This window comes from Sycon ciliatum, chromosome 1 (genome assembly GCF_964019385.1).
Source record: "Sycon ciliatum chromosome 1, ocSycCili1.1, whole genome shotgun sequence".
NCBI classification, from domain to species: domain Eukaryota; kingdom Metazoa; phylum Porifera; class Calcarea; order Leucosolenida; family Sycettidae; genus Sycon; species Sycon ciliatum.
Window position 1 is genome coordinate 37069631 of NC_088643.1, and position 67924 is coordinate 37137554.

At 47.1% G+C, this 67924-nt stretch overlaps 4 protein-coding genes across 4 annotated transcripts in view; all 4 read right to left on the reverse strand.

The window, feature by feature from the left end:
- Nucleotides 1–18570: 18570 nt before the first annotated feature.
- LOC135824053 (MFS-type transporter SLC18B1-like) lies at nucleotides 18571–22179 on the reverse strand. Its single transcript, XM_065336911.1, has one exon. It carries the CDS (start codon nucleotides 21922–21924, stop codon nucleotides 19951–19953), a length of 1974 nt encoding a protein of 657 aa, XP_065192983.1. The 5' UTR covers nucleotides 21925–22179; the 3' UTR covers nucleotides 18571–19950.
- Nucleotides 22180–49636: 27457 nt separating this feature from the next.
- On the reverse strand, nucleotides 49637–51719 carry LOC135824069 (MFS-type transporter SLC18B1-like). Its single transcript, XM_065336912.1, has one exon. The coding sequence runs from the start codon at nucleotides 51518–51520 to the stop codon at nucleotides 50081–50083; it is 1440 nt and encodes a 479-aa protein (XP_065192984.1). The 5' UTR covers nucleotides 51521–51719; the 3' UTR covers nucleotides 49637–50080.
- A 10202-nt stretch (nucleotides 51720–61921) lies between these two features.
- On the reverse strand, nucleotides 61922–63857 carry LOC135806981 (MFS-type transporter SLC18B1-like). Its single transcript, XM_065321089.1, has one exon. It carries the CDS (start codon nucleotides 63748–63750, stop codon nucleotides 62290–62292), a length of 1461 nt encoding a protein of 486 aa, XP_065177161.1. The 5' UTR covers nucleotides 63751–63857; the 3' UTR covers nucleotides 61922–62289.
- A 3028-nt stretch (nucleotides 63858–66885) lies between these two features.
- The window catches only part of LOC135824087 (MFS-type transporter SLC18B1-like), a 1977-nt gene continuing 938 nt past the window's right edge, over nucleotides 66886–67924 (reverse strand). Inside the window, exon 1 of the mRNA XM_065336913.1 lies at nucleotides 66886–67924. This exon is cut by the window's right edge and continues 938 nt beyond it. Within this exon, the coding sequence (XP_065192985.1) occupies nucleotides 67141–67924 (784 nt within the window). The 3' untranslated portion in view covers nucleotides 66886–67140.

The window sequence follows — 67924 nt, forward strand, 5'->3', positions numbered from 1 at the left end:
AGTCAAGTCGCAAAGTTGACTGTAGTGTAGTCAAGTCGCAAAGTTGACTGTAGTGTAGTCAAGTCGCAAAGTTGACTGTAGTGTAGTCAAGTCGCAAAGTTGACTGTAGTGTAGTCAAGTCGCAAAGTTGACTGTAGTGTAGTCAAGTCGCAAAGTTGACTGTAGTGCAGTCAAGTCGCAAAGTTGACTGTAGTGTAGTCAAGTCGCAAAGTTGACTGTAGTGTAGTCAAGTCGCAAAGTTGACTGTAGTGTAGTCAAGTCGCAAAGTTGACTGTAGTGTAGTCAAGTCGCAAAGTTGACTGTAGTGTAGTCAAGTCGCAAAGTTGACTGTAGTGTAGTCAAGTCGCAAAGTTGACTGTAGTGTAGTCAAGTCGCAAAGTTGACTGTAGTGTAGTCAAGTCGCAAAGTTGACTGTAGTGTAGTCAAGTCGCAAAGTTGACTGTAGTGTAGTCAAGTCGCAAAGTTGACTGTAGTGTAGTCAAGTCGCAAAGTTGACTGTAGTGTAGTCAAGTCGCAAAGTTGACTGTAGTGTAGTCAAGTCGCAAAGTTGACTGTAGTGTAGTCAAGTCGCAAAGTTGACTGTAGTGTAGTCAAGTCGCAAAGTTGACTGTAGTGTAGTCAAGTCGCAAAGTTGACTGTAGTGTAGTCAAGTCGCAAAGTTGACTGTAGTGCAGTCAAGTCGCAAAGTTGACTGTAGTGCAGTCAAGTCGCAAAGTTGACTGTAGTGCAGTCAAGTCGCAAAGTTGACTGTAGTGTAGTCAAGTCGCAAAGTTGACTGTAGTGCAGTCAAGTCGCAAAGTTGACTGTAGTGTAGTCAAGTCGCAAAGTTGACTGTAGTGCAGTCAAGTCGCAAAGTTGACTGTAGTGTAGTCAAGTCGCAAAGTTGACTGTAGTGTAGTCAAGTCGCAAAGTTGACTGTAGTGCAGTCAAGTCGCAAAGTTGACTGTAGTGTAGTCAAGTCGCAAAGTTGACTGTAGTGTAGTCAAGTCGCAAAGTTGACTGTAGTGTAGTCAAGTCGCAAAGTTGACTGTAGTGTAGTCAAGTCGCAAAGTTGACTGTAGTGTAGTCAAGTCGCAAAGTTGACTGTAGTGCAGTCAAGTCGCAAAGTTGACTGTAGTGTAGTCAAGTCGCAAAGTTGACTGTAGTGCAGTCAAGTCGCAAAGTTGACTGTAGTGTAGTCAAGTCGCAAAGTTGACTGTAGTGCAGTCAAGTCGCAAAGTTGACTGTAGTGTAGTCAAGTCGCAAAGTTGACTGTAGTGCAGTCAAGTCGCAAAGTTGACTGTAGTGCAGTCAAGTCGCAAAGTTGACTGTAGTGTAGTCAAGTCGCAAAGTTGACTGTAGTGTAGTCAAGTCGCAAAGTTGACTGTAGTGTAGTCAAGTCGCAAAGTTGACTGTAGTGTAGTCAAGTCGCAAAGTTGACTGTAGTGTAGTCAAGTCGCAAAGTTGACTGTAGTGTAGTCAAGTCGCAAAGTTGACTGTAGTGTAGTCAAGTCGCAAAGTTGACTGTAGTGTAGTCAAGTCGCAAAGTTGACTGTAGTGTAGTCAAGTCGCAAAGTTGACTGTAGTGTAGTCAAGTCGCAAAGTTGACTGTAGTGTAGTCAAGTCGCAAAGTTGACTGTAGTGTAGTCAAGTCGCAAAGTTGACTGTAGTGTAGTCAAGTCGCAAAGTTGACTGTAGTGTAGTCAAGTCGCAAAGTTGACTGTAGTGTAGTCAAGTCGCAAAGTTGACTGTAGTGTAGTCAAGTCGCAAAGTTGACTGTAGTGTAGTCAAGTCGCAAAGTTGACTGTAGTGTAGTCAAGTCGCAAAGTTGACTGTAGTGTAGTCAAGTCGCAAAGTTGACTGTAGTGTAGTCAAGTCGCAAAGTTGACTGTAGTGTAGTCAAGTCGCAAAGTTGACTGTAGTGTAGTCAAGTCGCAAAGTTGACTGTAGTGTAGTCAAGTCGCAAAGTTGACTGTAGTGTAGTCAAGTCGCAAAGTTGACTGTAGTGTAGTCAAGTCGCAAAGTTGACTGTAGTGTAGTCAAGTCGCAAAGTTGACTGTAGTGTAGTCAAGTCGCAAAGTTGACTGTAGTGTAGTCAAGTCGCAAAGTTGACTGTAGTGTAGTCAAGTCGCAAAGTTGACTGTAGTGTAGTCAAGTCGCAAAGTTGACTGTAGTGTAGTCAAGTCGCAAAGTTGACTGTAGTGTAGTCAAGTCGCAAAGTTGACTGTAGTGTAGTCAAGTCGCAAAGTTGACTGTAGTGTAGTCAAGTCGCAAAGTTGACTGTAGTGTAGTCAAGTCGCAAAGTTGACTGTAGTGTAGTCAAGTCGCAAAGTTGACTGTAGTGTAGTCAAGTCGCAAAGTTGACTGTAGTGTAGTCAAGTCGCAAAGTTGACTGTAGTGTAGTCAAGTCGCAAAGTTGACTGTAGTGTAGTCAAGTCGCAAAGTTGACTGTAGTGTAGTCAAGTCGCAAAGTTGACTGTAGTGTAGTCAAGTCGCAAAGTTGACTGTAGTGCAGTCAAGTCGCAAAGTTGACTGTAGTGTAGTCAAGTCGCAAAGTTGACTGTAGTGTAGTCAAGTCGCAAAGTTGACTGTAGTGTAGTCAAGTCGCAAAGTTGACTGTAGTGTAGTCAAGTCGCAAAGTTGACTGTAGTGTAGTCAAGTCGCAAAGTTGACTGTAGTGTAGTCAAGTCGCAAAGTTGACTGTAGTGCAGTCAAGTCGCAAAGTTGACTGTAGTGTAGTCAAGTCGCAAAGTTGACTGTAGTGTAGTCAAGTCGCAAAGTTGACTGTAGTGTAGTCAAGTCGCAAAGTTGACTGTAGTGTAGTCAAGTCGCAAAGTTGACTGTAGTGTAGTCAAGTCGCAAAGTTGACTGTAGTGTAGTCAAGTCGCAAAGTTGACTGTAGTGTAGTCAAGTCGCAAAGTTGACTGTAGTGTAGTCAAGTCGCAAAGTTGACTGTAGTGTAGTCAAGTCGCAAAGTTGACTGTAGTGTAGTCAAGTCGCAAAGTTGACTGTAGTGTAGTCAAGTCGCAAAGTTGACTGTAGTGCAGTCAAGTCGCAAAGTTGACTGTAGTGTAGTCAAGTCGCAAAGTTGACTGTAGTGTAGTCAAGTCGCAAAGTTGACTGTAGTGTAGTCAAGTCGCAAAGTTGACTGTAGTGTAGTCAAGTCGCAAAGTTGACTGTAGTGTAGTCAAGTCGCAAAGTTGACTGTAGTGTAGTCAAGTCGCAAAGTTGACTGTAGTGTAGTCAAGTCGCAAAGTTGACTGTAGTGTAGTCAAGTCGCAAAGTTGACTGTAGTGTAGTCAAGTCGCAAAGTTGACTGTAGTGTAGTCAAGTCGCAAAGTTGACTGTAGTGTAGTCAAGTCGCAAAGTTGACTGTAGTGTAGTCAAGTCGCAAAGTTGACTGTAGTGTAGTCAAGTCGCAAAGTTGACTGTAGTGTAGTCAAGTCGCAAAGTTGACTGTAGTGTAGTCAAGTCGCAAAGTTGACTGTAGTGTAGTCAAGTCGCAAAGTTGACTGTAGTGTAGTCAAGTCGCAAAGTTGACTGTAGTGCAGTCAAGTCGCAAAGTTGACTGTAGTGTAGTCAAGTCGCAAAGTTGACTGTAGTGTAGTCAAGTCGCAAAGTTGACTGTAGTGTAGTCAAGTCGCAAAGTTGACTGTAGTGTAGTCAAGTCGCAAAGTTGACTGTAGTGTAGTCAAGTCGCAAAGTTGACTGTAGTGTAGTCAAGTCGCAAAGTTGACTGTAGTGTAGTCAAGTCGCAAAGTTGACTGTAGTGTAGTCAAGTCGCAAAGTTGACTGTAGTGTAGTCAAGTCGCAAAGTTGACTGTAGTGTAGTCAAGTCGCAAAGTTGACTGTAGTGTAGTCAAGTCGCAAAGTTGACTGTAGTGTAGTCAAGTCGCAAAGTTGACTGTAGTGTAGTCAAGTCGCAAAGTTGACTGTAGTGTAGTCAAGTCGCAAAGTTGACTGTAGTGTAGTCAAGTCGCAAAGTTGACTGTAGTGTAGTCAAGTCGCAAAGTTGACTGTAGTGTAGTCAAGTCGCAAAGTTGACTGTAGTGCAGTCAAGTCGCAAAGTTGACTGTAGTGTAGTCAAGTCGCAAAGTTGACTGTAGTGCAGTCAAGTCGCAAAGTTGACTGTAGTGTAGTCAAGTCGCAAAGTTGACTGTAGTGCAGTCAAGTCGCAAAGTTGACTGTAGTGTAGTCAAGTCGCAAAGTTGACTGTAGTGCAGTCAAGTCGCAAAGTTGACTGTAGTGTAGTCAAGTCGCAAAGTTGACTGTAGTGTAGTCAAGTCGCAAAGTTGACTGTAGTGCAGTCAAGTCGCAAAGTTGACTGTAGTGTAGTCAAGTCGCAAAGTTGACTGTAGTGTAGTCAAGTCGCAAAGTTGACTGTAGTGTAGTCAAGTCGCAAAGTTGACTGTAGTGTAGTCAAGTCGCAAAGTTGACTGTAGTGTAGTCAAGTCGCAAAGTTGACTGTAGTGCAGTCAAGTCGCAAAGTTGACTGTAGTGTAGTCAAGTCGCAAAGTTGACTGTAGTGCAGTCAAGTCGCAAAGTTGACTGTAGTGTAGTCAAGTCGCAAAGTTGACTGTAGTGCAGTCAAGTCGCAAAGTTGACTGTAGTGTAGTCAAGTCGCAAAGTTGACTGTAGTGTAGTCAAGTCGCAAAGTTGACTGTAGTGCAGTCAAGTCGCAAAGTTGACTGTAGTGTAGTCAAGTCGCAAAGTTGACTGTAGTGTAGTCAAGTCGCAAAGTTGACTGTAGTGTAGTCAAGTCGCAAAGTTGACTGTAGTGTAGTCAAGTCGCAAAGTTGACTGTAGTGTAGTCAAGTCGCAAAGTTGACTGTAGTGTAGTCAAGTCGCAAAGTTGACTGTAGTGTAGTCAAGTCGCAAAGTTGACTGTAGTGTAGTCAAGTCGCAAAGTTGACTGTAGTGTAGTCAAGTCGCAAAGTTGACTGTAGTGTAGTCAAGTCGCAAAGTTGACTGTAGTGTAGTCAAGTCGCAAAGTTGACTGTAGTGTAGTCAAGTCGCAAAGTTGACTGTAGTGTAGTCAAGTCGCAAAGTTGACTGTAGTGTAGTCAAGTCGCAAAGTTGACTGTAGTGTAGTCAAGTCGCAAAGTTGACTGTAGTGTAGTCAAGTCGCAAAGTTGACTGTAGTGTAGTCAAGTCGCAAAGTTGACTGTAGTGTAGTCAAGTCGCAAAGTTGACTGTAGTGTAGTCAAGTCGCAAAGTTGACTGTAGTGTAGTCAAGTCGCAAAGTTGACTGTAGTGTAGTCAAGTCGCAAAGTTGACTGTAGTGTAGTCAAGTCGCAAAGTTGACTGTAGTGTAGTCAAGTCGCAAAGTTGACTGTAGTGTAGTCAAGTCGCAAAGTTGACTGTAGTGTAGTCAAGTCGCAAAGTTGACTGTAGTGTAGTCAAGTCGCAAAGTTGACTGTAGTGTAGTCAAGTCGCAAAGTTGACTGTAGTGTAGTCAAGTCGCAAAGTTGACTGTAGTGTAGTCAAGTCGCAAAGTTGACTGTAGTGTAGTCAAGTCGCAAAGTTGACTGTAGTGTAGTCAAGTCGCAAAGTTGACTGTAGTGTAGTCAAGTCGCAAAGTTGACTGTAGTGTAGTCAAGTCGCAAAGTTGACTGTAGTGTAGTCAAGTCGCAAAGTTGACTGTAGTGTAGTCAAGTCGCAAAGTTGACTGTAGTGTAGTCAAGTCGCAAAGTTGACTGTAGTGTAGTCAAGTCGCAAAGTTGACTGTAGTGTAGTCAAGTCGCAAAGTTGACTGTAGTGTAGTCAAGTCGCAAAGTTGACTGTAGTGTAGTCAAGTCGCAAAGTTGACTGTAGTGCAGTCAAGTCGCAAAGTTGACTGTAGTGCAGTCAAGTCGCAAAGTTGACTGTAGTGTAGTCAAGTCGCAAAGTTGACTGTAGTGTAGTCAAGTCGCAAAGTTGACTGTAGTGTAGTCAAGTCGCAAAGTTGACTGTAGTGTAGTCAAGTCGCAAAGTTGACTGTAGTGTAGTCAAGTCGCAAAGTTGACTGTAGTGTAGTCAAGTCGCAAAGTTGACTGTAGTGCAGTCAAGTCGCAAAGTTGACTGTAGTGTAGTCAAGTCGCAAAGTTGACTGTAGTGTAGTCAAGTCGCAAAGTTGACTGTAGTGTAGTCAAGTCGCAAAGTTGACTGTAGTGTAGTCAAGTCGCAAAGTTGACTGTAGTGTAGTCAAGTCGCAAAGTTGACTGTAGTGTAGTCAAGTCGCAAAGTTGACTGTAGTGCAGTCAAGTCGCAAAGTTGACTGTAGTGTAGTCAAGTCGCAAAGTTGACTGTAGTGTAGTCAAGTCGCAAAGTTGACTGTAGTGTAGTCAAGTCGCAAAGTTGACTGTAGTGTAGTCAAGTCGCAAAGTTGACTGTAGTGTAGTCACTTGAAGTCGCGACACATAACTAATACATGACTGTAGTGCTGTAGTGCCGCTTTACTTACTTACCTGTCATAATAGTGTAGCACAAAGGCCACATGATTCGACTGGTCCGCATCAAGGCATCACACTTCCTAACGGCTACTAAACAGTAAACAATGTGGAAACATGACTCATGACTGGGTGACCTTGCCTTGGACACAAAGTGCTAGTAGTGATATTGAATGCCGGGTTGACCGATAATTATTTCGGACGCAATATGTGGCAATGCATGGGCATCACAAGATGATACAGTGGTGTGGGGTGAAGGGGCTCACTCTGTTCATACATAAATTTGATGCAAACTCGGAGGGAGTTGTGGTTGCTCGTGAGAGTGCTCAATACACCAAGGTGCAGAGCCTAGTACACACACTTGAGAGGGACGAAAAGCGTTTCTTCTATAACTCCGAGTTTCACGGTTTTAACTGATCATCAGACAGCAACAGACAGTTGCTGTCTGATGATCGGTTAAAACTGTGAAACTCGGAGTTACAGAAGAAACGCTTTTCGTCCCTCTCAAGTGTGTGTAGATTTGATGCACGTGTAGGCCGCATCCTATATCCGATCCCGACACTAGGTTTGTACGGCATACAAACACACAGTACAGTTGAGTGTCACGTGAACCGTGAACTATTTTCCTATTGCCACCTCATCATGTTGTACTACTTTGGTAGCCGGGTATCATCATCTAGTCCTCATCATGACTGCACTGTGATAATATACGGAACTGAAATACTGGCAATGAAGAGGCCTGTTGCCTGTCGGTAGAATACAATGATACATTTTATTAAACTTGGGATTCGAACCGGACATCTAGACTCTCAACACATTGCAGATTTGTACATGTACATTCTACCAAGTTGTTTTATGCTTTGATCCTAGCTTTTCTTCTTCTTTTTCCCCTTTTTCTCCATATATATTTCGAGACTCGAGCCCGCGCTGACCGAGTGCATGCAATCTCTTGATACACATTGCATCCACGCACACTCTCCCAATTTGCACCGCGTCATAATTCTGCAGTTGAAAGCCCTATATTTGAACACTATGATGTGGATGAATGTGGGTGGCCAGCTCTCTTTGACAGTACGGGATAGCGTGCCGTGGCACACAGAAGCCGTGTGTGTGTGTGTGTGTGTATGTGTGTGATGGCAGGGTCATTAAACGGTGTACCCGCCAAATGTGAATGTTTTTGCAAATCGTCTAACTTTGGACACATCGCACTTTCAACTGCTACAGTACATATTATACACCAAGTTAGTTGCTTTATGTTACGCAATCCTGCAGTTGAAAGCTCTATTCGAATACATACTACATGTAGGTGGATGAACAGGGATGGCCAGCTCTCTTTGTCGGCACGGGTCATGTGCGAGATAGCACGCCAGGCCTGCGCGCCTGGTCACTCAGGTGACCTGTCATGTGATTCATGGCGACCCGACCGGACACACATACGATTTAAAGCGTTGTGTACCCTGTGGCTAGTCCCAGACGCTACTATTCAGAATATCTGTTGCATTCAGAATATCTGTTGCAGAGCTACGGGGATAAGGTTACTTACACTATCATATCCGCATACACAACAGAGTGAGTGAAGGGCTGCCGGTATGAATTGCTTGCAGTACAAGAGTCACGCATCCGTGACTCACTGAGTCAATCAGATCCTCAAGTCTGTAGGTTATTGTTCAGCCGCATGCCACACCTATGGTACACAGTTGCAACAAATAGTACTACAGTACAGAGGGTGATTGGGGCCCGTCCAGGACATCCTGAAACCACACACAACACATACACTGTACCTGTATGAATATATCGGTAGTTTGGAAAGGTTATTTTTCATTGCTATCAGGTCCGGCCTCATTTCCTCTGTGCTGCGCTGATGAGCCCACAAAGGACGAAACAGTTCTGTCCGCAGATTGAATATATCGGTATAAATTATGGTATGGATAGAAGTCTTTATGCATTATTATGGTATGGATAGAAGTCTTTATGCATTATTATGGTATGGATAGAAATCTTTATGCATTATTATGGTATGGATAGAAGTCTTTGCACATTATTCCCCGTGATGCATTCTTTACAGGGAAATAGCTCAGACATGATTCTCAACAACTCAACATTTTCAATTCCAAACTGGACATCGTACCTTGACTGCCGTGACTGGTAGGACCTGCTATTGCTGTTCAGTATGATGATGCTGCTGCTGCTAACTACTGGTAATGTTGCTGCTGCTTCCTGCTACTGCTTTTCACGCTTCTATTGCTGATATGTTGTGACACTTGATGCTGCTTCGCAGCTGTCGGAGCGTTTTTGTGAATTCACCAAAGGAATCGTCTCAGTCTGGTCACTGACAGGCGTAACGCCGCCGTTGCTTGGCTGATGGTCAGCATCCTCACTCAGACTAGCTTTCAGCTGTTTCTCCGTTCTCCAAGTTCTCACGTGTGCAATGAGGTAGAGCACGGCAAAGATGAAGTAGACTGCTGTGAGAATGGAGGATAGTTCCCTCACACCGATAGAGGCTGACAGGATGGGACCTAGCAGTAGTCCAGGTGTGTAGAAGAATGATATGCTGACCTGGTTGACAGCGCCCACGTAGGCGCCCATACCACTTGCATCACCCACGCCACGTCGACGCAATGTGCGCATCATATCTTCAGGTCCTGATGTCATTAGGATAGCGCCGGCCATACCGTACGGTATAGTAGCAATGAACGCAAATGCTACAGAGGGCGCGATAGGCAGGAAAGAAGCAGGCCCGTACAATAGGAAGGAAAAGCTGCCCAGGCACAGCCCAAACAAGCACATGTTTCTGGGTTGGATCCATCTATCCAGGGCATAACCGCATAGGAATGATGCAATGGCAAAGAGTGACGCACACAGTAGGAGAGCAAGGCCTCCTTCACTTGACGATGTGCCAAACATCAGCTTCATGTAGTGAGAGAGCGTGGACTCTATCAAGCCCACCATCGTTATGCCCAGTGCAATCATGGACAAGCTCACCCAGATCCACGGGTAGCACAGGATACTTTTGAACGTCACCGTGCTCTTTCCGTGCGCTCTTCTCAGTTCCTGTGCGTGTGTACTATCCTGGCCGGCCACATCATCCCGGCTCGGCGGCTTTTCTCCGTTGAACACAAGCAGGATCACGTTGATCAGGCTAGTTATGATTACTAAAGAAGCAATTGCAAAGCATGGCAAACCAAAACCACCTGCATCGTATAAGAAACCGCCGATAGCCGGTCCAACTGCATACCCAAAGCCATTCACAGCGCGAATAACGCCGTTTACTTTTCCCGTCGATTCCGGAAAGGTTGTGGCGAGCAGAGCGTATGCAGCCGTGAAATTGGCACCACTGCCAACTCCTTGTACAACTCGTATTGTTATAGCCAGTGGCACAAACGCAGTCCATGATTTGATCTGGTTGACGAATCCAAACAGCATCATTGCACCACCGACTAGGAATGAGCTCAACACAAGCACGTTCTTCTCTCCAGCATTGTGCAGATCGGTAGCTGTTACTGGTGCAACAACAGCCTCGACTATAGTTGTCGTAGAAAATAAAGCACCCACCACCAGGTGGCGACCGATTCCTGCAGTCGGAAAGGCTTTCAGCACTTCCTCGGTGAGAAACGGGAACAGAATGCCGATGGCTAGAGCTATAGAGCCGATATTTGCAACAACACATGCACCTAGTAACAATCTCCGCCATGAGTATTTCCTTGGCGTTCCTTGATCATGGCTGCCTGCCGTAGGCGCAGTGCTCGTCCGACTTTCGCTCGCCTCCAGCGGCGGTGGAGAGTCTTGCTTGACTTTTAAATCCAACAGGCACGGATCCAAACGCACTCCTGACCTGCCCATGTTGTTTGCGGAGCGCCAGCCGGGTCCGATCCACCACTTTCAGATCGCAGGTTGACGGGCTGCCGGAAACAGCAGTCGGAAACCGGAGCATTCAGAACAACCAGACGCTCGAGCACTCTGTAGATCTACGGAGTAGATCTACTGACTGTTGCTGTGTTATGTCGTGTTATGACTGTGATGTTGCACTTGTGCAACTGCAAGCTTGGTTCAGCTTGAAGTACACTTCAAAAGTGTAGTTTTGTGCGTGTCATGTACAAGCGAGTACATTTTTAGCGTTTTCTGAATGTGGCCGCTGGACCGAATTCGCGATGAAATTATTTTAGCGATCCGTTTCAGAGCAATATCAATATGGAGCTAGCATTAGATTGGAACAAAACGAGCATTATGTGAGGTTTGAGCGGCATTTACGAGTTAATAATATAAATAAGGCCAAACTAAAGAAGGTGTGTGGTTCGACTAACATGGACATTTTTTTTACGGGCGGGCGGGCGGATTTTTTTTTTTTAATATATTTTTTAGTACATGTAAATACACTGTATACGCGTATCGAGTAGACTCTACTACCAGCACAAGGCAGCAGTCGTACCACTCACTGCACTTCACTGCAGTACAACTACAAGTCAAGTCCAAAAGGAGCCGGCGCCTAGCGCCTGCGTCCGCAGACTCACGCCGCACAGCACGTAGACGTGGACGTGTTCAGTCCACGTACGTCAGTCACACGACAGCCCGCCGAAAAAAAGTTACGGTCGGGCTGAAATTGTACGGTCGGTCGGGTGAGTCGAACCACACACCTTCTTTAGTTTGGCCTAACAATTTAAAATATGAACAGATCGCATATTGCCCGCATAAAAAAATCATACGGGGGTCATGCATCTGTGAGTTATTATTATTATTATCAAATTTTTGATAGGGCTAGGGCAATCCCCACAGGCCTAAGACCTTCTTACAGGGTACCCTAGAAATGAAAGTACTGAATTACGGGGAAGAGCATAAGCGGACTGCAGCGGGGAGTGCATTCCAACGGTCGGAACCGATGAAAGAAACTGAAAAGAGACCGAAACGAGTTTTAGCTTTGGGTAGAGTCACAGACGAAGATACCTGGGAGCGAGTGCAGGAATTGGTACGAGTACTACGAAGGCAAAAGTTGCTTGTTGGTGGCGAGGTTGAGGCATTCGTGAATCGGCACATTCAGAGGTTTGAGGTCTTCTTTGATGTTGTCGACCCATCTCTTGTGGGGTCGTCCACGGGGGCGCTTAGGCATGGGCGGGTAATGCTAGCATTATGGCTGGCAATACAGTATACATGTATTTGTATTTATGGATTCTCCAAAGTCCTTAGCCTAAATGGAGGGAGTCTCCGTCAACAGCTTATGATGAAGAAGAAGCTGATGAGAGAAATAAACAGAAGATAGAATGATGCGGGGTGGTAGTAATTTAACGCAGTGCTCTATGACATCGCTACTCTATGTGGAATGAAACCAGAGGGCTCATAACGTGTGATAGCAAAATGGGTGCGGACAAGTGCGATATAACATTTTGGGCTGGATACAGTACGAATGGCAGCCGAGAGGGAGTTCCATGTGGCAGTGGTGACAAAGAGAAAATGTGGCACGAGTGTGTGTGCTGGCTCTAGCAGGCGGGAGGAGATGTTGGGGGCGCCTGGCGCTGTTCTGTCCCTGCGGGAATTTGCGGAAAAAACTCTCGAAAACTTGCGCAAGAAATTGCGCCAGAAAGTAACAAAAAATGCGACGAAAAGTGCGGAATGATGCAGAACTTGCCAGGAATTCGCGGAACTATTTGCAGGAAATTGCGGATTTGGGCCAAATCACGAAATTTTTTGCATCCTATATCTACTCGGGAGTCGTACTGTGCAAATAACCTGCAGGATCATGGACAGAACTGCGTGAAAAGTGCATAAAAATGTGAGATATACATGTAGTGCAGAAACAACAAAAAAACGTGGGAAATCGCGGATTTTGCTGAAAATCGCGGGTTTGGGCCAAAATCGCGATATTTGTTGCATCCGTGGAATCGCGATTTCCTGGAGGGACAGGCTGTTTCCCTTCGCACTAATCATATCCCCAATTCCTTTCGCCAGGAACTTAAAGGGGAAGTATACCCTAAAATCAAATTTTCATCAGTTGTAGTCTTCGGGGTGCTGAGTCGAATGGTCTTGGTCCGAGGAAGCTGAGACGCTCCCTTCCTCCTTTATTCCCAATCGAACTCGCGCACTTCCACCGAAGCTGGGTGACTGCGCCCTACTAGATGGGGATTTGTATGCAAAATGTCACTAAAAGCGCCATTTCGTTCTTATAAAAGCATGGATGACCGCCATTGGCCCATATGTTGTAGTCTTTTGGACGCTGAGTCGACTGGTTTTGGTCCGAAAAGGCTGCGATGCAGCGTTCGGCCTTTATTCCCAATCGAACATGGTTGAACAAGCGGTCACGTGCTCCTGGGTGCCCAAATCACCTGGTACCATGGTGGTCACCACGCCAGCAGGCGACAACTTTCACACCAACCAACAAGGTTCAACTCGAGTTCAACTTCTTGCTATTTCGATAAGTATGTCCGGCTATTTAACAGGTGTCTAAGAATAGTTTTTGGTTTCGATAACTTTACCAGTGCCTCTCATATTCTTAGCCTATACAATCTCTCTCACATTTCTGTCCGAGTCAATTTGAAGCTTTTTATTCTTGTATTTCGCTCTGTCCATAGCGGCACATGTAGCTCCCTCCTAAAAGAAATTTTCCATACCCGCTCCTCCAGTGCCCATACTACTGCCGTCACTAGGTCCCAAATCTCTTTTTCTCTGGCCTTGCCTTCTGCCCACACTAAAGCTGGTTTTTCTCGTCTTGGCTACATAGGTTCTGATCGGTGGAATATGCTGCCTTCCACTGTTCGCTCTTGTACAGATTATCGCCCATTTGTTCGTTCATGCTTAACCTTTCTAGGGGCTCCCGTAAGAAGACCATAGGTCTGTGGGAAACACCCTAGTAAAATAAATAAAATAATAATAATAATTGTGGAAGAGAAAAGGACATATGGATACGAGTTAAGAGTAACTCTCCATCACTGTAACATGATACTATATACAGTCAGAAAGTGCAATAACTAGGCACAAAACTGACAGAGTACTGAAACATTCGACGTCCTGACACCTAGCTTTAACACATCTCCGTAGCGCTAACCGACAGCCTTCCAACTTGGAAGGTTCAAGGTTATGGAAAAGACCAAAGAGGGGAAGGCAAGCGCAACGAAAACGAGCAAAAGCCACAGTCCCAACGGAACAAAGAATGTCGATTGTTACTGGACGATGACGAGACCAGTACGATATTTGACAAAGCGGTCTAACTACAATTCGAAGCAGCAAAGCAGCACACCACCCAACTTGGGTGGGTCATAAATATCAAAGATAAGTAAAGAAAGGGAAGCTTTGCGAAAACGAATTGTACAAGCCGAAAGCCAAACTCCTACAGTACTCCTCATGCATGACATTGTGATGGACTAGTTGACTACAAAACAAGTGGTTTCACACGACGTACGTTTCGCCGTGTGGTTCGTGACGGCTCATCAGGTGTGCAATTTGAAACTCGGATGTTGAGCCAAAAATAAATGTGGAAGAGAAAAGGACATATGGATACGAGTTAAGAGTAACTCTCCATCACTGTAACATGATACTATATACAGTCAGAAAGTGCAATAACTAGGCACAAAACTGACAGAGTACTGAAACATTCGACGTCCTGACACCTAGCTTTAACACATCTCCGTAGCGCTAACCGACAGCCTTCCAACTTGGAAGGTTCAAGGTTATGGAAAAGACCAAAGAGGGGAAGGCCAAAGAGGGGAAGGCCTTCCCCTCTTTGGTCTTTTCCATAACCTTGAACCTTCCAAGTTGGAAGGCTGTCGGTTAGCGCTACGGAGATGTGTTAAAGCTAGGTGTCAGGACGTCGAATGTTTCAGTACTCTGTCAGTTTTGTGCCTAGTTATTGCACTTTCTGACTGTATATAGTATCATGTTACAGTGATGGAGAGTTACTCTTAACTCGTATCCATATGTCCTTTTCTCTTCCACATTTATTTTTGGCTCAACATCCGAGTTTCAAATAATAATAATAATAATAATAATAACTCGAGTGACAGGACTGCACCCAAAAAAGGTCAAACAGGCTAGTAAGTTGTACCCTGCACTGCAGGCACGGTGACCAGGTGACTGGTGTACGCATCCGTGCTTCTATAAGAACGGAATGGCGCTTTTAGTGACATTTTGCATACAAATCCCCATCTAGTAGGGCGCAGTCACCCAGTTTCAGTGGAAGTGCGCGAGTTCGATTGGGATTCAAGTAGGAAGGGAGCGTCGCAGCTTCCTCGGACCAAGACCATTCGACTCAGCACCCAGAAGACTACAACCGGTGAAAATTTGATTTTAGGGTATACTTCCCCTTTAATACATTCAATCATCTTGGGCACCCTGTAAGAAGACCTTAGGGTCCGTTGGGAATTCGCAAGTAAAATAATACAATTATTGAATACCATACAATACAAATGCGCTTCCTAGGAGGGAGATTGCAGTGAGACGAATTTTGAATAGATTAGCACAATTTCAATATTCGTATCAGCTGTACATGTACATGTATATCCGAGATGTTGTCGATTCAAATGGCGTTTGACATTGCGACACTCGGAGAACTGGTGCCTGTACCTTGTACATGTACATGTATTGCCAATGCGTTTTTACAGATCTGTCAGTGACATTTGCGGGTGTAGACCGTTACTTTACTCATCAATGTTACATACTCAGTACAGATCCTACTTCCATGAGCTCAAAAACACCCTTGCTGCAGGGTGACATTCTGTACCTTTAGAGATGGCCCACCAGGTCAATTGTTTTGGTGAGGGCACCACAGAAGACCAAACTTCAACTTCATAGCAACGGTTGACACAATGTGTCAACCGTCATCATGGTCCCGGAAAGTAGAGAAAAATAGAAAATTTACTACTGGTACCACGTTACATACATGTAATTGCAGATCACCTCGTACATGTCTCTCGGCTACAAATTCTTCCAAAAAATACTAAAATCCAAATTGTCGTATTTGTATTTGTATTGGACTCGTTCTCTACACTTGCGATAATTTAGCGGCAATTCTAATGTTGTAGCGTTGTTGTCTTGTAATTTAGTGGAACCTGTATTGAGTAACTGAGTTTTATGTTTCGTTACAAGTACATTGTCGACAGATCTCCTGTATACCTGTTTTGTGGCACAATGATTATAGCCATTAGTCGTCTCCATTCTTGTGCAATCATGCATATGTAGGTTGGTTCTCTTCATGTTATTGTGACCTACCGTAAAAGGAGAACATTTCGGTGGTGTAATATTTTCGGTATTCGCCAAAATCGGCGGTTCGGTAGCGGGAAATTTTCGGTAAAACCCGTTCTCCAGGTAGGTGTGCTAGTACTACATGTGCATGTATACAGTATCGGTTGTACCGAAAATTTCGGTGCGTTTTATTTTCGGTAAAAATTGTCGGCACCGAAGTTACCGAAAATAAAACACCACCGAAAATTTCTGCTTTTACAGTATTTCATAGATGTTTTACTATTTATTTATTGCAGCATCTCATAGCACAGTGAGAACACCGGCCAATACAAAGAGAGAGGGTGTTAGCCAACCACGGCAAGGAAGGGAGAAGGGGAGGAGAAGAAAAAGGAACCGGCATGGATAAGTAGTGATTGCAACAAAATGAGAAACACAAAATCAAAGTCAAGGGGCGACAAGGCTCTTAATTAAAAAGGCGGAGGGAAGAAAGGTCCTTAGCTTCTTGGGGAAGTGCCAGCCACGCAGAGTACGCAGTGAAAAGGGGAGAGTGAAGTAAAAAGGAGGACTTGGGTTTCGGAAGGGAAAGGGAGTTTCTCGTGCTACGGGAAGAAAACCAGTTGAAACAGTGGAGGTGAGGTGGACAGCCACTGGACACAGATTGAGTTTGAGAGAATGGATAAGGGTGACAAGATGTGAATTACGTCTCTTAGACAAAGGGGTAGTGTGAGCAAGGGCATAAAGGGTGGAAGATGGGAGCATGCGGGATCCGCGTTATAGGCCTTGACGGATTATGCTAATATTTTCGTGAAATTATGCTTTTCGCATTGCTGAAAAAATTGCAGAATTATGCTATTTTTATGCTAAAAGTTATTATATTATGCCGCATTATGCTCACATATACATATGCTGCTAATGCATAATGGTTCTGTGCAAAATAACAGGGGAATTTTTTTGTAGAGGGCGTTGTACTGTAGTAGCAAAAGTTCAACGGGGTCAACGTCCGACCTAGCTACGACCATCACTGATTGTAGTGGACTGGACATGTTATCAAGGGAGTCGTAAACCTACAACTTCCTAGTGCATCTACTTGTACTTGTACTTGTAGAACATGTACAACTGTATGGAATTTGATGCGAACAGGCGGATTATTACAATTTTATGCGATTCATATGCAATTTGCCTCGAATTATGCGATTATTCGATTTTGGTAGGAATTAAGCGGGATTCACAGAAGCTTTTTTGTGATGCGACACGCGATGCGACAGGCGCGAAACCGGGGAAACCCCAAATCGCAACCATGTCGCGGCCAACGCAACTGCCGCAACTGGGCCATCGCAGGCTGTCGCAGAAGTAATTAGTTGAGCTTGGCTCAACTTTTGCGATGCGATGCGATGCGACAAGCGATTTGGTGTACGATTTTGACCTTTTCTACAGCAAAGTTGTACAAAGGTGCAAGAGTTGCCTATAAATTTTTACAAGTTGTGTCAAACCGCGCGAATATCATGGTGACGTACCCAAATCAGCAAAACTTTGTCGCATCGCTGACTTCTTCTGTGAATGGTATTTCGCGAGTTCGCATCGCACGCATCCATCGCAGATCGCGTCGCATCGCGTGTCGCATCGCAAAAAAGCTTCTGTGAATCCCGCTTTATGCGAAAAATTATGCTAGCATAATCCGTCAAGGCCTACCGCGTTAGCATCACTTGAATGTTCAGAAACACACAAGCTATACTACTAGCGGCTAGTATAGCCTTCGCTTCCGCAGGCCACCACTATGCCTTTACACCTTAGGGCCGGGTTCCACTGCGGCTCCGCGGCTCCGCTTCTCCGCGGCACTTGGCTGCATGCAGCGGAGCAGCGCGGTTCCACTGTCACTCGCCATTCGCGGTACCGCGGTCGTGGTCCACACTTTTTGATGACGTTTCACCTGCCTGAGCGCGCGAAATCAAACAAATCCTCGTGTCCTGGCCTGCGCAACGAATAAAAATTTGAATTTTAAAATTCTGGCGTACAAAACAATGCAAAGTACGGGAAACAGGTCGAGCCGCTACCGCGGCTCGCAGTTTTTGGTCAAGAATCGTAGCAAAAGCTCGCGGTGAGCCGCGGACTCGCTGCTCCAGCTCGAGCCGCGGTCACTATGGTAATGATGACGTTTCAAGCCGCGAAAGACGAGCAGCGGAGCCGCAGTGGAACCCGGCCCTTAGTGGCGAATGCAGACCTCACAAGTGAGTCAGGGGAGAGGAGGTGAGTCTCTCAACCAATCGGGCGTGTAACGGCCCATAACCCTGTAAACTGCATCCTTGTTATCCTCACTCGAGCTGTGAGTACCTAGTTGACCGTGGGTTTCGGCGCAGTTCAACACGCGTAAAAAGTCTTTTTACACGCTCCCTGCTGCCAGCGCGGGTCTCGAACTCGGGACCTCATGTCATGATGAGTTCGCAGGCAGGCCTGCAAACCAATCGGCCATATGCGTTGGTCTACTTTATAGCAATACCTAAATTGAATACATCATTAGTACATTGTGACCATGGTGACAATGGTGGCTCATGTAACTAACTAGTGTCCACACTGCATCACAGTCTACAGTGCACCACAGTCTACAGTGCACCACAGTCTACAGTGCACCACAGTCTACAGTGCATCACAGTCTACACTGCACCACAGTCTACACTGCACCACAGTCCACACTGCACCACAGTCTACAGTGCACCACAGTCCACACTGCACCACAGTCCACAGTCTACACTGCACCACAGTCTACACTGCACCACAGTCTACAGTGCCAGTCACCATGGTCACGGTGTTCAACCACAGTCTACACTACAGTGTCAGTCACGGTGTCCACAGTCTACAGTGTCAGTCACAGTCTACAGTGCACCACAGTCTACACTACAGTGTCAGTCACGGTGTTCAAGTTTCTTGTGTATTATCATCATGCGGCAGGCAGACTACAACCAACACACATTGCCTGTTCAGTTGATCAACTTATTATCAGATACATGTACATGTGTGAGCGGACAAGGTAGAAATGGAACGTTAGCTGCATGACATCATTTTGAGATACAGGCGTTTGAAGTTTGGCAAACTGTGGCATATTTTTTACCTGGGTTAGAGGGCTCTATTTGCATCAAGCGCTTGTGCCTCGCTCAGCACAGGGCTTCAAGGTCCAGCACTGAAAATTTGAAGTGAATCCGTTATGGCTGAAGGAAGATATGGCAGCTAGTTGTGCGACGGGTGGCGTATTCACGGGCGAATTTGGAGGTGACGGCGATCAGCTGATAGCCTGCTGTCAGGTGCTGAGAGCTTCTCTGATTCTGAGAGCGTTTCTGAGTCAGGTAGTAGTCGAGAGCGTCTTCCACTACGCCGAAAACCGTGACGACGTGCCGATCAGCGTTTTGTTTGCTGCTGGCTTCAGCGCGGTACAAAAAGACATAGGGAACAAATGAGATGGATCTTTCGGATGCAGGCGAACGTGGTGACAGCAGTGATGATGGTAACACCAATGAAGGGGAACGTTCCTGTGGATGCTGAGTTGTACTGAATGTATACGCCGAACTGACTTCAGAGCTCTGAAGCACACATGGCAGGAGCTGAAGAAACAATAGCGTCGTGCACCACAGGGGAACGTATGCAGGGACTTAATAGCCCAGAACAACTAGCTAGCTGTTGCCCAATGCATTGGATGCAAGTGGCAGACCTGCATCGTGCACTGTCTGGAAATGAGTGTTTTAAGAATTGAGATACACAGAATGGTCAAGGCTGGTGAACATGAGCTGAGTGGAAAGAAGTCAAATCGGGCCTCGGATTGCGGACTGATGTGTAACGTTACGTTAAGTACAGTTTCTCAAGTCTGTGGACTCGTCCTGCTTCGCCAATGGGCACCGTATTGGTGGTGCGTCTCCGGAATATTATTTCGATGCTGTGTGTTCAAGAGCTGTCTGTCTCCTGCCAAAATGTTACAAACTATATTACCAAGGTGCGCCGCTCAGTCGTCGGGAGCCTCAATGCATCAGAGCAGAGTCCGAGGTCGCCAACAGTATACGATGAGAGCGTGCACACATGGCTGAAGCAAGAACGCACTGGAATTACCATTTGTCCGCCAAATTCTTCTATTTTTGACATGTGTGTAGTGGTATTTGATGTGTGGATTGAGTACCAGCTTCAACAGTCCTATTATTTTGCCTTGCATCACGAGTTACTCTGGAGCTGATTTTTCGGCTCCGGCTGTTTCTAGTTATGTGGTTTTGTTGCTTGGTTCCACCTCAAACGAGTCCATATGTGTGATCAGCTCATCTTTCACGCTGATATACACTTGTGGAGAAAAACAGGCCAAGATAATGGGTTTTTTTCAGTGTTTTGGTTGTACTGAAGGGTGGACTGTTTAAATCATCCCGAAACAGACGTTAAAATACTGACCGGCATCTAGAAAATGGTGAATGTAAGGCACTTCCCACCATAGTATCAGCCTGAAACTTTGGGATCTGAAAAACAGATAGTTGTAGGTAACCGTCATGCAAAAAAACAGTTTTTGCCAGACTGCAGTTAACGTTCCATTTCTACCTTGTCCGCTCACATGTACAGGTGCTGCGCCATGACTGGCCGGGTCCCTGGGCTCAGCGGCTGTCACGAGTGGTATCATCTCTCTCTGTTCACATGCTGTCTTAGCGTTGTTGATGGGTTCACTGTCACTCTCTGCTGGGGTGCCTGGGCTATCCAATTGTTTGTCCCTTCTCCAAGTTCTGACATGTCCAATGAGAAAGATGATGGCAAGTGAGAAGTACACTGCGGCAAGTAAGGAGGATAGTTTCCTCACTCCTACAGTAGCTGACAGGACGGGACCCAGTAGTAATCCGGGTGTGTAAAATAATGATATGCCGACCTGCGTAACTGCACCAACGTATGCACCCACAGAGCATGCATCACCCACACCACGGCGTCGCAATGTGCGCAGCATGTCCTCGGGTGCTGATGTGAGTAGAATGGCCACCGCCATTCCATACGGTACGGTGGAGATGTAAGTCAACGGCACCGAGGGTCCTTTGGGGAGTATCGATGCCGGCCCGTACATCAGGAAAGACACAATGGCCGCACCGAGTCCAAACAAGCACATAGTTCTTGGCCCTATCCACTTATCCAACGCAACACCACACAGGAACGACCCAGCACCAAACGAGAACGAGAACAGCAGCAGTGCTAGTCCGCCTTTGCTTGACGATGCACCAAACTCATCCTTCATGAACTGAGATATGGTGGACTCAACCAGTCCGCACATTCCTATGCCCATGGCTAGTAGCAGCATGCACATCCATACCCATGGGAAACTGAGGATATGTTTGAACGTCACTGCACTCTTTCCTTGCCGCAGTCTTGTGTGTATGCCACTGTCTCTATCGCTTTTTTCTGTGCCAATGAGGAGGATGGTATTCACCACGCTTGTCCACACTGCCGTCATCACAGAACAGGGCAAGTGAAAGCCGCCAACATCGTAAAGGAAACCACCGACAGCGGGGCCAACCGCATAGCCAAAGCCATTCAGAGCACGGATAATTCCATTCACTAGTCCTGTCGACTCTGGAAATGTGGTCACAAGTAAGGTGTATGCAGCGGTGAAATTGGCACCACTGCCAACACCTTGTACAACTCGTATTGGTATAGCCAGTAGCACAAATGCAGTCCATGATTTGACCTGGTTGACAAATCCAAACAGCAGCAGTGAACCGCTCACCAGGAATGAGCTCAACACAAGCACGTTCTTCTCTCCAGCATTGTGCAGATCGGTAGCTGTTACTGGTGCAACAACAGCCTCGACTATAGTTGTCGTAGAAAATAAAACACCCACCACCAGATGGCGACCGATTCCTGCAGTCGGAAAGGCTTTCAGCACTTCCCTGGTGAGAAACGGGAAGAGAATAGAGACGGCCAGGGAAACGGATACGATATTTGCCATAACGCAAGCACCCAGTAACAGCTTTCGGCGAGAGTATTTTCTTACTTCTCTATCGCCCTCTTTCCTATTCTGGCGATGCACTTCTGAACAGGTTTGTAGTGGAACGCCATCCTTGTCCTCGCGGCCGGATAGAAGGTTTTCTGCATCATCTGCGGATTTCCTGCTGACAGTGCTGTTATGCTGCACCGGTGCTAAACACAGCGGGCTGGCGCTGCGGCAGAAATTTGCGGATTTACAGCCTCGCACGCGCACTGGGCTGTATTTGGGAAACAACCGCGGTCCTGTTCTACTCCAAAGCGGCAGAACAATCGGAAGATCATCCTCATCCATTTCCGGCTGCCAGACTATTCGCGGGATCCGCATCGACATCGCTTGAATGTTCAGAAACACACAAATTAGCCTTCGCATCCGCAGGCCACCACTGCACTATGCCTGTTCACCTTAGTGGCGAATGCAGACCTCACAAGGAAGTCACCAACGCATATCCGATTCGGCGATTGGTTTGCAGGCCTGCCTGCGAATCTCTAAGTCCCGAGTTCAAGACCCGCGCTGGTAGCAGGGAGCGTGCAGAAAGACTTTTTTTACTAGGGGTGAAACGGTTCGGGTAAGGAACCGCCAGCTGAAAAGAATCGTTCCGTCAAATTTCCCTACTTTTTACGCGTGTTGAACTGTGCCGACACCCACGGTCAACTGGGCCATGGGTAGATCTATTCACAGCTCGGAGTGAGGATAACAAGGATGCAGTTTACAGGGTTTATATGGGTCGCCACGCCCGACTGGTTGAGAGACTTCCTCCTCTCCCCTGACTATACTACTAGACGCGTTATACTGTGATCGTGCATGTGTTACTTATTATTCGATTGGGTACCAGTGCTGCGTCTGTCTGTACTGGGCATAACGTAGTCTTGTGCCTATGCCTATGGTGCTTGGGTTCAAGTGTTGTGTCGAAAGTTGAGAGCATCGTTCTGCACTTGCGGTGTCGGTATGACATTGTTCGCACGACAGGGTGGGCTAACTACATTACTAGTACTAATTTTTATCATTGAATCAAGCAAGTGTATTGCATTTTAATCCATTGTGTTATTTGTTGCCCGTAAAAGAGGCATTGAATGGTGAAAAAACAAGAGTAAGACTGAGATCGCCTAACCACAGCCCCCGCCCCCACCCCGCGCTTCCGCGCGAAGGGCCGTGATGACTGCTGTAGGCTGATCGAAAACGAGTAGATCTACGAATGTTTGCGCTCCCTGCTGAGGCCCGTTTATGCCCGGCCTAGAGTACTCTGTAAAAAGGCCTTAGGCCTATCGGGTTTGCCCTATTAAAATTCTTGAGTGTAGGCAGGTTGCCTGCAAACGATTCAAGTGTAATAATGGACTCGGATGGAGAGCCAAGGATAAATTTATAAAAAAAGAGAAAGGACCAAAGAACTACAAGCTAGTTACGCTATAATGTCCGCTACCACCACCAGTTACTAAGCAATCAGCTCATGCGATAACATTGCACGACACTGACCGACGTTCTACAGCTAACTGGCTATCAGCTCTAGCACATCTTGGATGCGCACTCCAACAGCCTTCCAACTTGGAAGGTTCTAAGTAATTAGTTATATGAAAACAGATGAGGGGAAGGTGAGCAGAACCAAGACAAGCACGAGCTGAAAGTCTCAGCTGTGAAGGACGTTGACGTTGGCGGATGTGCATGCATATACATGTACATGCATGTCGATGATGATACTGCCAAGACCATTGGACAATACGGTCTATCAATTTTATTTCCGAACTTGGGTTGTCTTTTTGCTTTTGTTCCTCCTTTATGCTTTCATGCGATTGGTGTTGTGAATAAACCCGTTCTCAACTTAGCTCAAGTAAACTAGCAATGTGCCCGGACATGGACGAGTGAAGCAACAGGCACGAGTGCACGCACCACTGGCCTATGCAGAATACATTACTTGTACATTATTTGCACTTGGACAGTTGGAGAGCACGGATTGGACAAGAAGTATCGCCTGGGGCAGTGAAGAAGCGACGGGTTGCGCCCTGCAGGCTCCTCCTTCGCCCCACGGAATTCCTATGAATTAGCACAGTCGGCGGCGAGCCTTACTTGTACTTGTGCAATAATATGATCAGGGAGTCGTATACGAGTCCTGATATGGCCGGCGAGACGAACAAGACAGTACAAGTACTAGTACAATCGTAATTATACATGTAAACGACAAAGCAGACCCCCTGACTCGCCTGCATGCACTGCAGCACGTACTGCATGCAATTGTTCTGCGTGTACTACAACAAAAGTCATTGTAGGAAATCAGTCTACAATGTCACGTACAATGTAGCGGCTCTTCGCCTTCATTAGCTACACTTTGCCAACAACAGTAAAACGATTACTGTTGAGCGTTGTTGACTGCACAGGCCTGCACCTCCTGAGCACAAACGCATGACCTTGGCATGTCCCAAGCATTGCTTGCACAGCATTCCTGACACAGCTCCTCTGTGCAAGATTTTATGTGATCAAATCCTATTGAGGATAGTTACATAATGGTAATGTTCTGTACGCACATCACCTACATGTAGTACCGCCGGTACATGTATGGATTGTATAACTTGTATACCAATACAATTACAATTACTGCCACTGACCATATCCAAGGTCTTTGGTCAACTCAGGACAGGACCCTGTACAGGCTGTGGTACCATTTAGAATCCAGTGCCATTTGTGCTACGGAAATTCTCCTGGATTCGGCCAGGAGCACGTATGTCACTGCTGCAATGATTATGTGCATGAAGTGGACATTTTGCTTTAATACTGAAAATAATTTAATTATGCCTCGTTTATTGAGGATGCCGGTATATACATGTACATGTACATGTACATGAAAAGTGATGAGAGGCACAGCCTCTTTTCATGATGCAGGTGCTGGTCAGAGTTGCACCTAATGATACACACAACCACTAACAAGTAGGGCTCAGATGAAAGACAATTAATTTTGATATCGGTTCGAATGCCATACATGTATCTCTCACTTGCATACGATAACTGCCAAACTCGCCAATTGTAGGATATACGTTGCCATAGCGACCAGCGCAGTGATGACGTACGATCGGCTTAGCTCCGCCAGAGAGAAGGTCGATCACTGTAGAATTTTGTCATTTTCAATTCACGGTCTTATAATGACTTATTGTATTCACAATGTGAAAGAAGTGCTGTGTTCAATGTTGCTAGCACCATGAACTGTTTATTAGTAGTCCTCTCGGTTGTGTACTGGGACGTGACACCGACATGAGGAAGCTGGGGTGCGGAGACAACAGTAGACAAGCGAAAAAGTGACAAACCAAGTGCGGAAATCTTGGTTGGGACAAATCAGACGTTCAGCATTTACCCCCGAGGACCATGCCGTTTGCTCTTTCCACTTCCTGAAGATTGATGTGATGCTTGCTGGCGACTCTCCTATCTCTCGTAATATCTTCTGAAGCCAGGTGAGACGACGGGTGGTGGAGATTGACGAACAACATAATCAAGTGAACATAATATGTTACGTCGTACTTTTTTTTTGAAAGTTTGGTGAAAATATCTCAGAAGAGATGGCGAATACCAAGCATATTTTCCTAGAGGAACCATTTCCTAGGCTACAGTCAGCCTCGGGAAATGCAGGAAAAGGCCGATAAACAGTTCACGACACTAACAGCATTGAACACAGCACTTCTTTCACATCGTGAATACAATAAGACAATTGAAAATGACAAAATTCTACAGTGATCAACCTTCTCTCTGGCGGAGCTAAGCCGATCGTACGTCATCACTGCGCTGGTCGCTATGGCAGTGTATATCATACAATTGGCGAGTTTGGCTTATCCTTTGCAAGCGAGAGATATGCTATTCGAAGGATATCAAAAATAATTGTCTTTCATCTGAACCCTACGTGAAAAATCAATGCACTTGAACATTAAGGTCAGCAGAAGTGCACTAGGTCTCACCTGCACCACATGTACTCACTAGCTTTGCTTTCCTATTCTAACAAGATTAGAGACCCAGAGGCACTTGCAACAAATACAAAAAAGAGCATTCAGTACAAAAATGTTACCAGGTGGGTAAGTACTTGACATCTAGCACTTCAGCCACTTCTGTCGTCAAATGATCTCTTTGAAGCTAAACTAGTTTTCTTTTGTTCCCGGAGAAGGCAGAGAGCCGGAGCAGAACCTTTTTTTATAATTATTATTTCACGGAACATGCCGGACCAAAAACCCACTACACTCTACAGGCTTAGTTTTCCCCGGCCCAAGCTGGATGCCCCTCTCTCCCCCCCCCCCCCCCCCCGGCCCAAGCTGGATGCCCCTCTCACCCCCCCCCCCCCCGGCTCAAGCTGGATGCCCCTCTCCCCCCCCCCCCCAGGGAGGGCCAGAATATGCTTGCGCATATTTTCGCATATTTGGTCCTTTTGACACAAGGTAGCATAAAGTAGCAAATCTAGCATATTGTACCAAATGTAGCATATTTTGTTACAAGGAGCAAATAATTCGCATAATTATAGGGCAGATTGCGGAAATGGCCAAGGAAACTTACCATGGCACGCTCGGTCAGGGAACATTTCCAAACTTAGCCCGGAAGGAAAAATGCTCATCCAAACACGGGGCGAAAACTTGACCCGAGAAGAGTGTCCGCGACTGAAGTCGCATAAAGTAGCAAATCTAGCCTATTGTACCAAATGTAGCATATTTTGCTACAAGGAGCAAAGAATTCGCATAATTATCACTGATATCAGTTCATATTTCAAGCATATTACGAGCATATTTCGAGCATATTTTTCTGCTTTTGTGTGATTTCGAAGCATATTTTGAAGCAAGTGGCCAATATGCGAAAAGCATAACATGCGAATTTTTTTAGCATATTTGGGCCCTCCCTACAGTCCCCCCCCCCCCCCCCCCCCGGCCCAACACAGAGTACTATACTCAGTGTTCTCGTAAAAGACTAGTTTATGCTATGTTGTTGTTGTAGTATGATGCAACTGCTTTTCAGGTGTATCATTTCAAAATAGATGGCATAGAAATTCGAAACTGTTGAAGAAGTTTGAACATCTGGGGAGGTCTATAAATCACAATTTGAAAAAAATATCTGAACCGGGGGAAATTATCCCCAATAGACACTCTACCAATTATTCTGCACATTCACTTACATACAACGGCATGCTTGCTAGCTCCAGGTCTTTGATGTGGGAAGTCGAGGGCACAGTACCTGGCTGATGGGCATTCTGCCGCTGCTTCTCCGATCGCCTCGCTTTCCTCCAGGTGACGCAATGGCCCAGTGCAAACAAAACCGTCAGTAAAATGAACACAAACACAGCAATCGAGCTCAGCACACGCAGGCCGAGAACTTTTGCCAATAATGGCCCTGGCAGCGCCCCGATCAGATACGCACCCGAGAGTGTTGCCTGTGTCAAGGCTGCCACGTGTGTGCCAACCTCTTGCAAGTTACCGACGCCGTGACCATCTAGTGTGCGGATCATCTCTTCCGGCGCAGCGGTCAAGATCATTGCTGAAGATACACCGAATGGTATCATGGCAAAATAGTTCAATGCCAATGAAGGCTCAACGGGCAGGATTGATGCAGGTCCATAAAGTAACAAGGAGAGAACTGCCAGCGCTAACGAACATACGAAGAGATTCTGCGGTGCAATCCACTTGTCAACGACTGTTCCACACAGCGGTGCTGTAACGCCCAGAGTGACAGCGTACACCAGCAGTGATATACCGGCTTGGGAAGAGGACACATGGAACGTATCTTTCATGTAATGTGCTATTGTTGACTCCAACAGACCGCACATGAACATGCCGGCTGTAACCAGTGTCAGGCATGCCCATACCCAAGGAATACTGAGAATCCGCCTAAAACTGACTGTGACTCTGCCAACGCCTTCACCTGTTGTGTGTTCGGCACTGCCTGGCTTGTGTTTCCTGTACCAGTTCCGCTGCTGCGCGTCCAAAGACTTTCCAATAGCACCGAGCACTACCACGTTAATCAACGACACAATCACCAGCAAGGCACCAACAACATACAGCGGCAAGCCGAATGAGCCAATGTCGTACATGATGCCTCCAAGTGCAGGCCCCAAGGAATAGCCCAGTGCGTTCAGGGCGCGGATAGTTCCGTTCACCAGGCCACTGCTATCCGGAAAGGTCGCCAGCAGCAGTGCGTATGCAGCAGTGAAGTTAGCTCCAGTGCCAATGCCTTGAACCACGCGTATGGCAATGCATTCAGTGACAAACATAGCCCACGGTCGTATCTTGCTGACAAATGCAAACAGCAACACCGTGCCACTCACTAAAAACGAGCTCATTGTTAGAATGTGTCGTCCACCAGCCTTGGGTAGTTCATTAGCTACAGTGGGTAGTATGATGCATTGGAACGCAATCGGTGTAGCAAAGATAATTCCGACAACTAGATGTCGGTAGAGACCCTTCTCCGGGAAATCCGTCAACACCTCTTCCGTGAAGAATGGTAGAATGATCGCCAGCGACATGGCCACCATAGCTACATCGGTTATGACGCATGCAGCCAGAATGCGCCTGTATATTTGCGGGCTATACTTGCCCTGCCGCATATTCATACTCCTGGGGACTGACTGCGACAGATGGCGAGATGATCTGCCACTGTGACCAGTGTGCCTGGGCTGAGATTCATCGTCATTTCTGCTATCAACAAGAGCAGCGTGTTCGTCATCCACCCCGTCCGCGCCATGGCACGGCTTCTTTGGCAAGCCAGTAACTCGGCCATGCTCCATTCTCACCCAGATTGACGGAAGATCTACCGGAAGGTGCTAGTACTGGAGCTCGATGACTTTTGTTTTCGGTGCGGACATGCAGTGATGCTGCATTGCAGGTCAGTGCCTCGCTACTACCGGGTACTGGCTTCAGTTCAGCGGGCACCGACACGGACACACTACTCGAGTCAAGACGACATGTCGACAGCTCAACAGATCAGAATGGCCCTTTCATGGATCTGCGATCTGGAGAGCAGAGTCCGCAATAAAATAAAAATTTCCTTTCCAGATCCGAGTTCAAATATTTTTTTCAGATCACTAAAAATCTGAACAGGCCGGATCGGATGCCATGCATGCATGCTGCCGCGACGCGCTAGCGACCATCGTATCGGCGTAATATAAGTCTCAAAATCGAAAGTGGTGATGCACTGAGCTTCCATACCCTGCACGTAGACGGTAGAGAATAATCGTAGATTCCGCTAGGACCCGCAGGGTCCGACGTGGAATCGGGGTTACACGAGGAGTGAAGGCGAAGAATGTTGTGTTTGGCCTCAAATCGCTCCAGTTTTCCATAAATTTCCAGCGGTTTAAAGATAAAAATGCAAATGCACGCCTTGATTGCACCTAGCACCTCTTGCTTTCTTTGGCCTTTTCTGAGCGACCAAAATGATAGTGCAATCAAGAGTAGTGACAGTGAGGGGTGGGTGACACCAGCACAATGGGCGGGAACACACTGTCACATTCTTCGCCTTCACTCCTCGTGTAACCCCGATTCCACGTCGGACCCTGCGGGTCCTAGCGGAATCTACGATTACACTTCGGAGCTTCGGCTTCGAATGTGACAGTGTGACTTTTAAAGTGATCCACCACCTCAACCAAGGCAAGGGCGTAGCCAAGCATTATGCGCGAAGGAGAAGCGCGCATGTGGAGTGAAGGAACAGGCATCTCGCAGAGTGCCTGATATACAGTAAAACTGTCTCTATGTATCGAGGATACACCATATGTACAGGTGCCCTTTAAGTCGGAGACAACTTGAGAAGGGAGAAAAGGGTGACAGTCAATTAAAAACGACTGGCACAGGACACAGATAATAATACTGCGACACTATGGCGACACGACATGCATCCAGCTGCTTCAGCTCGTCTGCCAAGCCCTTGTTGGTAACGAAAGCCTGGTACATGGTGGGTCGGGCACAAGGCACACGTGCATGCAATACCGGCGTATCCGCCATATCACACTGTCACATTCGAAGCCGAAGCTCCGAAGTGTAATCAGAGAACACTATTCCGTTTGTTGGACGTGCCGAATTCAGTCCAGGGCGTCGATACGAAGCGTTCTTCGTCGCCGAGTTTTTTACTGTGCGCTCCATTTCAGAGTGCGCAGAGCTCTGATCGAGAGTTTTTTGAGCAGATTTTCAAATTTTTGAGGCTGTCAGCTGACAGCTGTCATGGCACTTAGTATGTGACAGGCAATAGGTTTTGGTGCCTCCGTATGCCTTCTAATAGGTTCTATCTTCCTTCGTTTCACTTCGCTGCTTCGCCCACCACCTCAGGAGATGACAGCGTACTTGCACTAGTCAGCTCTCGCTAACCCTGTCTCTATTTCTCCGTCTTAGCGCTCGTCATTCGTGTCCTTCTGCTGGGGCGAGCTTGATACTGTTGTGTCGTAGTTTTTAGGCAATAGTAGCTGTTGTTCGCGTGACGATCAGGATTTATGGAGAAAGACGACGACTCGCCAAGTTCCCATGCAGCCACAGACGGCGTAGCAATTCTTACCGCCAACCCTTCGAGCAACGGAACCGGCCTGAGTTGGAAATCGTGTCTGTGTAATTGTACCACGATACGGATGAAACACACAGGCTCACATGTGACGAGATGAAGATAATCTCAACAGGCTGACGGAAATCCAACAGGCTCACGGGAACGCTGCAGTTATGGTCGGAGACGCGGAGTTATTTAGTCACTGGTAAATGTTGCATCGAGTGCTGTGTGCTCTAACACAATTGTAAAAATCATGAAAAAGCGAAAATAATGCAATGGTGGGGCTGAGTGGTGTTCTGTGGAGGAGACGTCGCTGTCTCAGTATTCAACGCCGGACCCTGTATTTCAAGTCTGTGGTCATGCTCGATCATAAGTTCCTGTATGGTTCCAGTGCCTTCTCAGCATTGTTGGCGGGTAAGCACCTGGATCATCTCCAAGTACTGCGGCTCTGGTGGCTTGAGGGATGTACGGGTGCTCGCCGTGCACCCCTGCCGGCAATCTGCTAGTGAAGCTTGGTACCTACTGTGTCCGGGAGATTTTCATCCAGAAGCTGATCTTCCTAGGCTGGAGCTGCTGCTACTCCTGTGCTAGCCCTCAACCACTGGCGCTCCTCCTCGGCTCCAGTGTGGGCCATAAACCACCCTGCCTGATTTCGCACTGTTGCTATTCCACACCGTCAGCATTTAACTCTGAGGTCAGACCTTGATCCCTCCCACCATATGCTATCTGTCTGTTTGCCTCTCTCTCACACACAGATGTGCGCGCATACACACAAACACACATGCACACACAGTGACACAAACATACACATAGCCAACTTCTCTGTGTTTGGTGATCATTATCTGTTTTCTGATGTGCAAGCTCACCTCTGATGCCGATTACTTCCTTGCTTAGACCCGGTCTGCTATTAGACCAGTCTGCTCTCCCTTCACTCGCTTGTAAATCCTACTTGGAGCAGTAAGGTTGTGTCACTGTTCCTACTGATGTCATTGTTGTGAAAGCAATATCATCGCCATTGGTGGTAATTTTCCACCGTGCATGAATTTAACAATCATCATCTATGTGTCACAGCCTAACCATCCTCGTAACTCCCCTCATCGTGACTAGTGCTGTACCGTTGAAACCTACTTTGCTTAAGTGTATATTCGCTCCAAAGCTCTTGTTTTGTTGCATAGTGATCTGACGCAGTGTGCTATAGCCTGTCGGGTAATATGGATAAGATTAGTACAGTCAGCATCGTCTATCGAGTGACCAGGTACATGAATAAGGATACTAGTACATGTATACTGGCTTAACGATATTGGAACACAAATAGCACTATGTGTGCAATATTCCTTTCTAAGCTCACGCTGTGCGGTGCAGATAGGTCATGTGTTGTTGCCAACTTGCCGCATGTGCATGTGCAGCTGGAAGGCACCACATGTCGACTACCACTTATACTGTACAGCATTGTGTGCTTACATGCATCTACGGCCTTGTGGATGCAATTGAGTCTCACATACATGTACATGAAATATTGCGTGTAGTGCGGCATCAGGTGTTAACATACAGTGGCTAAATATTTTTCTCGCAATAATGACCGTATTCACCACAAGTGTGTTTATGTCCAGAGCCAACTCAAGTCCTGTATTATTTACGACCATGACAACAAGACTTCCGGGCTGAAATTCTTCTATGACAGGCATGAACACTTGCCTTACAATTGTTCGTGATTGTACGAAGTACATATTCGCTGTTGCATCAATTTTGCACCATTTACATTGTAGTGCCACTAGTGGTATCACCTGCATGCGTATTGAGCCAAACAAGGTTACCTCCGTATAATTATGCTTATCGTGGCTATCAAGAGCTTCGATGCAAATTCCCAGCTGACGAATGGTGTCCAGCTTGTGTTCAGCTTAGCTGGCACTCACAACTCATAATACCGTAGAATCCCGCGGATAAGCCCACCCGCGTATAAGCCCATGCCCGCGCATAAGCCCAGGGTGTGTTCGAACATCACAAAGCTTCATCGTACAAGCCCATGGGCTTAGGTCATACCGAGAGTCCATAAATGGGCCACAACCAGCTAAAACATGTCTTAAAGTTAGGGTGAAAATTTTCAAATTTTGTTTTCCTCCAGAAAACAGTTCTTGGGACCTTACTTGACCTCTTGAAGGTGATACAGGGCAGAAAAGTAGTCTACAAGTGCCCCAAACACCGCTTTCAAAATATGTACTTTGAAATAGAAAATGACAGTTTTCGCACAGTCTGACACAAAGAGACAACCTATTACTTAGTGGCTTTTGTGGCGGAGCACAATACAACGGAACTAAAGATGTTGACACCGACTTGAGCATGTCAACGACATCAGTTCAAAGGCATGGCCCAAGTTCTTCCTGGAAAGCAACACGATGCGCTGGGCGGCGTTGCACTTGCATACTCTTTCGATTCTGGCAGTGACACTTTCGATCGTCGCCTGCGTTTCCGAGACTGCGTCAGACGCCTCATGAGAGCTGAACGCAAGTAACGTCGTAAGGCAGCCGGTTCGCCGCCTAAATGATTATGTACTAGCCCACAACTTGTGCCTCTTCGCTACTGGAGACGACGGGAACGATTCAGCTTCGCTGTTGACATCAACATCAATGAGATCCCAACAAATTGTCAGCGTCGCTCTGCAGACCCGCCGCCACGGACTTGCAGACACTTGAACAAACCTGGGCCATGCACAGCGATCGTCTGGCCCTGCGAGCTGCTCTAGTATCACTAGATGCGGACATTGTCAGTCTTTGCTCGCCAGCTACTTGAAGTAGAACGCCAAAACAAGTGTTTGAACAAAATTTGAGAAGATGATCGCCACATCATGAATCATTTGAATGAAGTGCAGAGTGAACGCGCTCCAAAAAAACATTTTTTTCATTTCGTCATTTCCCAACTTTTTTACGAAACCCCAAAGACATGTTTTAGCTGATCGCGGCCCAAATTATGGATTCTTGGCCATACCATGTACGTAGGACAATGCACATTAGGTTTTTTTTCGCACATTTCAGCACAATCATCCGTTGTTTTTGTTTACACAGTGGTTTTCAGCAATGTACTTCTCACTTCCTTGACCCTTTTCAATCGCACAACTTGGTGTCGGCGTATAAGCCCATGCCCGCGGATAAGCCCATGTTCTCGTATAAGCCCCCCGAAATATCCTTGTGAAACAGATAAGCCCATGGGCTTATCCGCGGGATTCTACGGTAATTGCGTTCTAGACGCCAGATGAGATGTTTCAGCTACAATGTAGACACAACGTCCGTGTTCAAGAAAGCCGTCACTTCATCTTCTGTCCATCCTCAATAGCACGTTCAAGCAAGTACGTCTGAAACACAGTAGCGACAATCCGACAGCCGCGACACGCCGTCTTCTCCGAATGAGCTTCTACCGTTCTAATTCAGATTCCCCCAAAATGTCAAAATAAATAATTGATTTCCACCAAGCTCGCTAGAATCTTGCGAACCGTCAACATGCAGGCATTTCAATTTTCAAGTGTTCGAGCGTGCGTAGATTCTGCTCAGCGGCTCAAGAACATTCGCCAAGCGAAAAAAAGTCGATGAGAAAGATGTAATGGTGGACGAAATTACGAAAATCGGAAGAAGGAATTCGACCCAGTTCGACTATCCTGGACTGGATTGGTAACGTCCAACAATCGGATTCGTATTCTATGGGGTCTCATGAGCTAGTGTGCCAAAGGGCGTTTAGTTGGAGCTTCAGTGCATCACCTTCGCCGAAAGAGGCCCTTTCTGAGATTTGGCCGATGGACTAATAGTAAAGTACCGTATTATCTCACGGTCCTTTATTTTTTCAATGTCCCTCCAGGGCCTCCACCCCGTGCTATTAATGGAGACGTTCCTTTATTGGAGACTGTTCCATTATTATTTCAACCTCATTTCAGAGGCTTGTTGCCATGCCAAATTTATGTCAGACACACACATTTCAGGGGTTTTTCGCCGGTACAGATAATGAATTTACACAGTGTGCATAATGGAGACTGAGCACTTTATTTTTTGAATGCTGCCCCAAGGTGTTCTATTATTGGAGACGTGCTATATTGGAGACTGTGCTTACATTAGAGATAATACGGTAGACAAGTACATGTACATGTAGTACAATGTAGTGCCATGGCTGGCTATAATCGCCCTCACCTTCTCCTTGATTGGCCTACGCTGCACAGTACAGTTGCGACGAAACACCACAGCACTACAGTCCATTCAGAAATAAATGAACTTCTAGCTTTTGGCCATAAATGGGTCAAACGTTGAGTTTTTTTAGAATTTTTTTCTGCAATCCCATATGGAATCCTCTTCCAATTATGTTTCTGAAGTTTTTTTGTCCAAAAAGCAAGCCATAGCAAGAATAGGATTTCGGCCAGGTTTTGCCCCAAAAGCACTGAATTGGGAAAAACCATCAAAATCCAGGCCGTTTGACCCCGCCTGCAACAGTGCATTCTGCGGTTCGAACCCCAGTTCAGGCACCCTTTTTGGACCCTTTTTCAAATTTCAAAGTTCGCAGCACTGCACTGTGTACGATGAAATCACGAAAAATCGCCAAATACGGGAGCTCGCCAGAGCCAGGACCCATCTTTTTATGAATGGACTGTAGTCAACTACTTGGTTTCGCAAAAAAACATGCATGACGACTAGCGCCAGAACTTTTTGTAGAGGGCGTTGTACTGTTGTAGCAAAAGTTCAACGGGGTCAACGCACCATCCGACCTAGCTACGACCGTCACTGATTGTATAGTACATGTAGTGTACTGGACATGTTATCAAGGGAGTCGTAAACCTACGACTTCCTGGTGCATCTACTTGTACTTGTACATGTACTTGTAAGTTGTAGTTGTAGAACATGACAACTGAGGCGGTGTTTACATGAGGCGTTTCAACCCGGGTTGAGTTCGACCCGGGTCAGATTTCAACCCGCCATGTGCACAAAATGAATGGCGCGTTTACATGACGCATTGCGCTTGACCCGGGTTGAAATCAACCCGGGTCAAGAAAATCGTACAAACGTACTTGTTGTTGTTGTTGTAGAAGTTTATTTAACGTCGCACCACAAACAGGCGATTTCGCCTCCTTTGATACATGTGGACGACAGAAGGAATGAGAGAGAGAGAGAGAGAGGGGGGGGGACAGAAGTATGGAGAGAGGAAGGGTAGAAATAAATAAGCAATCAACCTCAGGGCTACACCAAAGCAAAAACGGAATGGGAACATACTATATACAAAATAGCTTCATACATATATTGCAAAACACGTTTACTATTCTTCAGTCCGCTATACCACAGAAACACACTAGCCGAAAAGCATTTAAACGGAGCCATGATGCGCTTTTAGCAGGGCACAGAACTGAAGGTGGCTGGGCTCGGAACGGAGATCAGGCGGGAGCTGGTTCCACAGGACTGCGCCGATGAACTGCATGGTCGCTCGACCCGCAGGACCGGGCCAAAATGGTACTCGAACGAGGTGTTGTGCTGCTCCCCGAGTGCGGTCACCAGTAACTCTCACGAAGAAGCTGGTGAAGAGGGAGCTAGCTCGGGAGAACAGACAACGACGGACAAAGATGAGGAGCTTAATGTTAAACATGTCCTCCAGGGTGGTGAGGCGGAGCTGTTCAAAGATCGGGCTCGTGCGCGACCACGGTGGCAGACCGAAGAAGCCGCGGATAGCGCACTTCGTTAGACGTGTGAGGGGCTCCATGTTGCCAATTTGAAGTGACGGATAAAAGGCGTTGGAAGCGTACGACAACCTACCCTGGATCATCGACCTGTAAAACAGGATCTTTGACGCCAGGGTGAGGCTTCGGCGGCTCCGCCACAGCGCACCTACTGACTTCCGCACCTGCTGGATTGAGTGATTGACGTGAGGCTCCCAGGAGAGCTGCCCATCTACCATTACGCCCAGGTACCGCGCTTGTTCCACAACTGCAAGGGCTGCATTCCCACAGCGAATTCGAATGTTATCTGTGTCAGGGGCTGGGCCTCTTGGGGTAATCAACAGAGCTTGCGTTTTCTTTTGGTTCAGCATTAGTCCGCGGTCCTCCAACCACTGCGACAGGCCAGTGATGGCTGTGCTTAGAGAAGAGCACACTTGTTCGCAACTGCCCGAGGCTTCAATTGCAATGTCGTCTGCAAATTCCTGGTTTGTGACCTGCTGGGGCAAGCAGCATCGAAGGTTACGGATGTATAGTGTGAACAGGAGGGGGCCGAGGACGGATCCTTGCGGCACCCCTCGACTGCATGCGACGTATTCCGAGCAATTTCCGCCCACGACTACGCGTTGAAGCCGCTCACTCAGGTAACTAGTGAACCATAGCTGGACAGTACCGCGGACCCCAATGTCGGATAGCTCCTGTGCCAAGATGGTGTGTTTGACACAGTCGAAAGCCTTCGACATATCTACGAATATCACACCTGTGAGTTTGCGCTCATACTTCGCTTTCAGCCAGCGATTGACAGCTAGCACAAGAGCGTCCTCCGTACTGTGGTTCTTCCTGTACGCGAACTGCGAGTCAGGGAGAATACTGTGATCGGTCAGAAAGGATGTAAGCTGAGCTTTGACGATCTTCTCGAGGAGGCGAGAAACGACTGGTAGTAGAGAAATAGGTCGATACGCAGTAGGCTGACAAGGGTCAAGGCCGCCACCTTTGAATAGCGGCGACACATTAGCAATTTTAAACTGACGGGGAACACACCCCTGACATAACGAAGTATTGAAAATGATGCTGAGCGAGGGAGCCAGTATTGATGCCGAGTTTCTAAGGACAATACCCGGCAAGTCATCATGTCCAGTTGCTTTTGACGCGTCAACGGACTGGAGAAGGGCCGTAATGTCCTCCGTCGAAACAGGCGCAAATTCCGTGAATGCTGGTGCTTCACGTTCGGCTGGTGCGTTGGCGCACAGCGCGTCTGGTCGTCCAGGGTCATGTACAACTTCGCCAAAAGTTCGGGAGAGGATTCCAACAGGTACTTGTGGTGGGCTTGAACTTTTCGCTCGTCCAGTCACCACGTTTATCGTATTCCAGAGCTTCCGTCCATCCTTTCCGGCCGACTGTAGGCGAGCTTGAAAATACTGATCCCTTAGCCTCCGATCTAGCTTGCGCGCGGCTGCGCGGAGAGTGCGGTGTTGCTCTCGCAGGCGGACATCGTTTGGAGAGCGTGAAAGAAGTCGGTGGGCCTTGTGTACTTCCGTGCGTATCTCGCGCCAGGTTTGAACAGCACTGCAGTGCAGATGCAAATTTCGCGCGAACGGATTCACGTGACCATAGAGGACTGTAGAAGTGGACTTTTGGCGGCATATCAGTATTTGACCCGGGTCAACTGTCTTCATGTAAACGCTCACCTCTTTTGTCTATCGTACAGACTTTCAACCCGGGCTGAACTCGACCCGGGTTGAAATTTCTCATGTAAACACAGCCTGAATGGAATTTGATGCGAACAGGCGGATTATTCCAGTTTATGCGATTCGTATGCAATTTGCCTCGAATTATGCAATTATTCGATTTTGGTAGGAATTATGCGAAAAATTATGCTAGCAAAATCCGTCAAGGCCTAGTTCGAATCCCAGGTTATGTCTTTAAAAAAAAGGAATTTTTTAAAGAATTTATAACATCCCTATGCTTTTTTTTGTCTTGGTCATCAAGGCAAAAAAGCATAGCGTAGGGCCCTGAGCTTCCAAGCTCTCTCGTTTCAGGATTACCCAAAGGCTAACGCCTATCTGGGGGATCTCCTATTTGTGTATGTACTAGTAACACAGGTAAGGATGCGAGAGAAAGTGCGCAAAGTGAGTGTGAAATGTCGGTTTGAAAAAGGAATAATAAGAAACACAAGGAAAGAAAGTAAGACAGAAAAGAAAAGAACAAGCATGTAAATCAATGATTGCACATCAAAGGTGTACCAGTGCAGTCGAACTGATACTTAGCAATGTGAATACGTAAATGACGCTTGAATTCAGATAGGGAATCTAAAGTTGTCAATCGGGGTGGAAGACAATTCCAAAGAGAACCAGTTTTCTGTAGGAAAAGGGATAAAAAATACGACCATGTGAGTTAAAAACGAGCTTTTTGGGCCTACGGGCACTACGTGATATGGTGATCGCAAAGCGAGAGAGATATTCTGGGTGGAAATTGATGTACTTAAATAAAACAACAAGAGAAATAAAGATACGGCGAAATTGCAGAGATTCTAAGTGACACAATCTATTCAAATTGGATTTTGATTCATAGATATCAAAGGTTATTTTTGCAGACTTCAGGAGTCGCCGGCAAACCTTAGCCTAGAGTACATCAAGGGACTCTAGCTGAGCGGATGTGATCCTAAATGACCAGACAGGAATGGCATATTCAATTGCCGGACGCACATAAAACTTATACAAGAGGAGAATATGGGACGATGGTAAATGTCTGCCCATGAAACACAACAGGTTGACTCGTTGCTGAAACTTCCTGAAGATGGTCATGGAACTTCAAACCATCACTGACACTGAGCTGTACGCCGAGATGCGTAGCAGAACGTCCAAAGGCAATAGGAACGCCGTCTATTAAAACAGAGGAGGAGTCAGGAATGTCATTATTCGAAAAGATGAAAGTTTTTTTCTGGAGAAAATTTCCCATGGATATTCTGAGCCCAATTCTGGCAGCTGGCCAGATCCTGCTGGAGGTGGGACATGTTCTCATCTAAGGAGAGGGATACATTATGAGCATTTAGAAGAGTGACATCATCAGCAAAGAGAAAGGGTGAGGTGTGGTTTACTATGTCAGGAGGGGAATTGATATACAAAAGAAAAAGGGGAGGGGCAAGGTACGAACCCTGGGGAACACCACAATTTAGCATATATTGAGAAGAGTGAGTTCCATCCAGCTTCACATTTAGACTAGGGTCAAGCAAGTAGGACCCAAACCAAAGCAAGTAGGACCCAAACCAGGCGTGTGCCTCTGGTGCCATGAATGCATTCATGTGGCGCAGGAGCGTAGGATGATGTACTTTAAGTGTCGCACCCTGGTGTCCTGTACAAAGCTGAGCGGTATGGGCTCCAGGGACATCTTCTTGCCTGGCTCAGAAGCTACCTCACCAACCACATGCTCCATGATCCAGGCTGCAGTGAGCGGACCTCCTCTGCTTACCCCATCATGTCAGGCGTCCCCCAGGGTAGTATCTTGGGCCCGACTTTATTCCTTCTCTACACGAATGATGCTGAGGATCACCTACCTGCATGCTGGGGCCCAGCTTGCTGCATATGCTGATGATACCACCTTGTACAAGTGCATATCGACCCATACTGGATTACTGCCGTACCCGAAGATGTTACCACACTCCAGCTTGCTGTAAATGCGCTGGCAGACAGGGGAATGGCCTGGCACATTAGGTTTGAACCTACAAAATCTCAGTCCCTCCTGATTTCCCACCATCGCAACACAGTCGTCGTCCCACCGATTGTATTCCAGGGCACAGTTGTTCCGGAAGTCGACCAGCTGAAGCTGCTGGGTGTGCTGTTTGACCAACACCTGGCCTTCACAGCTCATATCAGGCTATTCGAGGCTCGCAGCGTCTCGGCTTCCTCCGGAAAGCCTCGCGAGTGCTGGACTCCAGGTGTCGTGGAGTGATCTACAAGTGCTTTGTCCGCCCGGTCCTGGAGTACGGCATGCTCGTGTGGATGAGCGCTGCACCCACCACTCTGGCTCGCCTCACTGCCATCCAACGCCGTGGCCTTCACCTAATCGGTGATGGAGCCTACCTCCCTAGCTTGGACATCCGCAGAATGGTCGGAGCACTCTGCTTTCTGTACAAGCTCCACTTTTCAACTGGCCCAGACATGCTTCTCACCCTTCTTCCACCCCGAGCGACCAACACATCACGCCATAGCCGACGCACACAAAAGCATCCCTCACACCAGTTTCAGCTCACTTCCACTCTTCCGCTCAGAGCACGGAATGATGTCCTTTGGTCCTTCCCTGACGCTGTTGTGGAGGTCTGGAACCAGCTCCCGCAGTGCGTTCTGATGAACCAGCTAAGAAGGAAAGGACTGCAGACGTTCAAAGAGAAGGTCAACTCCCACCTGCGCCTTACCCGCTGGGAGTGGGCAACGGACAGGCTATGAATCAAAGAAAAAAGACGAAAAAAAGGTCTAACTCTGTTCCCTCCTCCATTCATTTCGTTGACTCTCTGATAACTTTTTATTGTGCATACTTTCCCCCGTAATCCCCATGGACTTCGCTAGGGCGTTCGACAAAGTGCCGCATCCAGTCCTCCTCTACCATCTGGGCACGTTTGCAACCCAGAACGCACTTTCGTGGTTCTCCAGTTACCTTGGTGACCGGCAATTCACGGTCAAAGTCACTTCCTCTGTATCCACAACCCGCCCTATAGCCGCTGGCGTACCACAAGGATCCCATCTCGGCCCTATCCTGTTCCTTCTGTACATCAACTCTCTCCCGCAGACCATCCCAGGTGAGGACCACTGTCAAGTTCTTCTCTTTGCCGATGACACGACCATTGGAACGGAAGTCGCTGCACCTACCACTCCCTCTTCCCAGCATCATAGTCACCCACTCCAAGTTGCCACGGATGCCGCCCTGAAATGGGCCGACTCGGCAGGTAGACGCTTTAACCCCACGAAGTCCTTCCAAATGACGTTCTCCCCACGTACCAACGGACCGGACCCTCCAAACATCGGGCACCTGCGAATGAGCCAGGAAGAAGTGCGTACGGTCGACACGCACCGACATCTAGGCGTGCAAATTGATAGCCACCTCAACTTCCAGTGCCACATCAAAACAATCACCACCAAATTTCGCCAACGCGTGGTACTACTTGCCCACATGTCGAGCCGCCTAACGCGGGAAGTTACAAACCGGCTTTATACTGGTTATGTCCGACCCACCATTGAATACGCCTCGCCACTGTGGCAGTTCCAACTGTCCGCATCCCAAGCGGCGGTGCTTGAGCGTCTGCAGGCCAGATTGGCACGAGTCGTCTTGAGACAGTACGGTGTGTTTCCCTCCGCTACTGAACCGAAGGCATCTCTGTTCGCGCACCTGCAATGGCCCAGTCTGGCATGGCGGCGACACATCCAGTGCCTCCGGGAGCTCCATCACCTGGTCCACCACCAGACCACTGCCCTTATGGAGCTGGGCTACAGTCAACTTCGCTAATAACGACTGCGGATATAACGACAATTCGCGAATAACGACAGAATTTCCATGCCCAGAGCAAAGTCCCATCCAACTGTAATACATATAATGAGACTTCGGGTATAACGACACTTTGCAAATAAGGACACTTTTCTGATGCCCCGCTGAGTGTCGTTATAAGCGAAGTTGACTGTATAGTCTCTCCACCAGCGTGCGGCGCCCTCTCCAACTTGTACCGCCTGCCAGTGCCAGGGCGAACAGCTACTCGCGTGCCACCTTCCTCTTTGTTACCGCTGCCACCTGGAATTCTCTCCCCACTGACATTAGAACCACCCAAAATAGTCATTGCTTTGTGTCTCGTGTCCGTACCATCTTTGCCAACACCCGCTTCGAACCCGCTGGTTTCAAGAATGGTATGGCTGATTTCTACAGTATGCATTTGTTATAACCCTTCCTCTTCTCAATCTATGTGTTATAATTTTGCAGATATATTCCCAGTAAGCCATGAACGGAGACCCCCTCGACTTAGGCCTCGGCTTTTGGGGAATCCATAAATAAAATTTTTTTTAAAAATCCCCAGTTATCTACCCCCTGCGTATTTTCTGTAATCTTTTGCTTTTGTGGAGCGCTAGGGTTGCAATGAAGCGAGACCCTATGGTCGGTCAAGCTGCCCCTGCCTCTCCCCCACTCCTGCCATTCCATATGTCTCATCGCTGCCTTGCTGCTTTGTGCCGTAAAAATGGTGTGTTTTTTGTAAAAAAAAATAAAAAAAAATAACATGAGCCTCCCAAGTTGAGGTGGTCGTTGTTTCGCGTTTTCGAAGTGAGCCGTGGCCGTCCTGTGCCGTGGTCCTTCGTCCTTCGTCATCAACTTGTCATAGCTAACATTCTTAGTTCGCTGTGATGTTTAGCCTGTTTTCGTCTAGTGTGCACCTTCCCCTTTCTTACGTTACTTCATAACTTAGAACCTTCCAAGTTGGAAAGCTGTTGGTTTGCGCATTCCAGTCTTTTTCCAGACGTGACGCAGCTAAGCACCAGGTCCTTGAATGTCATGAGTATCACGTCTGTCAGTTTTGTGCTAATTGCTGCACGGTTTGACTAACCATTAGCCTGCTTATAATCGATAGTATTGGACAAAGTGGATAACTTGTAAACTTATGGTCCTCTCTTTTTGAATGAAGCTGGTTGTTCCAACGAGGAACACACGCTTCTTCGTGTGCTCCGGATGGCAGTCGTGAGTTAGTCAAGTGCCGGCAAGAAGCGTGTGTTCCTCGATGAAACAACCAACGTCATGACTAATACCACCGAAGTTGCAACTTCTACTCGAAGTAAGTTCTTTTTAATGTTATCAATATCCTGAAGTTTGTCCTCTACTTAAGTGTAGTCACAGTGGGTTGGTCAAAGACCATGATTGAGATACGAGAGGTACCTGGTTCAAGTCCTGCCTGGGAGCGGTTTTTCCAGCCGTGCTGCTACCCACAGTCAACTGGGAACTTGTGGCCAGGCACAAGGGGTACATGGATGCAGCTAATGGGGTCGTTTTCGGCACTTGTGCCAGTGGTTGTGAGACTTATCCACTCACCCCCACCGTTAGGCGCTGCATCTGCCGCTAGGGTTTATCGGGTGTTAGCGGCCGTCGTGAGTTCCCTTCGGGAACGGACACGATAATTTACTTTTTTTTTAAGTGTAGTCAATAGGCCTCGACCAAATATGCTAAAAAAAAGAGCGTCTCTGTAAGTTTGTATCCCTGGTGATGTTTGTGCCTGGAGAGCACTATATAAGTGGTGCTCTTCAGGCACAATCTTCCTCAGCCTACTCAAGCTCAACTGATGAGGGGTGAATTCCCCGAAACACTGTGTATTGAGCAGGGAGTGGTGCTTTCTTGCAGGTTTGCCGAGTCGAAGGTTCGATGGACTTCTCGTGTGCTCTGGATGGCAGTCGTGAGTAGTAGTAGTAGTAGTAGTAGTAGTAGTAGTAGTACCGTTTTTTGAATTCTTCATTCCGGCACCCAGTTTGTTATCAAATAAAGTCAACGTTCTCAGTAGTAGTAGTAGTAGTAGTAGTAGTAGTAGTAGTAGTAGTAGTAGTAGTAGTAGTAGTAGTAGTAGTAGTAGTAGAATTTATTATTTTGATAGGGAAGGCCCTACAGACGTTGCCGTCTTGTTACAGGGAACCCTAAGTGCTCTTTACAGAGCGAAACAAAAACGGATAGATGCTCAACCTGACGACACGAGACAGGCAGAGAAGTCCACCTATCAGCGCCAAGGAAAGAAATAGAGAACATGCCATATCTAGTGGTAGCAGCGGGCAAAGAAAGTGAAGAGAATGATTGCCCTCTAGTGCGCCTCTCGGTGCAAGTAACCTTAGCAGCCGACTGGAGGGTGAACATTGAGGAAAGAAGAGGACTTGTAAGCTGATGAATACAGCGGAAAACAAAAATAAAAAGCCTCAAGTTGAGACGAGATTCGAGGGAGTATAACTTAGAGTGCCGCAAAACAAAGACAGTCGGGGTACGGCGAGGGAGACCAAAAACCTTTTTCATGCTGATATGACTTAAAGTAACAAGGTCAGTCAAGTGTCAAGTAAAGTCGGCGGAATAGCGCGAGCTCCGGTGTGGGGAGCAAACCCTTTCTTATTTGAAGAAACGTTATCCGGAACCCGGTTTGAGATGTCTGTGTAAAGATGCGCATACAAATGGGTGGCCAGGTAGCCGTCGTTAAACGTTCTGCACGCTATAGCCTCGTGCCTCCAAAGTTTATATCAGCGGAAAGCGTACTTACACAGACGGTGGCTCCGGGATCGCGACAGTGACAGTGCTCGCCAATGTTTCCGAGCTGCCCGACGAGAGTGTCAAATTCTACAGCGCAGACTGCAAACTGAGTACTTCACCAACAGATTTTTCTTGAGTCGGTTCAACCCTCGAGCTCAGTGGCAGGTACTGAACCACCTCTTAGGTCGGAAGCAACAACCGACGACTCTACCTGTAGACGTTCCGGCCCTAAGTGCAGTATTTGCGGCTCAAGTTAGCGATCCTACACTGAACACTGGGTCACAGTTACCCCTAGGCCCCAGCAAAGCAACTGGATTCACTACATTTCGGCCAGTGTCCCCGACTGACGTGGAACGACGGTTATGCAAGCTAGACGAATGGAAAGCCACCGGCTCTGACGACATTCCTGCTTCACTTCTGCGTGCGTCCTCCAAGTATCTAGCTGCATCCTTGGCGGAAATCTATAACAACTCCCTTGCCACTGGCGTATTCCCCGAACAATACAAGCTTGCCCAAATCTGTCCAGTCTTCAAGAAAGGTGATAAAAACGCTCCCACAAACTATAGACCAATCTCCCTTCTTCCCATCGTTTCCAAAGTCCTAGAAAGAATCGTCTACGACCAGTTCCGGCAGTTCATGGTCTCTGCAGGTGATGTTATACCTGACGAACAGTTCGCCTATCGCTCCTGTCATTCATGCGGTGACGCACTGGCGCTATGCATTGACAGTTGGCAGCGGTCCCTGGACTCTGGCAACGTGGTTGCTGTAGCATTCCTCGACCTCAGCAAAGCCTTTGACTGTGTCCTGCATGGCGAGCTCCTTCTCGAGCTGCAGCGCTGTGGAGTAGGAGGCACTGTTCTGCAATGGTTCTCCAGCTATCTGTCCAGCCGACCACAGCAAGTGAAATGCCTCCGTCAACCACCTGGAACCCCGTACACGGCCAATCGCGGTGTCCCTCAGGGCTCTGTCCTGGGACCGGCACTGTTCACGGTGTACACCAGGCGCCTACCAGCCTGCCTACAGTCATCCCTCTGCCTCCTGTATGCAGATGACACCAACATCTACGCTGCCGACCCGTCCCCTTCCACTGCCACACAGACCTTGGAACATGATCTGACCCGTGTGAGCAGCTTTCTGGAGGCCCATGGACTACAGCTGAACCCATCCAAGACGCAATTCCTGCTGCTACGGAAACCCAATGTACATGCAGACTGTGCCCTACAGTTTTGCAACAGCCGTATACAGCAATCGCAGCAAGCCAAGTACCTGGGCATCATCATAGATGAGCATCTGTCGTTTCAACAGCAAGTAAGTAACATTAGAAGTAAAGTTAATGCCAAGGTCAATGCATTTCGCCGTTGTCGCCACCTTCTCAGTGCTAGAGCCAAGCGAACTTTCTATCTTGCATTTGTCCAATCTACCCTGGAGTACGCGAGCAATGCGTACGTGCACTGCCTGCGACAGACCACCTATAACGCTCTTATTAGCATCGCGAATCGGGCGATCCGCACTGTCTTTGGCTTCCCTCCCTCTGCCTCCATCCAACCCATCTTAGCTAGACAGCACCTAACACCGTTAAATATTCGCTATGCTGCCAACCTCTATGTGTTTCTACATAGATGCATAAATGCTCGTGCTAGTCCCCTACTTTGCCGACTTTTCACTCCTCGTGCTGTCTCATCATCCCGCACTGCTAGAATTACCCGTTCTCAGGAATTGCTCGGCCTGGTACTGCCCCATGCCAGATTGTATTTTGGCTATCACTCTGTATCTTATCTTGGAGCTGACCGATGGAACGCCCTCCCTGCCGCGATTCGCACCATATCCCTACCTGCTGCATTTCGCTCCGCTATCTTCACGTGGCTAGGGCACCCTGTAAGAAGACCATAGGTCTGTGGGGACTGCCCTAGTAAAATATGAATAAATAATAATAATAATAATAAAGGTGGCTGCGACTTTAGAGCCGAATTTCCACCTTTTACAGAAATTTTCAGCCGATCCTGGCGATTTTTTCAGCCGATCGAAAAGCCGAATAGGCCAAAATAAATGGCCGATTTGGGAAAGGCCTAGATCCTGTGTCTCCATCACATATTATTCATTATAAAGATCATAACGTTATTACGAGCCGCGATGATGAGTAGGATCTCTTGCAGTCCCAATCCAGTTTCCGTTGAATAATTCTTGTAGTTGGAAGGCTGCGGCTTCGAATATACACAGTATACGTACACTAGTAACCATGTGTTAGGACCCAATTAATATTTGCTCAATTCAAATTGCGAATTTTGCAGCGTTTAAAGTAATTAGAGGTGTTTGGCTTTTCGAACTGGTCGAAGCATACACACACACAGCATCCAGCGATTGAGACTTTCGACTTGGTCTCTTTTCCTTCAAACTGCCTTGACAACTTTCGACTCTTGAACCCAGTGTATTTTCGCGGTGGAGCGGGTACTTCCCGTTACGGATATGATGCTGAATGTAGAGGGGAATGATCATGCATGGTCGAGCAACGCTACAAGAAACATGTCATAAGTCGCACTTTGCGACGAAATGAACCGACTGCAATCGAGCCATCCACATTCCACATGCCTAAATAAGGTTTTGAAGTTTCCGTGGTGGTGGTACGAATCCTCAGAAATAGATAATTTTCCTTGGAGACACAAATACCCATGATATTGATACTTGACTACTAGGCCACGACCAAATATGCTTGCGGATATTTCAGCATATTTTTGTGAGACAGTTCATTATGGCATATTGAGCGACAAAGGGAATATTGGAATGAAGCCAGCATATAATTCGAATATTCTGAAGAAAATGAGGACAAAACATTCATAGTATGGACAAAATGCGTTCAGAAATGCTTTTATGGCTGAATTTGGAATGGCACTGACATGTACCATGATGTACTATAGTAGGCAAGGGTCAAGCATATGCATAGCTGTACGATGTTTCCAGGTGTACGAGAACTGGAACACCCGAGTTTTGATTTGCACCATAAACATGATAGCCCTGAAGCCAATGAATATTCCAAGGTTGCAATGTTACTGAAATCATCTCCACTTTCTGCTTATGTCGAGCATATTTTGTCATATCTTTTTGCATATCTTGCTAAGCCTTTGGCATATTATGGACGTTTTCCCTGATATGCGACGAGCATAATATGCTCCGTTTCCAGCGCGACAAACACGAGCGACACTGACTCACACTGCTATCTGGTGTTCACGAGGTGTTAGTTAGTTGGTTTGGAGGTGACAGCGTTGCGATAGACCAAGGGTCCTTGACGTCTGTCTCACCGTCCAGGAGCGACACTGACTCACGCTGCTATCTGGTGTTCACGAGGTGTTTGTCGCGCTGGAAACGGAGCGTCTCTGTAAGTTTGTATCCCTGGTGATGTTTGTGCCTGGAGAGCACTATATAAGTGGTGCTCTTCAGGCACAATCTTCCTCAGCCTACTCAAGCTCAACTGATGAGGGGTGAATTCCCCGAAACACTGTGTATTGAGCAGGGAGTGGTGCTTTCTTGCAGGTTTGCCGAGTCGAAGGTTCGATGGACTTCTCGTGTTCTCTGGATGGCAGTCGTGAGTCAGTCAAGTGTCAAGTAAAGTCGTCGGAATAGCGCGAGCTCCGGTGTGGGGAGCAAACCCTTTCTTACAAATCATCGCCGAAGTCGCAACCACTACTTCGTACTGTTGTGCCCAGCGCGGGCTTGCGACTAGTTGGTTTGGAGGTGACAGCGTTGCGAATGACCGAGGGTCCTCGACGTCTGTCTCACCGTCCAGGAGCGACACTGACTCACGCTGCTATCTGGTGTTCACGAGGTGTTTGTCGCGCTGGAAACGGAGCGTCTCTGTAAGTTTGTATCCCTGGTGATGTTTGTGCCTGGAGAGCACTATATAAGTGGTGCTCTTCAGGCACAATCTTCCTCAGCCTACTCAAGCTCAACTGATGAGGGGTGAATTCCCCGAAACACTGTGTATTGAGCAGGGAGTGGTGCTTTCTTGCAGGTCTGCCGAGTCGAAGGTTCGATGGACTTCTCGTGTGCTCTGGATGGCAGTCGTGAGTCAGTCAAGTGTCAAGTAAAGTCGTCGGAATAGCGCGAGCTCCGGTGTGGGGAGCAAACCCTTTCTTACAAATCATCGCCGAAGTCGCAACCACTACTTCGTACTGCTGTGCCCAGCGCGGGCTTGCGACTAGTTGGTTTGGAGGTGACAGCGTTGCGAATGACCAAGGGTCCTTGACGTCTGTCTCACCGTCCAGGAGCGACACTGACTCACGCTGCTATCTGGTGTTCACGAGGTGTTTGTCGCGCTGGAAACGGAGCGTCTCTGTAAGTTTGTATCCCTGGTGATGTTTGTGCCTGGAGAGCACTATATAAGTGGTGCTCTTCAGGCACAATCTTCCTCAGCCTACTCAAGCTCAACTGATGAGGGGTGAATTCCCCGAAACACTGTGTATTGAGCAGGGAGTGGTGCTTTCTTGCAGGTTTGCCGAGTCGAAGGTTCGATGGACTTCTCATGTTCTCTGGATGGCAGTCGTGAGTCAGTCAAGTGTCAAGTAAAGTCGTCGGAATAGCGCGAGCTCCGGTGTGGGGAGCAAACCCTTTCTTACAAATCATCGCCGAAGTCGCAACCACTACTTCGTACTGTTGTGCCCAGCGCGGGCTTGCGACTAGTTGGTTTGGAGGTGACAGCGTTGCGAATGACCGAGGGTCCTCGACGTCTGTCTCACCGTCCAGGAGCGACACTGACTCACGCTGCTATCTGGTGTTCACGAGGTGTTTGCCGCGCTGGAAACGGAGCGTCTCTGTAAGTTTGTATCCCTGGTGATGTTTGTGCCTGGAGAGCACTATATAAGTGGTGCTCTTCAGGCACAATCTTCCTCAGCCTACTCAAGCTCAACTGATGAGGGGTGAATTCCCCGAAACACTGTGTATTGAGCAGGGAGTGGTGCTTTCTTGCAGGTCTGCCGAGTCGAAGGTTCGATGGACTTCTCGTGTGCTCTGGATGGCAGTCGTGAGTCAGTCAAGTGTCAAGTAAAGTCGTCGGAATAGCGCGAGCTCCGGCGTGGGGAGCAAACCCTTTCTTACAAATCATCGCCGAAGTCGCAACCACTACTTCGTACTGCTGTGCCCAGCGCGGGCTTGCGACTAGTTGGTTTGGAGGTGACAGCGTTGCGAATGACCAAGGGTCCTTGACGTCTGTCTCACCGTCCAGGAGCGACACTGACTCACGCTGCTATCTGGTGTTCACGAGGTGTTTGTCGCGCTGGAAACGGAGCGTCTCTGTATCCCTGGTGATGTTTGTGCCTGGAGAGCACTATATAAGTGGTGCTCTTCAGGCACAATCTTCCTCAGCCTACTCAAGCTCAACTGATGAGGGGTGAATTCCCCGAAACACTGTGTATTGAGCAGGGAGTGGTGCTTTCTTGCAGGGTTGCCGAGTCGAAGATTCGATGGACTTCTCGTGTGCTCTGGATGGCAGTCGTGAGTCAGTCAAGTGTCAAGTAAAGTCGGCGGAATAGCGCGAGCTCAGGTGTGGGGAGCAAACCCTTTCTTACAAGTCATCGCCGAAGTCGCAACCACTAGTTCGTTTCTTCAAATGACGAAAAAATTTGGTCGTTAAATCGTTAGACTTTCTGACTCGTTAGACTTTCCGGTTTTACAGTAACTCTTTCAAATCTCCAAGCTGCTGTCATATAAAATAGATATAATCCAACCGATTTCATAATTTGAACAAACGGCGAGGAGACAATTTGATAATCGCAATCAATAATACAAGCTGAATCGACATTTGTGTACACTTTATTCATGCAATGTAAAACTGTGGAGACAATGTGCAATAAATTTGAATAAAACGATGAAAATGTGAAGAAATGGTGTAGAGAAAATGTGACAATTTGATAACCGCAATCACTAATACAAGCTGAATCGACATTTGTGTACACTTTATTCATACAATGTAAAACTGTGGAGACAATGTGCAATAAATTTGAATAAAACGATGAAAATGTGAAGAAATGGTGTAGAGAAAATGTTTTCTCTACACCATTTCTTCACATTTTCATCGTTTTAAATAAAATTTGTACGCTCGGTCAACTTCTAACCGGTGAAAACACTATGAGGGATACTAGTTGATGAATTTCAGATGCCCTTCACAAGGTTCTCAAGTTGCAACATGAGCAATTTCTCACTGCTGAACGCAGCGATGGAAAACACCACCGTCCAGAGCAAATACATTATACCCAGAAATGAAAGTGAGTACTGAAACCCAACTGCTGCAGTTATAGGGCTGCCTAATAGCGGTCCTGCACAGTAGCCTAGCGACATTGATGCTTGATAGAGGCCACCGGTTATTGCACGCAGTTCACCAGGAGTCCCTAAACCATTGGCATGCAGCGTATTTGCAATATCTGGTGAAGCTGAGACCAGGGAAAGTCCGCTGCCGATTCCAAACAACACAAATGCAACGTAGGAGAGCGCAAGCGATTTTGGCAGTGGCAGAAACGGAGCCGGCCCCACTAACTGACAGCCGATTCCACACGACAATAGACCGAGTGCTTGCAGCATCCTGGGATTGAGCCAGCTGTCTATCCAGTATCCCATCACCAGCGACACACCACTGTAGAATATACTGAATACGAAAAATCCAATTCCAGCATACGTGGTGGACAAGTTGAAAGAAGTTCTTAGGTAGACTGAGAATACTGGCTCAACATAGCCCATGATAATGTTGGCAAGAAAGGTGCTCACAAGGATCATCCACACCCAGGGTACAGATAGTACCTGAGTAAAACTTATGTTACTCTTCAGCCGTACCGACGACAGCCCAGCCTCAGTGGACGGCAAAACGATGACAACAAGAACACAGGCCACGGCTACGATTGCACTGAACACGTAGAATGGCACGGCAAATCCAGCCACATCGTACAGAACTCCGCCAATTGCAGGACCCATTGCGTAACCAACGCCATTCGCACACCGCAGCACACCATTCACAAGGCCTTTCGACTCTGGAAACGCACCGACGAGTATTGAAAATGAAGACACAAAATATGCTGCCGTTGAAATGCCTTGGACTAAACGTATTGAGATGCATACCACCAGGAAAATACCCCACGACTCAATTTTATTGACAAAACTAAACAGAAATACCATCGCACTAACTTCAAAAGTACTCAGGACCAACATCAACTTACTTCCAACATTCACCAAGTCCTTGGCTAAGATAGGAGCAGCAAGAAATTCCGCAAAAGTTGCTATACTGAATATCACGCCAATGGCGAAGTGGTTCGCCAAATTTCCACTGGGGACTTTTCTTAACGCCTCGCCTCCAAAGAACGGCATCATCAGGCTGATTGCAGCTGCTACAACCATGCTATTCAGTGCTATGCAAAACAAGATTAAGTTGCTTCGAATACGTGAGGTTTTGCTTGATTTAGCGCTATCAAGATGCTGCAGCGGCGGCCTTGTTGGATCGTCAGGGAGGTTCGAATCAAGCAATAGTGGCCGCTGATCATCAATCGCTGGCACAGTGCCTGTGGCCCACGCAGCGTGACCTTCCAAATCCGTCTCCTTCCCCATACTCCCATGCGAGCTTCTATACAAAGTAACTCATCGTGACTCTCCGCACTTTTTCCGGGCCAGGAATTCTCACGTATGGCACGGTAGAGGTCTAGTTCATTTTTTACTGCCTTGTCGTGGTCACACAGATTACGCGGAAGCAGTATTCACATCTGCAGCTACTACCAGTAGGTAACTAATCACTCGACTCTCCTTCTCAAATCTACTTGATGTAAATAAATCCTTGACTGAAAAGACTTCAAGAAGTCGGTGCTGCATGCGCAGTACTACAATCATGTCACTATACTGTAGACCTTCGAACCTTTATTATCATGTGTGCTGCTAGCGACGCTTTCTCTGATCCGACAGCGGCACGATCAATCATGATGGAATCAGGATGACATGCGACATGATCAAATCAGGAAGATGACCTACCCCTAAACCATTTTTTTTGTAAACTCACTGGCCTGGCCGGGTCTAGGACTAGGGCCCTGGAACATGGCCAGGCTAGAGTAGTACTGCCATGGGCAATGAGTCAATGACTGTATGTCACTGTCAGAGAGTCGTTAACAGTTCCCCCTTGGAAAGAAATCACAACCAGACGCGTGGTAGATGCCAGTAGCACTATTTTTGTTGCAGTATGTGTGACTCGTGCGATCTCATGGAACATTGTTGATTAGGAGCTCTCTGCAGTCTGCACAGCCTAGCCTGTCAGGCCTGCCATGACCATGATGACGAAAGTGCGGAATTTGTGGTGCAGCTGGTGCGCTCACTGCAACTGCAAGCAAGAGCATACTCATTTTATGGTTTATGTACTCTTGATTGATTGATTGATTTTATTTTACTTCGCAAAGTTCAAACGGGTTCCTGGCCCAGTTATATGAAAGTGAAGGATAGAATTTGCCACAATCCTAATGAGCAACAGCATAGGCAATATTATCATAGAAGTGGAGTACTATGCGAGCGAGAATACTGAGAAGAAAGGAACATGTCAAAACCTGACGAAACACAACCTATTCCAGGCATACATAAGGAAGGCAGGCTAGCTTAAAATCTTGCAATCTGGATACGGTGCGCACCTCTCTAGGCAAGCTGTTCCACAGCAATGCTCCTGCGGTGGCGAATCTCGTTTGGCCACACCGACTGCGAGCTGGCTGGCTGAGCAGACCATTGGCATGCTGATGGCGCGTACTTCTGCCGCTGCATGCTGCTGGTTTGAGAAGCTGGGCTAGAGCAAGGCTAGTGGAGTCATTTAGACACCGCCAGATGAAGATCAGGAGCTTTTGTTTAAAAAGTTCAGTGACGCGGTAAATCGAGTTGGCAGCCAGGAGGGGCTGCATCGCGGAACATGGCGGGCTGCCATCAATGCATCGGATCGCCCGGTTTTGCATGGCTTGTAGACGCTGAAGTAAGTTGGGTCACGCGGAGGGCTGCAGAGAAACAGCAGGCACCATATATCATCTCCGGCATGACAATAGCCTTTACATAATTATAATCTTGCGCGAGTTGCGGGAGAGGCATCGACGGGCTCGCCACAAGGCGCCAATCTTCCTCGCAACTTTGGTCACTATGGCGCTGACGTGTACATCCCAACTCAGGCGGTTGTCAAGAAAGTCACCAAGATACCGCGCAGACTTCACTATCGGTAGAGAGGTATCGCAACACACGATAGAGACCTCAGGCCCGGCATGTTGCGGTGAGATAGTCATTACCTGGCTTTTGGAGGCATTTAAAATTAGGCCGCGTGACTTAATTAAGCCATTATGGCGAGATCAGTGACAGCTGAATCTCTCCCTCTCTCGCCTCTTGGCTTGCGACAAGTACAGTAGTTAAGTAAAAGCACAAGACACAAGTACGCATGGTCTTCCCTTTTTGTTTGTCACAAGTACGTACTTAAGTTGAGAATGGACATGATCAATGCTACCATTGTGGTACTACATGGATGCAGGCAAGCAGATTTCGTCACCCTATCGCCACCGTGTTTTAGCGGCCAGCGGCCGTCGTGAGTTCCCTTCGGGAACGGACACGATAATTCGATTTTAGTCTTTTTTTATTTCGCCACCGTCCTTATCGGACAATGAGTATTTTAAATAAGATCGGCAGCACTGTAGAGGCGGAGGAGTCGCCGTGTATGTTCACTCATCCATCCCACACAAACACAAAACAAACATCACGATGAGCAACTTCGAATCACTCTGGCTCGAACTTGACCCACCGAATGTATCACTTACAGTCGGATGCTCCTACCGTCCTCCAAACACAGATCCGTACACATTCTGCCAACAACTGGAGCCCTGTCTAGGTCTCTGCAACATGAACTCTCCGTTTCTATTGGTAGGAGATATGAACGCAAAGCACACCTCATGGCTTCCCACTGATATCACTGATAGAGCTGGCGACCTGCTGAGCTACCTACTAGACACTGCAGGATTAAACCAGCACGTGTCTTTTCCGACCTGTATTTCCAGAGGCAACTTGAAGTCCTGCCTCGACGTTGTCATCTCCAACGTACCAGAAGAAGACCTATCTGTCACATCGTATCCCCCTGTCGGAGCGTCAGATCATGTACTCGTCGGAGGACATGTGTCCCTTGCATGCCCACCACAAGCACCAACACCCCAGCAAAACGTCGAAGCTTGGCGCTGGAACTGGGACCCTGATCGCGTCGTCGCACTGAAAGAAGCCCTGAGCTCAATGCAGCTTTTGCCACCAGCTGAGGAAATCCCGCAGTTATCAATGACAGACCTCTGGTCGCATTGGCATGACTCGCTTATCAACACAGCACACTTGTACTGTACTAACTTCGCACCACGACGTACACACCAGACATGCCCAGGTCGGCGACCATGGATGACTCAACAGCTTCTTTGCAGCATTAAACTCAAGCATCAGCTCTACCGTCAGTATCTCAGAAATCGCAGCGCGGAGAACTGGCTCACATTCGTTACTCAACGCAATAGGACCACAACACTACTGAGAGAAGCTAAATCCGCCTTCGTATCCACTACCGCGCAAGGCGACGTAACTGGTGTCCCACAGCGAAACCTGTACAAGTTAATGAAATCACTGCGGTCGTCCCCGAAAAAGGAGCTTCCACCTATTTCAGCGAACGAAACAGTGGCTAGATCAGATGGAGAAAAGGCGGAAGCGTTTAACAATTTTTTCATTTCGGAAAGCCAGAAGTCCGTCTCCGGACCAACTGAAGCCGTGCCAGAGATTGGCGTGTCGCGCATCATCGGAAGCGAACTGAAGGAAATCATCACCACCCAGGAGGAGGTCAGAAAACTCCTTTCCGCTCTTGATTTCCAGAAGTCGGCTGGGTACGATGGCATCCCGACGAAATTGCTCAAGATCACTGCAGACGAAATATCGTGCTCCCTCGCAACACTTTTCAACGAGTCTTTCTCGCGAGGCGAGCAGCCACAGGACTGGCGCGACGCCACTATCAGTCCTCTACACAAGAAAGCCTCTCGTGCAGAGGTCACCAATTATAGACCAATCTCGCTCCTAAGCGTTGTCAGCAAGGTTCAGGAGAGGATTGTTCACCAACGCCTCTACACCCACATTGAGCCCCACCTACCGGCCGACCAATCTGGATTTCGATCTAAGGATAGTACTGAACTACAGCTCTCCCGCCTAGTGCATGAGATTTCCGCCAGCCGAGATTCCGGTCAGGCAGTGTCAGCATGCTTCTTTGACTTATCAAAGGCTTTTGACCGAGTCTGGCATGCTGGCCTCCTGGCCAAACTCGAGCACCTTGGTGTCCGTGGCATTGCCCTTACCTGGCTCACAAGCTACCTGACTCGCCGCCGACAACGCGTCAAGGTTGGCTCCGCTTTGTCATCATGGAAATCCATTCCAGCTGGAGTACCCCAGGGCTCTGTCCTGGGGCCTCTTCTTTTCCTGGTGTACACGATCGACCTCCCCCCAGCATGCACAAACTCTCACACTAAATGCAGCCAGTTCGCCGATGACACGGCACTCATCGCGACGCATTACACAAGGGATTTGTCAGCTGCATTCCTCCAACGTGCCGTGGACGCAGCAGGACGATGGTTGAAGGATTGGCATCTCCTCGTCAACACCACGAAAACCGTCGTCCTTTCCTTCCAACCCCAACACACCATCCACATCACGCTCCACTCGACTCGGCTGCAGCAGGTCCACCAACATAGGCACCTTGGTGTTACACTCCAAGACGATTTGCGATGGACCCAACACATCATAGAAACCACCAACAAAGCCAAAAAACTACTACACCAACTCCACAAGACACGTGGCACAATGAACGCTTCCAGCCTATTGTTAATATACACAACCTACATCCGACCCGTTCTCGAATATGGCAGCCTTGCCCTCTCGAACACCACACAGCAACAGCGGGACACACTGGAGAGAATTCAACGCCGTGCTATACGCATCTGCCTTCGGATTCCCCTCATTGCACCAGTTCACCACAGCTCCCTCCTCCATCACGCAAAGCTCCCCACCCTTAGCTCACGACTCCTTGTTAAACAAGCCCTACTAGCATGGGACATCCACCACCAAACCTCCCCACCACACCTGCAACAACCACATCTTGCACCACAACGTCAACACCAACCATACACCCTTCGACAGACAAGGACCTACTCCATCGGACACGCACACACGAACAGGCACCGAGACTCCCCCATCAACAGTGCTCTCACCCTCTACAACTCACTCCCTATCGACATCACAACCCAACCTCGTAGAAATTCTTTCCGAAACAATGCATCCAGTCTTCTTTTGAGCAGTACCTGCTCCTGCTCCGCGCATCCCCCTGGTTTCTGATATCTCGAACGTGTACTTAACTATCTCGATCACCCCTGCTAACATTATTGCCCCCGCTTGTTTTTCATGATCCATTGCTTCTTGCCTCCCGGTTAATTTCCATCTAGCTGTTTCTGGCTAGTACCAGTTCTATCGTACTTATTAATCATCCTTATTGGCGTCACGCCATCGTGGAATAAAAGAATATATAAATAATCGACGTGGAGACATCAATTTTATAATAGCTATAAAGAGAACAAATTCTGCTGTCATCGCCACACTACAACAAAGTCATGAAGGTTTACCAAAATCGATTTTCTTGTCACAATCATCAGTGGAAAGCCGTGACTGAAGAGTAACCATGCTGAATCGATGATTAATATACATTCAATAATGTGTTACGAGAACAAAACAAAGTGCTAAAATAGAATGAGGGAAGGTGAGACAATAGAAGTGAAGTGAGAGCTAAGTGCAACAGGGGTGAGGAACTAATTACAACACTAGAACTGTGTATTGAGACAAACAATCATGCTGTGCACCTACGAAAACAATCTTAACGCAACTACATGTTTCTTCTGCTTACAAAGATCAGGCTTATGCAAACGAATACAAACAGCCTCAAGTACTTTCAACTGACTAGCGTACCGTGCACGACAAAGAACAGAAAAACTAAAATCATCATACACCTGCAGACACTTAGGGTGAGACAACAGATGAAGAAAAACGGCAGACTTCTTACGATCACAATCACCATCCGATTCCTCGTCTCCACCAACCGCAACCTCGTCCTCCGTCTCATCTTCCAACTCGTCCTCGGTGTCGTCCCCCGTGTCATTCTCCTCATCCACACCGATCGGTCCCAGGCTCGCTTCATGTTGCTTAACCTCTGTTCGTTGACTCCTCCTTTGATCTTGATGGTAATTTATTACCATTGTTGTTGTTATTGTTGTTGTTCCTGTTGTTGTTAAATCTTCTGTTCCCAGTGTCTTCGCCGGTGCTTGACATCCAGTACTGTAATAATTCATTGAATAATTAGCCGTTGATCGTCTAGGTCTTTGAATGTTGATCGTGTTGTTTTCTCTGTTGAATTCCGTTCCCTTCAGCTTTCTTTCTCCTTGTTCATGTTCAGTGCTTACCTCTTCCATATTCACCTGTGCCACCGACCCCACAGACCCAGCCCCAGCACCGCCGATGACAGGTGCAGGTGGCGGTTCCGGGGGAGGCAATGGCAACGACGGCGATGGGGGCATCACCTCATCGCAGCGTCCACTTTGGTCTTGAGCCAGATGTTCTTGTGGCGTACTCTCTTGTGTTGTTATCGTGCATTGTGTTGTGGTGACGATGTGCACATTATTCATCTCCACGGTTCTCGATACGGGTAACGGAGGCACTATTGCCGACGACGGCAATTGTGCTAACGAAGGCTGTGACCGAGGGTTCTTAGGTGGCCTGCCGCGTTTGGGCCGCAGCGCCCGTGCCGAGCCAGTCAGCATGTGCAGTAGGACGTGCTGCTTGATACGTGCGTTCAGATGTTGAAGAGTCCTACCAACGTACCGACTACCGCATTGTCGGCACTCAAATTGGTATACCAATTTAGATGCGAGTTGGGTTGGTAGGACATCCTTCCTCACCGTGAACGCACGTACAGTTGTGAAAACGGGTACAAAATGTACCGCGTAGTACGTTTGTTGTACAATTTTCCGGACCACGCGACTCATGGATAATGAGAGGTTACCTTTCCAAGGGAGAGAAAGATACGTGGGACATTTGTCCGGGCCAAAACGTATTTCCTTACTATGCAGCCTTTCGCTCATGAGCTCCTTCAAGAGATCTTCGGGATACCCGTTCTTGAGGAAAACTGACTTTAGGAAGTCCAGTTCCTCAGCTAGTTTGGAAGAGGAGCAAATACGCTCTGCTCGATCCACCAAGTTACGCACTAAATTCACCTTGTATTGGTACGAACAATACGAGTCAAACATTATGTACTGGCCGGTGAATGTAGGCTTTCTGTACACAGATGTTACTGTACCCTGACTAGACGTTTCCACAAGGACGTGTAGAAAGGGAAGTTTGTTCGCTTGTTCGTGTTCACAAGTAAAACGTATGGAAGGATGTAGGTCATTTAGAATACCAAGAAAGATTTGGCTATCTTCAAGAGAATCAAACCAGGTGAAGGAATCATCAACAAAACGAACGTACAATGCTGGCCACAACTGTTCCGCAATCAGAGACTCGCAGTAACCAACGAACACATTCGCTAACACTGGACCTAATGGAGAGCCCATCGCTACCCCATCAACCTGCCTATACATAGTGTCACTGAAGGAAAACTCCACACCAGTCGTCACGAGCAACATCAGTTCCCGGAACGCCGTCTCCGATATCCACGGTGTATCAACTTCATCATTTCGGTACAACACATCTAGGCAAATATTGATAGTCTCTTCTAACGGAACGTTCCGAAGCACATTTTCGTTATCCAGAGAACACCTTAAAGCTCGACGTGTTCTAATGAACAACAATGATATTAGAATCGCAAGACCTGACAAGGCCCGTTTATATTCCTTCTTGTCATGAGTTCTCACGGAGCAGTAAAACCTTTCGAGGATTTCCGCCAGTACCTTGTCTTCGACAGTAGCAAAATCACAAGACAAGCTCTCCTGCATCAAAAAATCGCTGAACACCTTCAACCAAAACTTCGTTGCAACTTTGGTTGACTTAGGAACTGCTGATTCCAAAAGTTTCTTCCTTTCTTCTTCAGAAACGGACGCAAAACGTCCAGTAGACGTTGAAGAAGCCATTACACTCGTAAACCAAAATAAACAACACGAGGAGAAAGTTGAAACACGAGGAGTAAGTTCGAGCATGCGCCGAAATAGGTACGAAAATCCAAAACGAAAATCGGTTTTATAAGTATAATTTAAATAAAATACATACTTCGTCCTCGTGTTTACTCGAATTATAAAAAAACTCCACAAAATCCTCGGCTTCGCCTTGGGTTTTGTGTCGGTTTTTTATTTCTCGTAAACACCTCGGACTCAGTATGTATTTTATGTATAGTGGATAGTGGGAAGTCCCAGCTTTTTGGCAACAATCCGCTACACTCATGAGGTAGGTACATGTACATGAAGATCTACGTGCAACCCTCCTCGTGTTACCAGATTACTGGATCTCTTTGTGTAGACAGTCACACGTAACACTTTTTAGCACAAAGCTGTTGCAAAATTCGCATCGAGGATTTGCAAGGAGGAAACTGTTTTGTCCAAAACATAGAGTCATGGAGGAGAAGTGAATATCGAAAAGCCGAAGAGAAGTTTCTCGTTGTGCCGCAGGCTCTGAAGATACCGGCAGCGTCACTAGGCTAATAGCGACATTGAAGTAGACGCCGGTCCTTGGCTTTAAAAGAACGTTTTACCAGGCTGAAAGAGCAGCTACAAGCAGAAAGAGATGCATGTTGTTCTGACGAGCTGCCTTTGCGGAATCCAGCCGAACTGGCTCGAAAAGAACTAGAATTACTCATGGATTCAGCACCAAGTCGTTATGAGCACTCTGCAGCAGCAGCGCGTGTCTGAGTTTCCTGATGAAACACGCACGTACAGTCAGTTATATGTACATGTGGACAACTGTACTCCCAAGACAGCAGTGACTGAGTAAAGTGATATCAAGAAAGAAAAGTATTCTTGTCAATGTTGCCACTCAGTTGTCTACGCAACGCCACAAGGAGAAGAAGACTATAAAAGTAAAGGAAGTAGAGCAGGAAAATAATCTGGCCACATTTTTTTCACGCTCACCGCAAAAGGAAGGGATCTGGATCCAAGATCAGCCTAATATCTGCTGTTTCGGATGAAAAGATTATTCACAGAACCAATGCAGTGACAGCTTATCTGCAGGCAGGCCTACCAGTTGCCATGATAAACCTCATCCCAATGATCCCTAACATAGTTTACACCTTTCACTCCCTGGATAATGCCGTGATAGTATAGTGATATACACTATTCAGCCATAGCCCTGCGTCAAAGCTGCAATGGAGAGCAGCCACCGGCGAATCGGTTATGTCTTATAGTGCTACAAGGTGGTGGAGCTTGTGGAAAATATTGCGCTGGATTCGGCCGGAGATTGAATATGTGCAGCATTTCTTCCTTTCTGACCCAAGACAAGAGCATTATAGCCCTTGTTGAAGCATTATAATCAGCATTATGAGGTAGTTTATGGAGCATTATGATTAGCATTATACGAACATTTTTGGACCATTATCCGCTGGACCCTAGCTATAGGTAGCGTTGCGTTTGGTGGCCAAGCCGTGCGCCAGCCTCTTGACTACCACAGCGGCTTCTGGGCCCATGCTAGCACAGGAATCTGAGGAGGAGAGCACTAACGCACTAACGGTGTGAAGGGGCCATGCTCGACTTCATTGACACGTTCACCGTAAGCACACTTCTTCTCGCCTTCAAACCTTCGGTAGCGGAAGGGGAGGGACTTGGCACGATAGCTTGACGCGTGGGGATGAAACACCCTCGTATCGAAGAATGCGTTGCGGCTATCGGTGCAGAATCCCTTCACCCGCAGGTCGGCGGCACGGGCATCAGGATCAGTGTTGGTTGACCGATGGTGAAAGGTTTCGCCAGTTAGGGGCTGGTATAATAATTATACCGGAAGAAGAGGTTGGTGCGACCTCGGCGATACTTGGGGAATTGTGTGTTGCTCCCTATGCGGGAGCTTGCGCTACTCCTGCCGACTTTAATTCTCACAAGCATCATCACCAGGGATACAAACTTCCAGAGACGCTCCGTTCCCAGTGCGACATCACCATCACCAGGGATACAAACTTACAGAGACGGTGATGTGTGTGCTTGGAGAGCACTATATAAGTGGTGCTCTTCAGGCACAATCTTCCTCAGCCTACTCAAGCTCAACTGATGATGGAAAAACTTCTAATTATCCAAACATGTAAACACAACACATTATGACTTTGTGTGTAATCAACTCATGGCAGTTCGTATTCCGTCAACGTCAGCGTCAGTGTTATCCAGCAGTACAATCATGTACCTTTTGTTCCATGATAACTTCGGGACAGTCTGTTAATGCTGTTGTATTGTAAGAGCGAAGCAAAAAAGGTGATTATACTACAGTCAACTTGGCTAATAACGACTGCGGATATAACGACAATTCGCAAATAACGACACAATTTCCATGCCCAGAGCAAAGTCCCATCCAACGGTAATACATATAATGAGACTTCGGGTATAACGACACTTTGCAAATAAGGACACTTTTCTGATGCCCCGCTGAGTGTCGTTATAAGCGAAGTTGACTGTACATGTATTCAGCGTCAGGTTTTGCTTTGTTTTGCTGCTCATGATGATTCACACATGCATGTTGTTAGCAACTGAAACTGTCCGCCACTGAATACATGTAGTATAATCACCTTTTTGTTTCGCTCTTTTTACCCTTCTTTCACCGTTATAATGTCCATCTAGTATTTGTTTAAAGTAGTCCGGGTGTCCCGCATTCCATTGTTACGTAGATTCACCGATGAATGTGACAAGAAAATAGTTCTGAACGAATCCTCTCGTCCCTTTACGTTGTGTGAGTTGTGATCAACGTTTCACATTTTACTCACACATGTCGACATTCAGACAACGTTCAGACAATGACGTTTACAATGCAATTAGTCGTCCTTGTTGCTATATTATCGGAGTATGTTTAAATTGGACTGATCTAACCGCCAAGAAACCCAACATTGAGCATTGTGTGTTTTTAGAACTTGAACTGGCAAAGGTAACGTGGGTAGTGAGTAATACTAATGAGCCACACGCAATCGATGTGGCAGATATGCAACTGAAACGTGGGAATAAATTGATATTTTTTAAATACTATGTGTGACTTTCGAGTCACATCAAGTGCTCCAGTGGCAAGGAAGAGGAAAGATTGAACTCACGCCAGCGCCTCTGTACGGGCTGAAAGACGCTGCTGTTTGCCCAGACAAGTCAATCACTTCATTCTTGATCGCCTGAGACATCCTCCATCAGCTTTTGGCTATCCATGGATTCCTCAGCATGGCTAGCTGCACCTGGCAGGCGCAATAACACAACGTATTTGTAAAGGCAGCGGACCAAGACCAGCACACCTACTGAAAAGTATACACCACCTATTGCAGACATGCCGTTCTGGAAACCCAAAGCAGCTACAACACTACTCCCAACAATGGGACCAGATCCATATCCCAGGGACATTGCAGCCCGGCTCACACCCGACACAGCATGGCGAAGCTCTAGCGGTGTACCAAAGCCACGCTCTGACCAGGTTCGAGCCATATCCGGAAGACCGACAGTGAGTAGTGCTGCGGTACCAATGGCGAAGAATATCATGGACAGAAAGCTGAGCGCCGACGAACGTGGCCAGTTCAGAAACAGCGCAGGGCCCACCAGCTGACAGGCCAGGCCACACGATGCCAGACCAATAAGCTGTGAAGCTTCTATACTAATGTAGTCACAGTCAACGATGTGCCCTAGCAAAGCAGCCACAAGACTATACAGTATGCCATACATTAAAAAGGTCAGACCACTGATACTTGTAGACAGGTTGAAGAATCTGATGAAGTACAGTGGAAGAGTGGGCTCAACAGCTCCCATCAGGAAGTTTCCAAGGAATAGCTGGATGATTATGGCCCACAGCCAGGGTACCGACAAAAGATCCCGTTTACTCACGTTACTATGTGAGGACACAGATGTTGCCGGCTTTTCCTTCGCCTCCTCAATAGCTGGCATAACTACAATTAGCGTTGTTGATAATATAAATAGAGCAATGCCACCAGCAAGGAACGTAATGGTAAATCCTCCAACATCGTACAGACTCCCTCCAAGAAATGGGCCAAAAGCATAGCCCAGACCATTGAAAGCACGCATGGATCCGTTGGCGAAAACTGGATTGTCGGGTAGCGTTATCACCATGATACCATATGCCGCAATAAAGTTGGCAACAGTAAACAACCCCTGAGCAATGCGTATGGAATAACTCAGCAGTAGAAATTGGATCCAGCCGTCGACGTAGGCGATGAATCCAAACAGTATCAAACAGCCTGCAACGCCCATACCACTGAGGATCAGAATATACTTGCTACCAATGTTACGTAACTCTAGCGATAGTCCAGGCGCAGCAACGAACTCAGTGAACTTGGCAATGCTGAACACAAGTCCTACGGCCGCGTGCTTAGAGACGCTGTCGTTGCTGCTATCTGGATTCTTCAACTCTGCCTCCAGAGCCATGATCGGCATCATCAGGCTGATTGCCGCCGCCAAGAAGAAATTGTTTACTCCGATACAGCCGTACACCAGGTAGACCTTCTTCTTGCTACCGGCTGCAGCTTCATCTGTACCTGCCCTACCGGAGAACAAGTCCTGCTCCCCATCGGTATTGTGGAGCGGTGCCACGCGGCCTATGCCATTGGCGGATGTCATTTCCGGATCGGCAGGCTTCTGCCTGACATTTTCCAGATGTATTTCTCCATCAGATACAGCCCGTTCGCGTGCAGCGCTGCGCAATAAATCGTAGACAGTCTACGCCTAGGCGCCTGGGCCATTGGCAGTACTTTTATTTTTTATCAAAGGCATTCTGTGTGTGAACACACTACACTGATACGGTACTTGATAGTCGGTAGTCCGAGAGGTAGTCGACTACACTACAGCGCCAATAAGACTACACTACACTACACTACAGTACTCAGTAGTATTTTAGTAGATCATGGTACATGTACAATGATTATGTAGATCCATGTAATTAATTCATCAGAATGATGATTGTAGATCTACTACAAAAAAACCCCAGATCTACTGATTATGATGACTGATGTAGATCTAAAGTACAGTGCTGCTGGCAACTGAAATCTGACCCACCTGAGCGGTGGGTACCGGGTTCACATTCTAGCGGTCTTATCTCTGTTTCGTAGTTTTAATACCATAGCAACTTTCCGGTGCACGTGGATTTGCCGGTCGTGCACGTGTGAATACCCCATAACGCGTTAACGGGTAGTCCGCAAAACTCCGCGTACATGTACATGATATTGTACAATCAGTCATGTACACGGTTCCGCCCACAAGTGGAAAAGGTGTGTTCGGCGGTCTTCGCTAAACTAACCTGTTTTGCTCATGGCCGTCGCAATTTATCAGCTACAGCTCGGAGAACTTTCTACTTGTCAATTTTACAGTCGAACGTTACTCTAGAATATTGCAAGTAATGCGTATGTGCACTGTTTGAAAACTACCCTATATAACAGGCTTGTAAGTTGTAACGGTCAGCCATATTGCGATGAAGAAGGCATTTGGTTTAGATAGAATGACCCCAACTGCATTAGTTTTACAACGTTGTCATCTGTATTCGTTTGAGCACAGAGTTAATTTGAAACTATACGTTTTGGTCTATCGCTGCTTGTCATCAATTGTTAGCCCCCTCCTTCAGTCACTGTTTCTCCTGCGTTCAGTTGGCCCGCACACAAATGCTCGTACTCGTGGCCAGGATACAGCTGCCTTAGTATTACCTACGGTACATATTGGGTATGGACTGCGCTCAGTTTCTTTTCTGGCCGCAGGTCGGTGGAACACTCTTCCTCCAAACTGTCGTCAGGCACAATCTGCTGGTACCTTTGCTCACCTCACAAAGATTCACCTAGGGTTCCCTGTAACAAGGCCATGCCTGTGGGGGTGTGCTGTCCCTGTATGGAATGCCCTGCCACCCGCCGTCCTCAGCCAGCCACCTGACCGGAAACGGCTGCAAAGTTTCAAAGTGTCTGTCTTCCCGCACCTCCGTGCCCAGCAATGGCACTGGGCCACTGACACTTTGTAAGAATGTATGCACATCTGCCCGCACACTGCTGCTTATTGCCATACGCCTCGTGCCCTGCTTACTCTTTTCTCTGGATCTGAATGTGCACCCCTTGCGCATTATATAATTATACTTTATTTAGTTCTCTCCCCCTCTCTTGCCCCCAACCCTCCCCGCTCGCTCTCTCTCTCCCTCCCTACGATCGAGTACAAACACTCTCTTCATTGCTTTGTGACTAACGGTCACAATCCTATTGTACAGAGTTGTGCTTAAACAAGGCAGGTAAGCATTACTGGCATGGTCTAGGGTTGACTGAATAATAGACAAGTAGAATGTTCGCTTTGCATCATTTGTTAAATTTCTACGGCCATGTCGGAAAGCAGCAACTTTAGCAAAAACTGAGTTACACAATTTCTGGACCTGTGGCTGGAAGGTGAGATGGTCGTCTATCAATAAACCAAGGTATTTGGCAGTGCTCGTAGGGGTAAGAGGCCTTCCCTTTACAGGTCAAGGGCCGTGGCAACTGCGCTGCTGGCAGGCGTGACCGCTGCAGGATTAGAAATTGCGTCTTGTCGGGGTTCATGATGAGCCCCTTCAGATCTAAATGGACCTCCAGGGCAGTTAGATCGTCCTGGAGATCCTGTATTAACATAGCAGGAAGGTCCAGTCCGATGATGAAGAAGGCAATGGCATCAGCATAGAGTTGTGACATGCTGTGCTTGAGATTTTCCGGCACCTTGCGAATATAAAATTAATGCCAAAGAGCAGAGGACCCAGGCTGAGTGGCAATTAATATTAATAATAATTAACTACTGTGGAACGTGAGTACAGCTCGCAGGGGCGTGCAATATTAATATCGCAAGAGCTAAGTGTCAAGTGACTGGTGGTGTTAGTGGACATTATAGCGTAACTTGTAGTTCATTGGTTCTTTTTTTCTTCCAGTTTTCGAGCTATGAATAAAATGAAGGCCGCAGATATCACCACGCAACTACTTGGTAAGTGTTTTTGTTCGAAATGTAGGTGTATTGGTTTGGTTTTTATTGTTTCAGTTCGTTGCCTCAACAGCACAAAGTACAAAATATCAAGAGAGACGAACGAAAAGAGAAAGGTAAAACAGAGCAGAAAGGAAGATCTGCAACTGGAAGGAAAGAAAAACGGAGAGGGAATGTGGACTGGGCGGATTCATGAAACATTACTAGAGCGATATTAACATACTTTGAAGTAGTATTTTAATCCAGAATCGATGTTCTGTCCTGATCATCAGTGGAATTTACGGAACTGTGACCCATGAAAGTGACTCAAGGAACTGTGACCAATGAAAGTGACTCAAGTTAAATAATCAAGTAGTGGTACAACAACACTTCAGGGTTGCTAAGAAAATGATTTGGAGTCCAAAAAGTACTGAAAACCCCCATTTTTGTGAAGTTAGAATCAGTTTCTCCTGTATGCCATTGCTAGGGGTACTAGTATGGTTTTCAATCGAATTCAAAACTGCCATGCTTCGGAGCTACTCTTTCGCAAATGCAGATTTTTGGTATTATGAGTGGGAAACCGAGTAATTTTTGCACACAAATCTGACATGGTTACCTAACGATTATAATGGATTACTCGATTCTCGATTGTTAAACTAAAGAGTAATCGATAGGTGAAAATTCACGATCGTTTCAGCCTTAGAAGTAAGTGAGAAGTACTAAGAAGCATTGAAAGCAAAAACAAAATGTAATTAAAAAAGGTGAAGAAATGAGGACCAAGGAACTACAAGTTACACTATAATGTCCACTAACACCACTAGTTACTTTACAATCAGCTCATGGAATAACATTGCGCGACACTGACCAACGATTAATTGACCAACTGACCAACTTGTAGTTCCTTGGTCCTTGGTCCTCATTGCACGACACTGACCAACAACCAACTGACCAACTTGTAGGTCATTGGTTCTCATTTCTTCTTACTTCGCATAAATTAATCCTTGGTTCTCCACACGAGTCTAAAAAAGATTAAACGAAATATTATAACATTGATGTCGGTTATGACTGACCTTTCACAAGATTCTCAAGCTGTACAATGAGCAGTTTGTCACTGCTGACTGCAGCAATGGAGAAGATCACAGTCCATAGCAAGTACACTGCACCCACTATTGAGGTGCCATACTCAAACCCAACGGCTGCAGTTAGTGTGCTGCCCAACATTGGGCCAACACCATAGCCAAGAGATACTGCTGCTTGGAAGAGGCCAGCAGCTGCTGCACGCATCTCCCCTGGACTGCCCAAGCCATGAGCATCCAGAGTCCGGAGAATGTCAGGTACAGATGACACAGCAACAAAGCCAATGCCCACACCAAGCAACACCACAGCTATGTAGCAGAAGGCCAAGGACTTTGGGAGTTGTAGAAACGGAGCAGGACCAACTAGCTCACAGCTTATTCCACATATGAAGAGACCAACAGCTTGCATGAGTCTAGGGTTGAGTGAGCGATCAACACAGTAGCCTACAGGCAGAGTGACCGCACCAAATGCCACACTCATAATAGAGAAACCAATTCCAGCGTATATCGTCGGCAAGTTGAATGAATTCTTCAGATACACCGAGAGAACTGGCTCTATAAATCCCATAATCAAATTCGTGATAAATAAGTTGATGAGCACCATCCACACCCAGGGTACAGACAGTAGCTGAATATAACTTATGTCGCTCTTCAGCTTGACTGAACACAAGTCAGTCTCACTGCCCGGTGGTATGAACATGACAAGAAGAACAAGATTGATTCCAAGAACACCACTGAGGACGTAGAAAGGAAGAGCAAATCCATCC

What these genes read in the sequence shown, in the direction of transcription:
- LOC135824053 (XM_065336911.1), bottom strand. Translation starts at nt 21,924, where the DNA reads ATGCGAAGGCTAATTTGTGTGTTTCTGAACATTCAAGCGATGTCGATG.
- LOC135824069 (XM_065336912.1), bottom strand. Translation starts at nt 51,520, where the DNA reads ATGGGGAAGGAGACGGATTTGGAAGGTCACGCTGCGTGGGCCACAGGC.
- LOC135806981 (XM_065321089.1), bottom strand. Translation starts at nt 63,750, where the DNA reads ATGACATCCGCCAATGGCATAGGCCGCGTGGCACCGCTCCACAATACC.